This window comes from Mustela nigripes, chromosome 4, assembly GCF_022355385.1.
Source record: "Mustela nigripes isolate SB6536 chromosome 4, MUSNIG.SB6536, whole genome shotgun sequence".
NCBI lineage: Eukaryota > Metazoa > Chordata > Mammalia > Carnivora > Mustelidae > Mustela > Mustela nigripes.
This window is the reverse complement of record NC_081560.1, coordinates 27,648,553-27,707,462: the sequence shown is the minus strand read 5'-3', so window position 1 is coordinate 27,707,462 and position 58,910 is coordinate 27,648,553. Positions and strand designations below refer to the sequence as shown.

At 38.7% G+C, this 58,910-nt stretch overlaps 1 protein-coding gene and 1 long non-coding RNA gene across 10 annotated transcripts in view; one reads left to right on the top strand and one right to left on the bottom strand.

Moving 5' to 3' along the window:
* Positions 1 to 18,459, bottom strand: part of CADPS2 (calcium dependent secretion activator 2) — a 528,014-nt gene extending 509,555 nt beyond the window's left edge. For 3 of the 9 annotated variants that reach the window (XM_059396494.1, XM_059396496.1, XM_059396497.1), the window contains exon 1: positions 17,792 to 18,455. In XM_059396494.1, coding sequence (XP_059252477.1) covers positions 17,792 to 18,130 — 339 coding nt within the window. In that variant the 5' untranslated portion in view covers positions 18,131 to 18,455. Of the gene's footprint in view, positions 1 to 17,791 lie in introns of all 9 variants that reach the window. The other 6 variants (XM_059396490.1, XM_059396492.1, XM_059396491.1 and 3 more) reach the window with 4 other exon arrangements.
* Positions 18,460 to 22,368: 3,909 nt separating this feature from the next.
* Positions 22,369 to 56,227, top strand: LOC132014953 (uncharacterized). Its single transcript, XR_009403506.1, has 3 exons — positions 22,369 to 22,724; positions 34,927 to 35,101; positions 54,400 to 56,227. It is a non-coding gene; the product is annotated as an uncharacterized LOC132014953 (long non-coding RNA).
* Positions 56,228 to 58,910: the final 2,683 nt, after the last annotated feature.

Here is a 58,910-nt window from a genome sequence, read left to right as displayed (position 1 = left end):
AAAAAAAAAAAAAAAAAAAGTGTCTATAGACGGATTGAATTAACAAGTACCCAGCACAGACATCCATCAACAGATGAATGGATAAAGATGTGATACACACACAAACATACACACACACACACAGGAATACTACGCAGCCATCAAAAAAACCAAAATCTTGCTATTTGCTTATTTTGCTAAGCAAAATAAGTCAGAGAAAGACAATTATCATATGATCTTACTGATAAGAGGCATTTGAGAGGCAGGGTGGGAGGGGTGGTCTGTGGGGGATAGGAAGGGAAAAATGAAACAAGATGAAACCAGAGAGGGAGACAAACCATAAGAGACTCAATCTCAGGAAACAAACTGAGGGTAGCTAGAGGGGAGGGGGTTTGGAAGGGATGGGGTGGCCGGGTGATGGACACTGGGGAGGGTATGGACTGTGGTGAGAAAATTTAAAAAATAGTAATAAATAAATAAACAAGTACCTAGCACAACAAACTTTTAAAGCTAAGATATTGTAACATTTTAGAATCCTCTAAAGTCAAGGCCAAAAGCATGAGAAAGGAAAAAACCGGTCTTCTAAAAATGAAACCAGACTTCAAACTTTTCACTGGCAACACTGGAAGCTGGAAGAATGTGCATTAATGCCTTCAAAGTTCCAGAGGAGGAGGATTTCAACCCACATTTCAATGCCCAGTCAATTCCTCTATCAAAACAAAGAAAATTTCAAACCCACATAGATTCAGAAAATTTGTCACTCTTTCAAAGGTGCATGTGAAAAGGTTCAAACAGTATTAGGAAATAAGAACATAAGATCTTCAACTTACAAGAACTATGAAAAGAGAATCTTAACTTTAATTCTCTTGTTCAGCTAGGAGTTCACATTAGAGTAAACCAGAGCAATGTTTTGGGGTGGGGGGGACAGATGTGGGGGTAGGGGTGCAGGAAGAGGTAAAGAGATCAACATTAGCCATTACAATGATCTCCAAACCTAATCAGGTGTCCCATGTGCTGGGTTCTCCCTTTGCTCTCCATACCCATTAGGCTCTCTCATCTACCCAGCTCTGTGTTTTGTAGGACTAACAGGCCCAACCACCATGCATGTCTGCTCTTCAGCTTCTCTTTGGGATTCTATTTTCATGAGGGAACTGCACAAAATCAGAGAGGGAAATACAAGCCAAAAGGAGACCATCTCTGGGCTCACTCACTACTACACACCCTTTTGGCCATGACTCAATTCTCCTCCAGCAGACCAGAGCCTCTGACAGAGAGCTTACTCCCACTCCTTGGTTCCTGGTCAGTTCTGGCCCAAGTCCCCTTCTTTTGCCCACAGAGGCCTACACACATTAAGGCCTTCCCTCTGTTTACTATGAAGGCTTCCCCATTCCTCAACGGTTCCCTTAAAGCTGCGTGACCCTCTCATTTGTGAGTTGCCCCTTGGTGTGACAGCAATTTCCGACTGGTCCCTAATTCATAAGTCTCCCTCCTTTAGAAAAAGATAACCCTTTTGCTACACAGAAGTGAAGCTTATCACTAGGTTATAGAATTTGCTCATATTTTCACAAATACAACATCCTAACTAGAGTAAGAGGAGGGGAAATAACATGTATTTCAGATATAAGTGCTTGGGCATAGCTGGTCTAAGAAAATAAACTAGACTCACACATACACATATCTAATGTGAAAGTCTGTCTAAGGTAAATGAGCTAGTATTTAACTGAATGTTGTCAACATTACTTCTTTGATATTTTGAAGGGTTCAATAGTTCACTTATCCATAAAATCCAGGAGAATAGGACAACTCAAAAGCAGACACAAGCATCCTGCATCAGAAACAAAATCACAAGCACCAGTGCTGTTGGTGACATTTCTTCGCTAGAGAGAGCAATTCTCAGGAAAGTTCCTAAAAAAATGAAGTTGAGTCTTTCCCTGAATTTACCCAAAAGTTGCACTTCTAGGAAGATCATACATATTAAACGCACACAAAAGATACTTTGTATTTTATAAAAAGTTCTATTCTAGGTTCAAATAACTGAGGACAGACTTTACCTACATAAACCCAAAAGGACATTCGAATGCTATGTAGGATGAGAGACAAACTGTTGTGTATTTCAGGTTTTCAGAATCCCTGGACCCTACCCACTAAATACCAGTAGCGACTCCCTAGTCATGGAGAAAACCAACATACCCATGGAATTTTTTTCAGATATCTGCTGGGGGTGTTGACCATCCCCATTGAGAATCACTGGTTTATAATTTGCAACAATTTAAAGAGATAATGAAGGGAGACAAAAATAGAGAAACAAGAACTCCAAAAAAAAAAAAAAAGTATTTTTTTCAAGTATTATAAGAATTGCAACCAACGCATACTAGGCGGTTTCCCAGTAAAAGAGTCTTCATATAAACTCCACTCAGTATCTTTCAGGTTCTAGAGTCACCTACTCAAACAGAATCTTCAGGATTCTTAAAGATAAAATTAACCCTCGGAGGGCATTTTACTCACAGAAGGGTCTAGCTGCAGGTGTTGCTGGCAATGGATTTAAATTCCAGCGTCTGAAATCCCTGCAGTCTCTCCCCCATGGTGACAAGAGGAGCGTCTCCTGCCTCAAACACCAGGACAAGAAACAAAACAGCTGGTTGTTTCTGTTAACGGGACTAACTGTAGTTAGAGCATGGACAGAACAGCCCACCTTAGCAAGCAAAAATCAAGTAGCTTGAAGAATACACATGAACAGAAGTTCACTCCTCACTCTTGCAGAAGAGTGAGAGGTGGGGTCTCTCTTGCCCAGCATGGCTGCTGTGCTGTCCTCAAGTAGAACCAGGTCTTCATCCAAATGTCTACTGTAACTGCCAGAGAGAGCCGGCTCCTCCGGCCAGTGGGCAAGGACAGAGGAGATGGCAGTGGGGACATGCCCCTCTTATTTTAGGTGTAGAGCCCAAGAGGCAGGCTGCCCCAAGATAAGCCACTCTGGCATTTTTTTAAGGGAGAGGGGCATAGGGGAAGAGAGGATTCCAAGCAGACTCCCCACAGAGCATGGAGCCCCCACACAGGGCTCAGTCTCACAAGATCAAGACCTGAGCCGAAATCAAGGGTCAGATGCTTAAGCAACTGAGCCACCCCAGATGCCCCTGGCATATTCAAGTTACTTGAGACAGCCTCTGCATGGAGGACAATCAGACCTTCTTCTATCCCCTTACAGCAGGAAGTCATCTCACCCAAGATGTAGCCTCCCTGTGCCAGGAAGTAAACATAACTTTATCATTAGAGATGAGAAATTTAGGGCCTGGAAAGCTATACAAACAACCTTTTTTTTTTTTTTTTTTTTTTTTTTTTTTTACTAACTTACTACCTTGGCCTGAATTCTGTTTAGAATTCCTTACTAATTGAAGCTCCCTGAGTTCATTTCTTTGTCCAGTCAATTCCTCCAATTTATCTTTGGCTAAAAAATGAAAAACTGCCCTAGTCATTTATGTCTCCAATTACTGGGCCTCTGTGTGCTCATCCCACTCTCGCCACCATAACTTCTTTGCTGTTCTTCCTAATTTTATTCCACCTCAAAGCTCTTCATACTTGCTGGTAATGCCACCCAGATGTTCTTTCTCACCTACACCCCATTTTCAAGTGGCTCAAACACTCTGGCTTAATTCAACCAATTTCTGCTCCTCAGGGAGCCTTTCCCTGAACACCCTAAAGTAGCCCAGATGCCAAACCCCCTTCCACAGTGACCATCTCTCAATACTTACGTATGCTCTTACTGATTATCATCTACTCTACTAGAACTTTCATGAGGGCTGTTTTGTCCACACCTACATTCCCAGTGCCTAACCTAAAGCCTAGTACGCAATGCCTGCTTAAATATTGCCTCAATATTTACTGCCTAAATGTAATAGGCTTTATAGAACGTTTTTCTAAGTGAAAATGAGAAAACAGAAACAACCACCACCTCCACCCTTTGAAGATCAACTCCATGCCAGGCACTGTGCTAGGTACTTTTCAGAAGTTTTCTGTGATCTTCACAGCATCCTGAAGTAGCTATCCTTTTGCACATCAGACAGCAATCTAGAGAGGACAACGGCAGAACCCTGCTCTGCTACAGCTAGTGGCGTCCCATAAACAAGAGTGAAGGTTGTAAAAGCAAAGAGGAAACTGGAAGGGTAACACAGGAGGGGAGAGAGATTGCCAACAAGCTTAGAGTATTAACCATCTTCCATCCCACTTTTTCTAGCATCTGCACAAAGTCTTTGATAGTTCTACAACCCATTGAAATTAAGAACTACTAAACTCAGTAAATGCCAACTTACATCTAAAAATCTGCTCTTCGCAGCATACTTCATGTAGATCTCAGTTGTACCACATTTGAAACCTGTGCTTATCATTTTAATCTTTTATAAAGCACAATACATATGCATGTACATCTATACGTTTATATTTATATCGTTGCTCTACACAACAGTCTATACAAAGAACAGCACTGAAGCTTAGTTTTGGGTGGCAAAGCTACCATGTAGAGCTCAAGCTGTTCGTCAGATAATCTAAGAAAGGCTGAATTCAGCATATGAATTACAGCTTAGAAATAACATGAAAAGTGGGTTTTGAAATTAAACCTAAAACGAGCTGGTAGTGTCAGCTCTATATTGTTGAATCCAAATAGCCTTTCCTGTCCCCATCCCACTTGACCTCCCAGTAGCACCTGTCCTTGTTGTCTACTTCATTGTGTTAAATAGTTCTTTCCTCAGTCTGTGAGGTAGACCACGCTGGTTTTCTTCTGTATCAGCTGCCCCTTCTCCATCTCCTTTATCAACTCAACCTTCTCTCCCCCTTAAACCCTAAAGTTCTAAGACCAAAGCATTAAAACCTCCTTGCTGGATTCATTTTTCTACCACATCATCCAGGCCCACGCTTGCAATTAAAATACACAAAACAATTCTCAAATTTACCTCTTGTACCCAAATTACTCCTTAAACTACAAACAAGTGTCCTTTTGGTCTCTACGTTATTTGAAGGACATGAAATTCAACATCTCATGTATTAGATTTTAGCTCCGTTATGGCATGATCTGTCCTAGATTAAACAGTGTATCCCCACACCACTTCTCTCACATATTTGTAAGAGTAAGAAGGAAATAAAGGCCAAAATCTAGGATTTATAGGAATTCTTATGGAATTATACACTTGAACCAAAATTATGAAAAATGAAGGTTATTTGGACATTTTATCCTCCCCCAGTCATTTCAGGCATACTGTTCTACCATGGAAGGCATGGTGGCCCTCTAGTTGAAGCAGGGTTGAGAGAACAAGAACATGCCTTCTAGCTCCCTACCTCCCACTGCTCAAGAATACATAAGTCCTTCTGGTTAGGAAAACCAGAGCTTCACAAATGTAGCCAATAGTGGTCTTGTTACAGTTCAGAATGGTTCCTGAGGACACTCAGCATTTCATAAGCCTTTTTGGCTAAAGCAGTGTTTTGAGTTTTAGATCATTTTCTAGAAAACTAAATGAAAATAAGATTCTCATCTCTTTAAATAAAATTTGGAATATATTTCCTTAAAATTTATGAAAGTAATAAAAATACAGGTTTCAGAGCAGAATTTAATTTTCCCATCTTCCAATATTCATGCAGATACATAAAAGTATCTTTAAAGGAAACACCGCCAACTGAATATAAAACTGAAACCCATTCAGAGGAACGTCCACTAACTTCATAATCCATGAAGAAAACCAGAGACACATAAGCTACTTAAAATACACACATGCTCTGCCCAGTGAATCAAAACCGTAAGCACAACCATGAAGAAGGCATAAGATTTATATCCTGTCACTCTGTGTCCCTGGCTCCAGGATGGGAGAGTTCAAATGTCATAGAGTAAAGACAAAACAAAAAGGAAACTGAAAACAAAACAAAACAAAAAAACAGAAAAGATGGAAACATTGCTTTTATAAGAGCTTGAAACCGTCATTGCCAAAGACTTGGCAAAAATTGTTGTATTCATTCTTCTCAATATAAAATAACCTCAAAATGTGTATGCATGTATGCATATGCAGACATATGTGTTTACATGAGATGTGTTCCTGAGATCGAGCCCCACATACAGGTGAACAGAATCAAGTAGATTATGGATATCCATATCTGAGACTCCCAACAGTTTAATTTCAACTTTAAAGGTGGACAAAGAATTCTTGTCTACCACCACACTAAATGAATCAAAATCAGTGATAAAGGAGCTTCCTTTAATTATATACTTTACACTATTAAGAATTTGGGATCAACAGCCCAGTATTCATGGCAGCAATGTCAGTAGCCAAACTATGGAAAGAGCCTAGATGTCCATCGACAGATGAATGGATAAAAAAGATGTGGTGAATATATATACCATGAAGCTATAAAAAAAAAACACACAAAATTTGCCATTTGCAATGACGTGGATGGAACCAAAGGGTATTATGCTAAGCAAAATAATCAATTAGGGAAATCAGGTATCGTATGATCTCACTGATATGAGGAATTTGAGAAACAAGACAGAGGATTACAGGGGAAGGGAGAGAAAAATGAGACAAGACGAAACCAGAGGGAGAGAAACCATAAGAGACTCTTAATTTCAGGTCACAAACTGAGGGTTGCTGGAGGGGAGAGGGGAGGGAGGGATGGGGCAGCTGGGGATGGTCATTGGGCAGGGTATGCGCTATGGGGAGTGAATTGTGCAAGACTGATGAATCACAGACTTGTAGCCCTGAAACAAATACATTATATGTTTAAAAAAAATTGGCATCAATATATAGGAGTTAAATACTTCTGGAAATAAAGTAAAGATACATTTATAGCAGAGTAATGTACTCACTATAAAAATTATAAGAAAAGGGCACCTGGGTGGTTCAGTCATTGGGCATCTGCCTTCGGCTCAGGTCATGATCCCAGAGTCCTGGGATCAAGCCCAGCAATGGGCTCCCTGCTTGGCAGGGAGCCTGCTTCTCCCTCTCCCGCTCCCCTCTGCTTGTGTTCCCTCTCTTGCTGTCTAAGAAATAAAATCTTTTAAAAAATGACAAGATAGGAATTATTACTATAAAGCTAATTATTAGATTTATAAAAAAAAATCCCAAAGTCAGAAAATTTGCCACATCATTTGTAATATAAAATATCTTAATAGTAAGTGGGGGTGGTTGGATGGCTCATTTGGTTATACATCAGAAGATTTCAGCTCAGGTCATAATCTCCAGGTCATGGAATCAAGCCCTTTGTGGGGCTCCACAGGGAGTTCGGATTCTGCTCCGGGTGCTCTGCTTTGCCCCCACCCTCACTTACACTCTAAAAAATAAGGGGCACCTGGGTGGCTCAGTGAATTAAGCCTCTGCCTTCAGCTCAGATCATGATCTCAGGGTCCTGAGATCGAGCCCCACATCTGGTTCTCTTCTCAGCGGGGAGCCTGCTTCCCCCTTCTCTCTGCCTGCCTCTCTGCCTACTTGTGATTTCTGTCAAATAAATAGAATCTTTAAATAAATATTTAAAATTAAAACCTTATTACTAATTATACTACAAAAAAAATTGTTCACTGAATCGCACGGTCAACATAAAATCAGAAATTAAAGAGAAAACCTCAACACTAGAAATTTTTTTTAAGGCTTTATTTATTTGACAGAGAAAGAGATCACAAGTAGGCAGAGAGGCAGGCAGAGGGAAAGGAGGAAGCAGGCTCCCTGCTGAGCAGAGAGCCCAATGTGGGCTCGATCTCAGGACCCTGAGATCATGACCTGAGCCGAAGGCAGAGGCTTAAACCACTGAGCCACACAGGCGCCCCAACACTAGAAATTTTTTTTAGTATTCTAGTTAACTATGCTAATACCAGTTCAAGAAAAAATAACATTTAGCAAAAATTTAATATTACAGACAATGCCAAACTGTATCTAGAGATAAATTCATAGCTTCATATATTTTCATTACAAAGCAGAAAAGGATCCTAATTAAGCTGCCAGATGAAAGAACCACCTTATAGCTCTCCTTACTTAGCCCTCCCTGCCACCAAAAAAAAAAAAAAAAAAAAAAAAAAAAAAAAAAACCACCCTTAGGCAAATAGAAACTATAAAACAAAATTTATGAAGTTAACACATATTTTTGTAAAAATATCTGGGCTATCCAATTTTTATTAAAGTTTTTATTTTTTCACTGAGAGAGTATGCACACATACTCTGTTGAGACCAAGAGCACAAACAGGGGATTGGGTCAGAGGAAGAGTGATAAGGAAGCTCTCTGCTGAGCAACTCGGGGCTCGATCCCAGGACCCCGGGATCATGACCTGAGCCCAAGGCAGATGCTTAACTGATTGAGCCACCCAGATGCCCTTCAAGCCAATTTTTAAAGAGAATAAAATCTGAAGACTGAAAACTGTAAAGAAAACAAAAGAGATATGTCCAACTACGTTAATATACTTGAAAACCAATGGCCAATTTTCTGAAGTCACAATGTTCACATTTGAATGTAGAATAAGTAAAATATCTCATAGGATAAAGAGGAAAAATTCAAAATAGATTCTATTAATTTCATGAGTGAATTCTTTCTTCTGTCAAACAAGCATCTGCTACCTTACATACAAAAAAAAATTCTTGAGCAAAATTAATATATTCAGTACTATTCCTTAAAAATCAAACCTGTTACAACAGCCAGCATAGAAAATGAAATACCTTTCTGAATAGAGGCAAAAAAATAAAGTGGAAGTCTAGGGAACGGGAAATCAAGTGTTTTAAAAATCACAATCAGGGGCACCTGCGTGGCTCAGTCGTTGTGTCGGCCTTCAGCTCAGGTCATGATCCCAGAGTCCTGGGATGGAGCCCTGTATGGGGTTCCCTGCTCAGAGGGAAGCCTGCCTCTCCCTCTCCCCTGCTTGTGTTTCCTCTCTTGCTGTGTCTCTGTCAAATAAAATCTTTAAAAATAAAAAGATAAATAAGAATCACAATCAGGGAGCAATTATCCTAGAAATGTAAATATGATTTAACAATATTAAAACTAGTCACAGAGTAATTTGATAACATTCAAAGTCAATTCCTGATAGCTTTATCCTTTTAATGTAATGAAAAAATAGAATAAAGAACATCCTAAAATACAGTATATTCCTTGGTATAATACCAGAAGCACTCCTCCATAAAGCCTGGATCAAGACAAAGGTATGGCAAAAAATAAACTATTATGAACATTTTTACTAGTGACATCAACAAAAGGTAGAGCTATTTGATAGGACAAGTCATTACTATCAGGATTCAAGCACCCACAAAGACCATCTAGAAGGATCAGGTAATCATTACTGAAGCCATCAGTAGTATAGAGGAACATGATCAGTTAAAACGTAGTTTAGGAGCACGGAGGTGGCTCAGTTGGTTAACCGTCTATCTTCTGCTCAGGTCATGATCCCAGGGTCCTGGGATCCAGAGCTCAGCAAGGGATTCTGCTTCTCCCTCTCTGTGCCCCCCAAACCCCTGCTTATGCTATCTCTCATTATCTCTCCCTTTTTCAAATAAAATCTTTAAAGAATATTAAGTTAAAAAAAAAATTTAAAACAAAGTTAGTTTATAATAGTAATAGAAAAAGATAAGCCACAATAAAAAAATTTTTAAATGTTTCAAGATAACCTTGATTATAAACCTCGGTCTATATAAGAAAACCTACAAAACATCACAAAGACATAAGAGGCTTTACTAACTGAGGTGATGTTTATGTTGCTCGAAGACTGAATTTAGTGTCATAGTTTCCCCCAACCTGCTTAACAAAAAAAAAAAGAAAAAAATGCTAGCACGTAGCCTGGAGAATGTGCATCAGCAGGCACTAAACTAAGCACTTTTTATAGGTCATCTAATTTAATTATAACACGAATTCTATGGGGACATTATCTCCATTTTACAAGTGATAAAACCAGGACCCAGAGAAAGGAAAAGCCTTCCTCACACAATGTATGGATACTACTGAAGAATGAAGCCCAAGCCCTCTGAAGACATGATCTCCAAAAAGCTGCTCTACTGCTACAATTTTAAAAGGGGGGAGAAGGGGGAGGGTGGAATAGGATGAAAAGAATTTGACAAATGGGAATTAATCCCATCAGGTTATTAAAACAGGATTATCCTAAATCAAAGTTACATGGTACTAGCAATACGAAGAGCTAGATCAGTTAGAATAAGTAACCTAGAGAAAGATGTAAAGAAAAACATACACAGCCTATAACACTAGCCTGTGAGCGGGATTTTGGCTGGTTTTGTTCTTTACTGAATTTCCAAAACATCTGGTAGTGTTAAGTAGAGGTTCAATAAATATTTGACCAATGAGTTAACGAAGGAAACAATGTGAACTTGCCTTATAGCTCGGTAATGGAAGTAGAGCATAATCAATTAGGCTGCAAGAATTGCTTAGCTATTTGGGGGAATAAGTCAACTCCCTGCTTCAAACAATTCTAGATGGGAAGTTGTTGAAGAGAATAAATGTTAAGGAAAAAAAAAATAAACTATATCTAAAAACAGTAAGAGACCTATTAAAGAAAGCCTTTCCACAATGGAACGCTATCCTCAACATACTGATAAGCGTTCCCATCAGGAAAACCAGGATCTCAATAAAAAAATGTGAAAAGGATGTTAGACCATACATTCATTCATCCTCACAATCAGCAAACAGCAAGTTAACAATCGTCTCAGCTACCAGACTGGAAAGATAGTCTTTAAATTGTTCATAGCCTTTGCCCCAATAACATTTTCATTGTAAAGATTCATCACTAACCAGGTTAGAAAATGAAAATATTCAAACCATAAGGTTTACAAGGTGAGGATATAAAGTTTCGAGAAGACCATCCATGATACTCTACAAATAAACTCCCAAATGCAAACCAACTTAACCCATTAATGCTATTTTTTTAATCTGTTATTTATTATAGTTGATACACAATGTTCATTTCAGGTATACAACACTGACCTGACACTTATATAACTTGAAATAGGTTTTCTACACTAAGATTTTGCCAAAAGACTGCACAGAAAAATATCAAAAGACTTAGAACTGTTTAAACAAGAAATTTAAGCACTTCACTCAGAACACATTTAGGAATGCCTTAGGAGGTTCACTTTTTGAAAGATCTTTATGCACTACTACCGCATACACAGGGGAAATATTTCTCCCACTAATGATCTTGAAAAGACCTTGGTGAATTTACTCTTCAGTTAGACATTACTCATGTCAACTCCTACTCAGATTTCACTCTACTCTCCCAGTTTATTTCGGGATGGAAGGCAACACTCAGGCTTACCCTGAGCATCCTACATTTTCTGTTGCTAATTCTGTGATCTGTGGTTCTACAGTGATTACACAATTGCAATGTAATTGCCTCTTGTATATTACCTAATTAAAGACCTTTTAGAAGTCTCATATGTACTGATCTCCCACCGTATTGATTCAATAGAGTCTAGAATATTCGGATATTAGAGCATCCCTACTGCCTTTACCTTAATATGGAATATGGGTTTAATTACACAGTAATCTCATTACTGCAAATACTTTCACCTTGCCTAGATTAAAATAAGCCCAGTAGTCTTAACAAACAGTAGCAGTTTTCAGCCTTGTTTTTATACTGGAATCACCTAGAAAGCTTTGAAACTACCACATTGGGGAGCCTGGGTGACTCAGTCAGCTTTCAGCTCAGGTCAAAATCCCAGGGTCCTGGGATCAAGCTGCATATTGGGCTCCTTGCTCAGCAGGGAGCCTGCTTCTCCCTCTCTTCCTCCAGCTCTGTGTCTCTCTCCAATGGAAATCTTTTAAAAAATAAAACTGCAACCTCAGAGATTGATTTCATTAGTCAGGGGTGCAACCTGGTTGATGGGATTCTTAAGAGCTCTCCAGATAATTCTAACACACTGCTAAAGACAGAAATCACAGGTTTTTGGTTTTGGGGGGCGTTGTTTTTAACGAAAGGAAATCCCACCAAATTCCTTAGCTGACTTTGAAACAAAGGGACCAATACAGCAGTCCTAAAATGAAGTGTTACCAATTTAGGACAATAGTTTCATAATTTGATTCCTGAACATTTTTAACTTTGGGAAGATGTCCTTTGTTCCAGTGATTCATCCACTGGTCATTAGATATAGCCTAAGAATGGAAGCACCCAAGACTACATGACCCACCACTTCTTCCAAAGAGCTAAATCAACTTGAAATATTATATAAAATAGCACAATCACTCAAGAGGCCTGCCTCACTACCAAATGGTAACTGGTGGGATTTTCCACTCAGAATTTCCATATTTCATAACCTGGCAATTCGCTTTCAGTTTAAAGTTCTTTAATGACCTTACAAATCGTGCTACTTATCTTGTGAGTGTACAGGGAAACGGTTTCCATTAAAAGGAAAAAAACTAGAGAGGGAAAACAGGGTTACGTTATTCTACTTCAGTTTATAAGCAGTCACTATATCACAATTGCCTCTGATTTCATTTTTGAAAGCAGCAAAGGCCAGTATCACTTAATCCATTGGCGTTCTCATTAGCACAACTCATTCCATTAAATTAAGTGCAAGGGTCTCAAGATACCCTGGGGAGGGTTAAAGGAACTGAAGCAACACACGCCTGCCTGAGACGCTGAAGTCAGTCTGAGGTTCTTCAGTGCCGTTCCCACCTCGTTCCCCAGAGGACCACGTATTTCCGATTAAAAGCCAACATAACCCAACCCTTCAACATTTGTATCATCATGTACCAAAGGCTGAGAGCACATGGAATGAATTATCTTAACTCCCGAAGAGGGTGGCTTTTTAAGACTTTCACATCATCTGCTGGAAATCTGCAAACAAGAAAGCAAGGCATACAACGGGGCTCCTACACGGTCTCTTGGGTTTGACAGAGGCATTAACAAAGTTTTGCTTGGCAATCCTTTGTTCTATACCAACAGGTATAACCATTTTGATGGCTTTTTTATGGGCAGGGTGGGGTTAGGGGAGGGATCCTGGAAATCTCAAAAACATGGAGGGTTGGGGGAGTGCCTGGGTGGCTCAGTGGGTTGAATGTCGACTCTCAGTTGCAGCTCAGTTCAGGGTTTGAGTCATGAGATTGAGCCCCTCATTAGGCTTCACAGTTGGGGGGGGGGGGGGCTTCTGCTTGGGATTCTCCCTCCTCCTCTACCCCCCCCATGCACATTTGCTTTCTAAAATAAGGCCAAAAAAAAGGTTTAAGAACATTAGTTTCCAAAGATGAGATGACTTTACTTTTGTTCCCTTTCCCCAAACTATACCTAATTCTTTGAAACTCGAGTAAATCCGACACGTCCATGTATACAGACGAGGTTTTTATAAGATACACTCTAAGAATGCATCCAGGCCACAGATGTAGCTCTGGCACCAAAGAGGGGCAACACTAAGACAAGGGCTCTTAGTGGAAGGTAAGGAATTTTCAACCTTTGTAAACCTATAGGGTTTTTTTCCTAGAAAACTGGTTCTTTCCCTGAACTTGGTGTGGGGGGGCGGGGGGTGATCAAAGCAATCACAATGTTAAAAACCTAATGGACTATCCAGAGATTAAAATGGCTGTTTTATTGTAACGGAACATGTCAGTTCTAGGAAAGCCCCCTTTTTCACCTAATACTATTTCCCTACAATGCACTCTTCCTGATCAGTTTTACCTAATGGCTTACTTCCCCCACAACCGTGATTTCACAGTATTTGTATACACTCAAACTTAGAATTAGAGGTAAATTATGCAAAGTGGTGGGAATGATTATTCCCTGTGAAGGTTTAATAAGTCACAATTTATTGTGAGTACAGTGGCCATGCACACAAAATGCAAAGAACAGAAGTATATGATTCATATACAAAATGATTACACATTTTTTTTTTTTAAGATTTGAGAGACACACAGGGAGAAGAAACACAAGCAGGCGGAGTGAGAAAGAAGCAGGCTCCTCGCTGAGCAGGGAGCCCAATTTGGGGCTTGATCCCAGGACCCTGGGATCATGACCTGAGCTGAAGGCAGAGGCTTAACCCATTGAGCCATCCAGGGACCTTTTTTTTTTTTTTAAGATTTTATTTGACAGATCACAAGGGGGTAGAGCAGTAGGCAGAGGCAGGGGGGAAGCAGGCTCCCTGCTGAGCAGAGACCCTGACGTGGGGCTCGATCCCAGGACCCTGAGATCAGGACCAGAACCAAAGACAGATGCTTAACCCACTGAGCTACACAGGTGCCCCCCACCCCGTGGTTTTTTTTTCCCCCCCTCTAAGAATTATTTGACAGAGCACAAGCAGGGAGAGTAGCAGGTAGAGGGAGAGGGAGAAGCAGGCTCCCCACTGAGCAGGAAGCCAAATGTGGGGCTCAATCCCAGGACCCTGGGATCATGACCTGAGCTGAAGGAGTCACTTAACCCAGCCACCCCAGCAACCCAATTCCTGTTCATTTCTAACTAGCTGGCTACTTCAACAGCTGACTTTAGTAAATTCAATAAAAACAAAAACCATGTAACCACCCAGCTAAACTATTAGTACATTAGTACATTAAGTCCTATACATTTAGAATGTAGCTCTAAATGATGGCCTGTAGTCTAAGTCCATATCTGTATGAGTGAAAGTACTTAACCTCTGTTATGGTGGCCATTATGTTTGTCAGACTCTTCCTACCTTCTAATCACCATGGACACCACCGGTTTTCTCCTGTGCGGTCCCCGGTTTTCCAAAGGCTTGACAAATTGCCTTTTAATTTGCCTTATAATGAAACAGATCTGATTATCTGTGTTATTGTTTTGTAGCTTCAACACTGATCCCACCTGTAACCAAAGACCTAGAGTAATGCAAGGTCATACGAAGTCTAGATCTTTTAAAAAAAGATCTAGAGTCCTATATACAGGCTCTAGTATTCTGATGGTGCAGAAGTAACCAAGGCAAAAAAGCATCAGGCTTAGGCACTTCACAGCTGAAATCCTTTCCCCATCAGTGGTTGCATCATATTTGTATCACATGTGAACCCCTGGATATGTTCATTCAGGTGGTAGGACCACTGGGTACAAAGCTTTGTCAGTATCTGGGTCCAGTCATCAGTAGTCAGGACCTAAGTGGCATATGCCAGCCACTCATTCCTCCGAGTTGAAGTTTTCTGGCCAAAAGCAAAGAAAGGCAGGTTTTAGTCAACTGAGTTTAATGCTACTAAGCTTTCTCAAGTAACTCATGGATAAAACCCCTAATTCAATTTGTGGGCCTTAGAGCCAAGAAAGGGGGAAACCACACTCTGCAGATCAGCTGCAGTTCACAGAAACTCACCTGCCCTTAACAGAGGGAGGACAGTCCAGGTATGGCTCTTCCGTCATTTATAGACACTTTCAGATCTTAATCTGAAAGTTTCTAAAATTCTCAAAGTTTTAAGTAAGCAGCAATATGCATTTCAGGAACATTTGAGCCTTTAAATCCTTTTACTAGGTATCTGACTACTTGAAGATAGAGAATAAAAATATACGATGGATTAGTGATTTTGCAATTATGCTGTTTTTATACAACCCAACTGTGTAATTCAAGACTTGAAGATTTTGGCATTAATTGACTTGTGCATCAAATTCACAAGAATATAAATTCCCACTTCACTGTCCTAGGAGGAAAACTACTGCCAAGAAATGCTCCAGCTCTCTTTAGTAAGCAGCATGTTAGGAGGGAAAAAAAAAATGTGGAGCCTTTTAAATACGGGAAATACAGGGCGCCTAGGTGGCTCAGTGGGTTAAAGCCTCTGCCTTCGGCTTAGGTCATGATCCCAGGGTCCTGGGTTTGAGCCCAAATTGGGAATCTCTGCTCAGCAGGAAGCCTGCTTCCTCCTCTCTGCCTACTTGTGATCTGTCAAATAAATAAAATCTTTAAAATATGGGAAATACATACTTCGACTGTTACATGGCATCCCCCTTAATAAAAACTCAGGCTAATCTGAATGCATCGTGCAATGCTCTCCACATTTACAGAATTCAAGTCTTCAAACATGCCGAACATTTTTGCAGAGATCAGACACAGGATTTTGTTTGGATTTGGTAACACCTGGATAAGGTTATAGCCGTTTCCTTCATATTGTGAATGTTTCGAAGTTCAAGTTCTGCAAGAACTTTTTAAATAGGAATCAGATCTGCAGCTATGAACAAGTTTCAGTAACAAAATGCGACAAATACACACCTTAAAGATCAGCTACCACTGACTTTTTACAGAAGAGTCAGAACAGGCATACCCTTAGTCTAACCATAGTCACTTTAATACACCAAAAATAAGCTTAAATTCTGCATGAATGATCAACGTGATGACTGGATGACATTCAGAAGCATGCTATAGGACCAGAGAACATAGGTCAATACTTACACTTAGTTAAGGACTACTGAGGTTGAAAGCTGCTTGACCTATGGAGTGGAGAAGCAACAGGTGACAGCAACAGAAGCAGCAGTGAGGAAGTACTTAGCTAGGAGTGGAATGGAAGGTGCACAAGAACTCCATGGGGTAGCCACAGCTGACCTGACCCTCAATTGGTCTGAAATTAGGAAATGGTGCTTGGATATACAGCTCTCCTGCAAAATGAGTCGTCTGCCTACAGGATACATCTTTTCCAGCTCCAGCCTTGTGACTGAATTACCTACAGGGTTAGGTTCTGGAAGGATCTGTATAATTAGACCACAGCTACAGAGAATCATCCCATAGGTACTCCCAGAGAATGACAGGTTCAAAACCGCTTCTTAGTTTTAGGTGTTTTTAAAGGCTGAATAAATGAGGGTGGCGGGAAGACTGTTTAGTGAAAGCTATAGCAGTGTTTCAGAAGGCAATTCACAAGCTCTCCAAATTTTTTAAGAGATTGCTCACAGGCTTAATACTTCAGAAAACACCTATGCAGCTAGATATGCCTTGGGCAAATTACAAGCTCTCTGGGTCCCCACATATTGTCCAACTAAGGAGATGGTTATATTTTTCCTGAACATTTAGGTACAGCATTCTATTAGATTTCCTAGACATGTTTTATTTGGAACATTTACCCGATTAGGGCAATTTGAGTCATGACTTTCATCTGTTACAGTACGTTAGACCCCTGGAAACTGGTTTTAAAACTAAAGTTGGCAGACATTACACCTGAAATTCCTTACCACTTTGGGATTAAAAAAAGAGAAAAGAAAAAAACCCGCATTCCTTACTGAGGGGCAATGTGCCAATCCTTTGTTTTTCATCAATAGTGCGTTTCATTAGGCCGACTCAGACCAGGAACTACTCACCTACAGCAACTCTACAAAACTGCGTACCTTCTCTAGGGTTTGGATTTGAAGTCCTAGTTTTCCAGCGGTATAGGAAGCTTAACTTTTTTATTATTATTCACGAGGAAAATTCCTACCCCTTCGCCCTAGTGAAGACTTCAAACAGAAGTGTCCAGATTTCACCCATTTCGCCTAACTACACAATCCTTTACACCCAGAGCGAAGCCCAGCTCCAGCTGAAGCAGGGGGACAGGAATGCACCATGGCCGTTAGAAATTAAAGTTTATGGGAGTTGCATACTAACCTGGCCGAAAGGGAGCCCCACCGGGTGCAGCCACCGCACAGCCGGCGCCAGCGGTGAGTCTCACTCCTGCCAAGCTGACAGCTTCTCCGGACGGGAAAGGGGGCTGGGGGAGGACGCGTCCTCTGCAACCCGAAACCCAGCCGGCTCAAGCAAGGTCTCCCCCCGCCCCCGAAAATCCCCTTGAAGCTCAAAGACCAACAAAACTAGTACCCACGTTGAACAAGGGCAGAGGGCAAGCGACCCGGGGCTCTCCCGGGAGAAAACTCCGGAAAGGAAGAAGTGGCGGCCGGAGGCAGCTGGTCCTGCGTGCAACTCACCTTCTGCTGCCTCCGGGCCATGTCGGTGGGCTGCTTAGCATTGAAGGGGTACGCGATGCACCTCACCACGAAGACGTAGAGCTGCAAGCGGATCCGCCGCTCCTGCTCCTCGTCCAGCTGCCTCTCGGGCTCATCTCGCCCCTCGCTGAGCACCGAGGGGCTGGGGCTCACCGGTCTGGCCGCGCTGCCGCCGCCCGCGCGCCCCGGCGCGTCCCGCCGCCCTTCGCGAGCCGGGGCCGGCGGCGCCCGCTGCGAGCCGCCGGCCGCCACCAGCACATCGCGGCTCTCCTCTTCCAACCCTTCGTCCGACTCCTCTTCGCTGGAAGACGGGTCCAGCATGGTGCTCGGGGCGCCCCGCCGCTCGGCCCGCGGCCCCCAGGCGCCTCAACCCCGCGGCAGCTGCGCCTGCCGGTCGGAGGGAGCCGCGCGGCTCGCAGCCGCGGTCGCGGTCGCAGAGCGAAAGGGAAACTGGCCGGAGCTTTCCGGACACGTCGAGTTGGAGACGGAATGTTTCCTTCCACCAGGGCGAAAGGGGCGGGCAGCAGCCAGAGGAGAAGAGGGGGAGCCGCCGGGATTAAATAGGCGGAGTTAGCGTTGGAGGTGAACGTGAGCGCCTCGTGAATTCCTCTGCCCGCCCGGGGCCGGCCAACCCCGTGATCCTGCCGCGCGGGTGGGCAGAGGCGGGGCGGCTCGAGGGCCCGGGCGCAGGTGAGGAACCTGTGGCTCCCACAACAAGCAACACGTGGAATAAAATGTTGAGCGGGCGCGGGGTCGTGGAGTGCGCGTGCGCGCGCCGCGGCTGCTGCCAGGGCCCAGGTGCAGGCTACCCGGGCGCGCAGTGTGCACGGGCGGGGAGGGGCTGCGTGTGCGGGCTCCGAGTGCGCACACCCGGGGGTGCTTGCACGGCTTTGACCCCCACCCCACGTCCTTTTTCTTCCACCAGACTCCCGAGGGACGGGTGGACGGGGGCCGGACAGCTTCCCCCACCCTCCGCCCCGCGCAGGTGAGGAGAGGGGACAAAACGTCGTTCAGACCAGAACCGGATGTCCAGGCTTGAACCCAAGTGCGTAAAAGTGGGACCTGAGCCGCTCGCCTCCACATAACGTTGGGAAGAGACTTTGAAAAGTCTCTCGCTCTGCTCAGTTTGACGCTTCTGCTGTTAGTCCAAATTATAAAGTCAGAGGAACGTTCTTGACAAGGGGAAGGGGGGAAAAAAAAAAAAAAAACACGCCAGGCTTCCTTTTTAAATTGTTTTTATTCCCGCAGATGCATGAACAAGATAGATTTTGTATTTGCGAAATGGCACTCGGGTTCAGCTCACACATAACCGGATTATAGTGTAGGTTGGGATGCGGTTGACTCAAAACAGGTTGTGCAGCCGCAGACATATATCCAACAAATACTTGAGCCCACGCCCGGTATCCAGTACTGTTAGCATTTGGCCGAGCCCGCGGAGCACACGGACAAACACTTGGTCGTTGTTGGTTCTGGCCTCAAGTGGGCGTCTTGAGGCTGCACCTGAAGCCTCTTATCTGCACAGATTTTTCGGTCCCACTGCCGGAACCACCCGGGAGTTTGTTCTGGTGATTCTGTTTCTGATGTACTTAATCCCGAGAACGGGGAGGGGGGGCGGGTAGGAAATCTAGTGAATTCAACACAAGGTGCGGGTGCTGTAGCCAAGCTGGCAGAAGGATTATGGAGCGAAGGGGAACCTCTGAGCTTGTCTACTCTGTGGCCAAAAAAGCAGTCTTTCAAGCCACTTCCACCGTTAGGTACACAAGAGAGAGGCTTTCCTTCTGCATTTACTGACATTCTCCCTAGATGGGGGTTAAAAAAAAAAAAAAAAAAAGAAAAGAAAGAAAATGAAAAAAGCGAGGAGGTATTTACTCCTAGGGACTCTTGCCTATTTATCAATCCTTAATGGATGCCCACAGTGATAAAATGTTCATTGAGGGCATTACTACTGGCGGTTTTCCAGCTGCTGAGGAAGAGGAAATCTCAGAAACTGGTTTAAAGATAATGTTTTATGCTTGGTAGGGTGAATAATAAATGGCAAGCCTACCCATTGAAGTGATAGTATCTACTGCTCATATACACAGCAAATTACTTTTGCGAAGTTTTGTAAATGTGCCCATCTAATATGACCAAAGTAACCTTTGGTTAAAAGGTGATGATGGGGGGGGGGGGGCACCTGGGTGGCTCAGTCGGTTAAGCATCTGCCTTCGGCTCCAGTCATGATCCCAGGACCCTGGAATCGAGTCCCGCATCCGGCTCCTTGCTCCACCGGGGACCTGCTTCTTCCTCTGCCTGCTGCTCTCCCTGCTTGTGCTCTCTCTCTCCTCCCAACAAATATATAAAGAAAATCTTTAAAAAAAAAAAAAAGTGATGATGATGGTGATGATGACAATTACCTTTTATGGGCTTTGTAGCCATGACTGCACAAACCCCTTGATATACATAATGTCATTCATGTTTAGTTCCTTTGTACAGATAAGGAACCTGAGACTTAGAGAATCCTCTTCCTACACAGCTAACTGTTGGAACAAAGACTCAACATAGTGAGTCCTTTCTAGTTCCAAATAGTGGCTTTTTCTATTATAATCTGATTATAAGTCAGTATATTAAATCTATTATTTTTTAAACTGATAACTAAATAAGAGTATAATTTCTAGCAACATAAAAGTATAATTTAAATATAGCAGCTTTATTGCCCTTATTTTTCTTACTAAGAAAGGTATATTTTTGTTTCCTTTTTTAATTAGTTAATACTACTTGATGTGTTAGCTTATGATTCTCTTCCTACCAAAAATAGTTATCAAATTAAGGGTTTTTGAACCCTTGAGGGACCCCACTAGAAAATATCTAATAATTTTTAGAATAAGCTCTACAGTGTTTTCTCTATGAAGATGAAAATGGTTTAATGGGCATAATTAAAGAAATATCCAAAAAGACAACAAAGGACATGTTTAAGGATTTTGTTAATTAAACATACATTGCTTAAGAAACTAGCATATGTTAAAACCATGCTAAGTATATTTAGAAGGACAACATATAGTCTTGGACCTTAAGTTTGTAGATTGAAGAATGACAAATGAAAAAATAACTTATTTTAAAAAACAAAAAACACATGTTGATATTGCAATCTGATGATTGTTCTAATAACCCCAAAGATATGGTAATACAGAGAACTACCTCATACAGGACAGAGTAAGGGAAGGATGCTGACATACGTCTTGAAATATGATTCAGAGCTACTGGGGTGAGAGCACTGGAGGCAGGAGGAGCCACGTTTGCAAAGGGGTGAAATTGCTCGCACATTTGGAGAACAGCAAGTAAAGTGGCATGCCTGAAGTGAAGGATATATATGAAGATGGAGAGGGTGAGCCTAGAGAACAGGCAGAGACAAATTCAGCATTGAGCAGGACAGTGGGCAGGCATCTTGTTCTTCTATGTCATGCTTTGGAATTTAAACCATATCCTGATGGAATCAGGGATATACATAAAGGGTTAAGTAAGGTACAACCTAAGGTGATCTGTAACTCGTAAGAATCAGTCTGGAGCACGGTAAGGGCAGTGAAGTTAGTAAGAAAATCTGGTGGAGAAACAATGAGGGCTTGAGTTTAAACAGGAGAGAAGGGGAAGAGGGAAGCTTAAGAGATAGGCAAAGGAATGATCAGAACATGGATGGGAAGCTGAGGAAGAGGGTTAAGGAAAGAACATGGTTCTCAGCTTGGGTAATCTGACTGATAATAGAGGAAATATGGACTTCTACGAGACATATAGGTTTGGAGAAACACGAAGTTTTGAGGAGCCTATCACAAAGATCCTAGGCTCAGCTGGAGATGCAAAGCTGGTACTCAAACCTATTAGGGGAAAAGGGAATTGTCAGCATATTAGTGCTCGTGGAAGCTACAGATACAGATGATTAGGGCCAGAAATCGTGTATTCAGAGTGAGAAGAAGGCCAAGGATGTGTCTCTGAGGAACCCTCCCTGCCTCGCCTCCAATTAAGGGATAGCTCAAGAAAAAGGAACCTGAAAAGACGACCTGATCATTAAACATTAATTGTTCATGATTAATATTTTTAATTTTGTGCTTACAATTTCTACCTTAAATATTACCTTTTCAGGTCATTATAAATCAACTGATGCTCCCAGATAATTAAATAAATGATGACTGATTGGTTTGTACGATTTCATAAGACTATGGTTTGTACAATTTCATAATATAAGACTATGATTGGTTTATATGATTTCATAAATATACAAAATACATATGAGCTTATTCAGTGATTCATTTTTACTTTTTTCAAGGTGAATATAAAAACAAATTGAACTTTTACTGCTTTTTAATGAAACACCTCTAATGCTAGGGAAAGATGGATGCACAGTAATAAAATAGAATATAAAATGTGTTTTGGCAATGATATTTAAAGAAACAGGTGTGTGACCTGAATAGCTATAGGTGGCCTGTTTCCTGGTAGAGAGTTGATTTGTGCATTTGACCTGAAAGGAAGATATTAACTCTTTCAAGTCACAGATGAAATCATTCTTTCATTGAACAGACATTTTTGTGGGCACCCACTCTAAGCTATTCACTATTCTGAGTAGATAAAAACAATAAAAGTTAGTCCCTGAGGCAATGCATATGAAATAGACATAAGCAAAATAAGAAATTATGGTAATATATGCTCTTACAGTAATAATGAAAAAATTCACAAAATATTCCCTTAACTGTTTTGGAATGGGGCAGTCTATTATTTTTTTGTAGTCTAGTTCTCGCTAAAATATTATTACAACAGAGAGAGGAATCTTTTTCAAGTCAAATAGAAAGACCAGTTTTACAAATATGCATGGGCAAACTGTCAACTCGCAAACCCAGCTAAGAAAAAGAATATGCATTTACAGAAGTCAGAGAAGAACAACAAATTTAAGGTGAGTATTTACATTTTATGAGGCAATAATCCTCCTGGCAACCTCATTTAAATACCTTTCCTCTCTTTGCTCAGCTTTCCCTTTCTCTCCTCTCTGGTTAGAATTCAAGTCTAGCAGAGAATTGTTCTAGGACTCCCCTTTTTACAGATAATGGGTTAAAAAAATATGCAAATGATTAGCACAAATGGACCAGGATATGAGTAGTTCACACTGATTGATACACAGACACATGCACACACACACACACACACACACACACACACACACAATATAGTCAAAGGATTAATTTGTGAAGATTAAATAAGCTAATGCTTATTTAAAAACTCTTTGATACAGAGCAAATGCTGAGTATTTTACTGTTATTAAATTTGCTTTATTGTTTTTTAATTTTTTTTCTTTTTTTAAAATATTTTATTTATTTATTTGACAGAGAGAGAAAGCACAAATAAGGGGAACCGTAGGGAGAGGGAGAGGGAGAAGGAGAAACAGGCTACTTGCAGAACAGGGAACCCAATGCAGGGCTCATTCCCAGGACCCTGGAATCATAACCTGAGCCGAAGGCAGATGCTTAACAGACTGAGCCAGACAGGCACCCTAAAATTGCTTTTTTCTTTAGCTCACTGCTAACTATAGAACTACAGAAACAAACTGTAGATAGGATAGTAAATGATTCTATGCATTTTTATTGGGTTTTACATAACTTAGAATTTGTATTTCTAAATTATTTGTCTTGAAACAACCAGAATAAAGTAAATTCCAAATATGTGTTAAGGTTTTTTGTTTGTTTTCAGAAAGAGAGAGAGAGGGGGCAACCATGAGAGTGGGGAGGGGTAGAGGGAGGAGCAGACATCTTAGTGATCAGAGAGCCTGATGCAGGACTCGACCCCAGGACCCTGAGATCATGACCTGAGCCAAAGATAGATGCTTAACCAACTGAGCCCTCTTGTTAAGGTATTTTATTAAGATCTCAGAGATTTCATAATTTTTGTAAGAAGGTCTGACCTCACAAGCAGCAGCTACTTTCCTTCTGTTCCTATTCAATCTGTGGGCATTCATTAATGATTGGTTACAGTTTTGTTCTTTAAGTTTCCATTTTGTGAGAAATTTGGAGGAAGTAACAGAAATGAATTGGTTGTGAAGTACAGAGGGAAAAAGGTAGAAGCATATTGTGACCTATGTGCTCAAAATGTCATGAGAAAAGTCTTACATTAACTCAAGATATATAATGTATGTGGTGATTATGTTTTCCTAGAGAAGTGGGCATTTAGCCTAGAAGACATATTTGTGTTTTAAATGTTAAGAAAGACACAAACTGAGTTTTTTGTGGCAATGGATAAAACCTAGGAATTATGCCCACAAATGGATAAAGCAATAAGTAGAGGTTTTTTCCCCCTAGCTTTCATAGTTTTTTTTGAACTTACATTGACTTTGTTGCTAAACGCATTTTCTGCCAATCAATAATATTTATTGAGTGCCTATTCTATTTTAAGCACTATACTAAGACACTGTAAAGACAGCTTTGCATTGATTGACTAGAAATACAGCCAATGTCTCACTTAAGAGATGAAAATTCTGCTACTGTAAAAAAAAAACTTATACCATTTCAATAATAATGCTCAAAATAAAACCAAATTGAGATAGTGTTCTTATTGGAGACAATTATAAGTGACAGTCAAATTATATTACATGGGAAAAATAAAGATATTTTTACTAAATGCTATTACTCTGGTCTATGGCAGAGATTAACAAACTTATTCTCAGGACCTATTTACACTCTTTTTTTTTTATTTATTTTAGTCACTATATAGTACATCATTGGTTTTTGGTGTAGTGTTCCATGATTCGTTGTTTGTGTATAACACCGAGTGTTCCATGCAATATATGCCCTCCTTAATACCCATCACCGGACTAACCCATCTCCCTACCCACCTCCCATCTAAAACCCTCAGTTTTTTTCCCAGAGTCCATAGTCTCTCAAGGCTCATCTCCCCCTTCAATTCCCCCCTTCATTTTCCCCTTCCTTCTCCTAATGTCCAGACCTATTTATTTATACTTTTGAAACTTGCTAAGGACCCCAAGACCTTGTGGTTATGTGGACTATATTTATTAGTATTTTTAATATTAGAAAAAATAAAACTAAAAAAATTTAGAAATAGTTAATTCATTTAAACACAATAATAACAAACCTATTATATAACATAGGTTACATATTTTTATGAAAATTACTGTATTTCCAAAATAAAAAGCTGGGTGGGAAGAGTGGCATCGTTTTGCACATTACAAATCTTTTTAATGTCTGACTTAATAGAAATCATGCAGATTCTTGTATCTGCTTCTACATTCAACGTGTTGAAGTATATTATCTTGTTTGAAATAGATGAAGAAAGCACAATCTCACATAGATATGCAATTGACAAAGGAAGGGGCATTTTAATGGCTTTTTTATGTAATTGTGGCTATTCTACTTTGATATTACCCCAAAACTCAACAAGCGGTTGTTTAAGATTAGTTGCAATGTGGAATCCAAAACCACATCATTAATAAACCTTTCTTACACTGGTTCACTGGGTAATGTAAATTGTCCAAAAGTCAACACGTTTTTGTTAATTATATAGCACCCCTTAAAAATTACCTTCATCAATAACCAGCAATCTCAGCAAAAAAAAAAAAAAAAAAAAAAAAAGTCATTAAGTACCAGAAAACTACCAAGCTCACAATTGCAGACAGAAGTTTTCCAAATTCTCATTTTTGCTTGAAAGCTTGCATTTTATCACTGGCAAAATACTGTCAGTTGTGACAAGCTCCCTTCACTCATGTTTGAGCAAATGTCTGCCCAATTATCTAAGTATGGATAATTATAATTTGTTTGTCAAGTTGTTCTCTCCAGTAAAAATTATGTTCTAGGAAGAAGCAGCTAGTTCAGCTTGCAACTCGAACAGTCCCTTCTCCTCCAGATGACTTCATTAAGATGCAGAGTTACTTTTAGGTATACCTCTCATTTCACATCACAGAATATTTCTTTAAATGCATCCCCAGGGGTGAGATTGAACAAAATTAATACTTTTTACTTTTTCATCAGGAATATTTTTTTGTTTTGTTTTTTAAAGATTTTATTTATTTATTTAACAGAGAGAAAGATCACAAGTAGGCAGAGAAGCAGGCAAAGAAAGAGGAGGAAGCAGGCTCTCCGCTGAGCAAAGAGCCCAGTACGGGGCTCAATCCTAGGACCGTGAGATCATGACCTGAGCTGAAGACAGAGGCTTAACCCACTGAGCCACCCAGTCACCCCTCATCAGAAATGTTAAGTGATACTAGTTTTTGTTTATCTTCCTCCTGTGAGTGTATGCAGGTCACGAACACCATGATTACTGGTGGATTTTGGAGCAATGGCCTTAATTCACACTAAAGCTCCACCACAGATCCACCATCACTTCAGTGGCATTTGTGTGATGTCAACCTGGTGAAAACGACAAGTGACATTTTAATATTCATATGAAAACATTTTCAATCTCTTTGAGAGGCCATTAGGGATACTCAGGGGCTTAAGGAGCATATTTTGAGAATGTTTAGTCTTCAAGTTTCTGATTTTACTATTGTATAACCCACACGTTGTTACTCAGCAAAATCTACTCACAAATATTCTTCCCTCTGCCTGATTTTAAAATAAAGTAGGTATTACACTATGTTGAACAAATGTACCCCATGGATCTTATTACAGGTAAAGGTATTGCATGTGAAAATATTTAAAAATATTTTAAATGATCAGATCTTTAAATTTTTCATATATTTTATGCAGTCTCTCAAAAATTAAAGCATTGTATTAGCAAGATATTTCTAGAATATTAATAAATAGTAATTTCTATATAGATAATATAGATATATAGATATAGATATATCTATATAGATAATTCTACATTTGATTTAAAAATTTAACATCTAATATAGTGTCTTGGATTTAAATTTTAACATCATACTATTATTATAAGTCCTTTAAATTTCCCTGGGTTTCTTATTAAGCCATAAAATATCTGTCTACATTTAAGAAGTAAACATAAAAATATGTATGTGGTATGCTTAGAATTTTTCTACTTTATGTTCTATTTTTTTCCACTAATGTGGACATCTAGGAATAAGTTAATTTTATTAATTGGTGACAAGTTTCCATTTGAAACAAAATTTAAATATTTAGATTCAAGAGTCTGCCTTAAATAGAAAATGATTCTTAACAGCATATTGTCAAAAACTATACTGTTTGGATAAAGCCAAAAATTCTATATTATTTGTCATCATTATAGTTTTAGATCTCACTCTGAAGTAAATAGCTTAAAAATAAAATCTATATAAAAACAAACCAGTAAGAACCTCTTTGCTTACACTGATCTTTCTATATAATTTAGTTGTGGGGAGAAATGTGTTAAAACCAAATAGAGAGAGAGAGTGTGTGTCTGTAAATTATAGATCCTCTCTACTATAAGATTTCATATTTTTAAAACTTTTTAAAAAGATTTTATTTATTTATTTTATAGAGAAAGAGAACAAGCAGGGGAGAGGGAGAAGCAGGCCCCCGCTGAGCAGGGAGCCTGACATGGGGCTCGACCCCAGGACCCTGAGATCATGACTTGAGCCAAAGGCAAACGCTTAACCCACTGAGCCACCCAGGTGCCCCAAGACTTCATATTTTTGCAATTAAATTCCTGTGGGGCTTTTGCTTATTAAAATAGGTCCTAAAGAAATAAATGTTAAAATAAGAAGAATATTATTTAAAGTCATAAAGCATGGATGAGCACCAAGGAGTCCAGAGCTCCTAAAATTGTCGGCAAAATGTATCGTATCTATGGACTGTTTTCCTAAGAAGAGGTTCCAAAGCTTTTATCATGGAGTTCAAGACACCAAAAAGCAAAGAATCACTGAATCTCTATTTTATAGTAGAGTAATTCTGTAAAATATGAACAGGATAAATCATGTAATGTCAAAGGCCCATACTTGATAACTAAGGTGAACTTATGTTATAGATATAAACCATGCATACCTAACTATATCTTAACAATTAATTGGGGAGTTTTGTTCATCATTTTTTCTGTAATCTCCTTAAACTGGCTTTGTGTTCCACATTGCAATAATAAGGATTGTTAAGGAGCATTTATTCAAGAATATCATCTAAAACCTAAACATAATAATGGATATACATTACTTATGAAAACATTTAAATACTAGATAAACATAAGGGACTTTATTACCAGTTACACAGTATGAGCAGAGAGTTAAATAGGTTTATTATCACCTAAACTTGGCATTCTTTAGGAAGTGTGACTCATGGCTCGTAACACTTCTACTTCTGAGTAGTTCTGTAGTTTTAAAGCATCTTTGCAAGGTGATAATCAGTGACATTGCAGTGTCATTTAGAAACTGACAGTATCCTGGGCTTCATGTCTTATTTCACAAAGTGATGAATTTAGACTGTAATGAAAGTTGCTTATTTTCTTTTTATTAGAATTCCTAATTTGGGGGACACCTGCGTGGCTCAGGTGGTTAAGTGTCTGCCTTCAGCTCAGGTCATGATTCCAGTATCCTGGGATCAAGTCACACATCAGGCTTCATGCTCAGTGGGGAGTCTGCTTCTCCCTCTCCCTCTGCCTGTTACTCCCCCTGCTTGTGCTCTCTCTCTCTGTCAAATAAATAAATAAAATTCTTTAAAAAAAAATTCCTAATTTTGAAAGGAAAAAGAATTACAAATCTCAGTTTGTAACTTCATTTACCGTGCCATCAGAAACACACATATTCATATATATGCACACATACATTCAGATTATTCAATTCTATATCATGTTTCTTTGTTATGTTAAAATAGTCTTCTTCTACAGTTTTTTTCTGGTAAAGATTTCCCTTCACAAACTCAAAATGATTTGTGCATTTCCAAATTTTACAAATATAGAAATATCCATAAGATGGTGCTGTATCTTTAATTTGGTCAAACACTTGAATGCTAAAATACATCTTTTACAAATATGGTTAAAAGACTAGGTTATCATTTAACCTGTAGTAAGTCTTATTCTGTAGAGATGTCAGGCTAAGTGTAACCAGAATCTTTACATACTGATTTTTCATATATCACACAATTGCTAAAATAACTTGATCCCAGATTTAGTCACCAACTCTAGGTGAAAAAAATAATTGAAATTCTCATTTCAGCAGACATTTTCTAAAGAACAGCCACTTCTCACATACCATGTTAGACAAATGAAGGAGTTGAATTATATACTGTATCAATTTCTACAAGTTTAACAATAGTCTTTAAAAGTCCTCTGAAATATCCAATTTGATGGAAATTAGAAATGACATCACATGCAAGCACTTCCTTTCAAATGTTGAAGGACTATAGAGGAACTAACTCAATAATTTTCTCTATCTAGTAAGATTATTTACCCAGTAAGGGAAAGGTAATTTAAGATGTGCTAATTGTATAATGTGTTTCTGATTTAGGGTGATGTGATCAGGAGAAGTAATAGCTCATATCCTATCTAATTATCACTCATAAGCAGATTTAATAAAGAGAGTACTTAAAAATTGGTTACAGGATCCTTTGTGTTTAAGATAAACAATCTTATGCCAAAGGAATAGAAACCATTATAGATAGGGGAGATGAGTTCCTGAAAGGAATTATTTGAAGTCTTGAAGGGCAATAATGTAGGTATATTAAGGCAGGAACCAAGTCTCCTTCACATAACCACACAAAAATCTCAAAATATTTACTGCTATAATTTGGGGGCATATTTAATTTTATGGATTGGCTTTTCTGTCAGTTGCTCAAATTTTTTTCTCGCTTTGAATAGTGCCATCTTCTGATTGACACCATCATTACACCTTGGAATCTAATACGATGCTGGAGTTTTGTAAAAAACTTTGAATAGATTAGTCATCATCATGAAGTTCTGTACTAGTAAAAAGAAGACAGCCTGAGACAGGCAGGTATGACCCATTCCGACAGAGGGATGAGGGAAGCAGGTGGTGCTTGAGCTGAGATCATAAGGATAAGCGTGAATTAGGAAGTGTCTTTCATAATATGTTGAGGACTTGCTTCAAAATTATCTGGGCTGGTGATGGGGTGGATGGTGCCATAGATGAAATAAGATTAGTATTGCAAGCATAAATATGTTTGAGAATTTCAATAATGGGTGTGTGTGTGTGCGCGCCTGTATACATCTAGATCTCTATAGTATTTCGGGCAGAAAGGGGGATGTATTTAAAGGCTCTGAGACAAGAAGGAATCTGGTTCGTTCCAAGTCCCTGAAAGAAGGCCAGAGTGGCTGGAATGCCCAGAACTGAAGCCAGATAGCCTAGGGCACTGTGGACCGTACCCAAGATTTTGGCCTTTATCCTATGAGCAATGATGGGTGTTAGGCATCAGAATTATATACATATGTTTTATTTTTATTAAAAAAATCATGCAGGCTGTACTCTAGAGATGACAAGAGGGCAAGAATAGATGAAGGCAATGACAAAAGGGGAAAGGAAATAATTGGAAAGAAATATAGGAGTTACAACTGAAGTAACTTAAAGAAGAAATGGGTATTACACAAAAATGAGAGGAAGCTGTTAAGGCGTCCCAAAGTTTTGAGTCTGTACAACATTAAACTTGAGAAATTCTTTTAATTAAGACAATTATTCTTATCTGTGGTCTTGGTCTTTCTCAAACCATGGAATCTTGAACAATTCTGTCCTTTATTTTCTTTTTCTCTCTTGAAAAAAAAAAGTTCAAAGTTTCTACTGAAAAGCTAAATTCTTCCTTTTTAGTTTCTATTTCCTCCAGAGTCTGGGGACCTTAAAATAAGTAAGTTTTTTTGAATAGACTGAAATCAGCTTTAATACTCTGGATCCTGTCCAAAAAATGAGAACATCATAAAGTCATATTTCTGATGTTTATTTCCCTTATCTCAGAGAGTGTCCAAGTCAAGAATTGCAAACATGTGGTCTTCGAATAGATAGCATAGATTTTCAAGAAAGGAAGCAAATCTTTATGAAAATCTACAGCAAGAATAATGAGAAAATTGATCTCCTTTCTTTCAATACTAGGATTAGTTTAAACTCTTCACATACTACTGGTACTGATAGATTAATTACATTCCTAATGGAGGCCAAAAATGGTTCAGGATTAGGAGTAGCTATTAAAGGATTTTTTAGCTGAGACAGAAGGACTTTCACTCGAAACCCTCACTGGAAACTCTCATAGGGTGAAGCACTCACTACAATGAAGGATACTTAAGTAAAATTTATTGCTTCCAGATTGTTAGTCAGTTTCATGGTGGTGATATAGTACTGTTCAAATGTTCCCATTTAATATTTTAACAGGAAAGTTTGGAGCTGGTGTAACCCTTTATCTACACCACCAAAAATTTTCCTGGGAAATCATTGAAGTTTGGGGATAAAAAGGCCGTCTGTGTTATGGTAGAAAACAGAGCAAGATAAATAACATTTCTAGTCCTTGAATTTTCTTGTGATGATGTAGGGAACAAACTTCTCACCTAATCCAAACCAAACTAACCCTGGTCATGACCTGAATCCTACAGTGATTTAGTGAGATGTCTCATCTGGTTAGAGCTTGCTTTGTTTGTGGTAAAAAGAGAAGGAAAGGAGGTAAATGGACATTTTCTATCTATCATGGTGACGCAACTTTCAAACCTTTCAAATTTTCTGACTTATTCTAATTCTAATTCTAATTCAAAACTTTCTGAATTACTTGTATTTTATAAATAAAACTCAATGTTTAAAACTACAGAACAAATACTAAATCCAACTATTTTCCCATTAATAAAAAACCACTTTGGGGCAGAAGGTATCCTAGTATAAGACTTCAAGAAAATTCTCACTTAAGGTGAGGACTTACAGAGCATTAGTTTGGATGCCATTAGTTGGGTGGTGGGGCAGGAAGCAGACAACCTCTATACAGTCCATTCCATACAGATCTGCTATAAGAGGAAATGAATTCCTTGACTTTACTTCCTTAATGATAAACATACTTTGTGTTTTTGTCATTTACAAACTGAGAATGCTATTCTAAAAAAATTCACTTTAATTTCTCTCCACAAATATTTAATGAGTGCCTATTCTAGGCACTAAGAAATAGCAAGAAAGAAAATAGATTTAAAAGAGAAACTAACATTTCCATAACACTTTTACCATATTCAAAGAGATATGATAGCTATCACAGCATTTTCCTTTTTCACAATGGTTTTATAAGGAAGGCAGAGAGGGAGTCAATAATTTGCCAAGGTTTATTTCTTTAATTGATTAAAATATCCTTTTAATTCCAGACCCATAAATTCCTCCTGATTGTCATTCATCCTCCAACCAATTATCTTTGCCTAGATACCTGAAAATAACTGAATAAGTGGTAGTGTGGTTTAGATTCCGTGGCCATATTGTCAAACCTCAATATCATTTCCGACATTTAGGGGGCTGAATAACACACCACACTAAAATTCTGGGGAAAGAACAATAACCAACTATTCTTCCTCACTTGTCTGTGGGTTTGCCTGATGTAGGTAAGCTGGGCTGTGCTCTAAACTACAGGTTGGTTCCAGGACTGCTCCAGTTCTGCTCTGCCTGTCTTTTATCCTCTTTGTACCAGTAAGCGATCAAGGGCAAATCCATTTCATTGTGATAGCAGAGGTTTTAGAGGAGAAGGCATCCCTGCACACATATTTTAAGCCCTCTACTTGTGTTATACCTATCAGCATCCCATTGGCTAAAGCAAACCTTTGAAAGACTTTGGCCAAACCTAAAGTCTTTCTAAGTGAAGGGACAGGGAAGAACGCTCTGTCTGCCATGAAGCCAAAGCCAGTCACAGGACCAAACCAAGTATCAATGGGGTGTAAAAGTAAGGGTAGGGGGAGTGAATTTCTTAAAACAATCATTTAATCTACCATGGTAGCCCTAATACGTCTTACCTCAGCTTCTCTCTATGAAAAACCTACCTAACGTTGCCGTGAGAATTCAACAAAACACCTGGGGCGCTCTTCCTATGGTGAGCTCTGGGTGAATAGTAGGCACTATTTCTGTATGTCTTTGCCTACCTCCAGGTTTCTCCTACCCATTCATTTTCTCTCAGACCCATTCCCTTTTTCCCAGAAAGCACTTTTGTTTGATACAGGACAATAGGTTGACACTTGAGTGAGGCTAGCTCTAGTGATCATATCCATATATATGGCTCATCTGTAAGGAAGGACTATCAGGCAAGTCAACCAGGTTTCTTCTTATTATTTAAGGCACATCTCCTCGTTCAGGTTTTTTCGTCCATCCAAAATATAGTTTGAAGAAGTAAATTTTTTTTTTTTCTAAATTTTCTGTTACAGGGGGTGCCTGGGTGTCTCAGTCAGTTAAGTGTCTGCCTTTGGCTCAGGTCATGATCCCAGGTCCTGGGTTTGGGCCCCACATTGGACTCCCTGCTCAGTGGGGATCCTGCTTCTCCCTCTCCCTCTGCAACTCTCTCTGCCTGTGTGCTCATACTTGTTCTGTTAAATAAATAAATAAAATCTTTTTTTTTTAAATAAATAAAATCTTTAAAAAAATAAATTTTCTGTTATAAATGAATTTCCTTTTCAAAAGGAATTATAATGGAGATAACTCAATTTGAGCATCACCACATCTGTGAAATCTTCTCCAACTTTTCTTTCTTCCTCTGTGACCATCAATATATTTTTCTAAACCTTTACTGTGGCAGCACATAGACTGTATATAACATTTTTTTTTCATTCCTGTCTCATGAAGTGAAATCTTTTAGGAAACAGTTTCTTATTCTTGTCTCTTTCCTATCACAGTACATGACACAAGGTAGATGATCAATTAAACTTATTAAATAGAATTAAGGATAGGGCAGAAATGCAACCTAGCAAAAGACAACTGAGTTTCACTTCTGCCCCACTTCTATTTTTTTTTTTTTTTAAGATTTTATTTTTGGCACATCTGGGTGGTTCAGTGGATTAAGCCTCTACCTTCAGCTCATGTCATGATCTCAGGGTCCTGGGATAGAGCCTGGCATTAGGCTCTTGGCTCAGCAAGGAGCCTGCTTCCCCTTCTCTCTCTCTCTGCCTTTCTCTCTGCCTACTTGTGATCTCTCGCTCTCTCAAATAAAAAATAAAATCTTTAAAAAAGGATTTTATTTTTTATTTGAGAGAGCGAGAGAGCACAAGTGGGGGAGGGGTGCAGAGGGAAAGGGAGAAGCAAGTTCCCCACTGAGCAAGGAGCTTGACATGGGGCTTAATCCCAGGATCATGGGATTATGACCTGAGCTGAAGGCAGATGCTTAACAGACTGAGCCACCCAGGGATCCCTCTGCCCCACTTTTAAAAGTGATGTTCACTAAAGTGATTAAAACCACAATAACACAGTCCTATATACTCACCTGAATTAACATTAAAAAGACTAGAGGATGTGGAGCACTGGAACTTACACTCTACAAAGTGAGAATGTAAAATGGTATACTTTGAACAACTGCTTGGCAGTTTCTTATCCATTTAGACATATAATTACCATAGGAGCCAGCAATATTATTTCTAAGTATGTATTTACCTTAGAAAAGTGAAAACCCATGTCTACACAAAGACTTGTAAATGAGTGCTCAGATCAGCATTAATTCACAATAGCCAAAAGCTAGAAGCTATCCAAACAGGTGAATGGGGAAAAAAAGTATGGCACATGCATATAATTTATTACTACTCAGCAATAAAAAGGAATGAACTACTAATGTATGCAACATGGATGAATCTCTGAAATTCCATGATGAGTGAAAAAAACCAGACACAAGAAGTACATACGCATAATTCTATTTATATAAATGTATAGAAATTGCAAACTAACCTGTTATAACAGAAGGTAGTTTCCCGGGACCCGGAGCAGAGGGAGAGGTGGATTGCGAGACACCATGGGGAATATTTGGGGGTTATGAAAACATCCTCTGTGTCTTGAGTCGCAATAGTAGTTTCACAGATGCATACGTCTGCCAAAGCTCAACAAATTGTACAGTTTATATGGACGTAGTATATTATTTGTAAATTATAACTTAATAAAATAGATTTAAAAAATAAAAAGTTTTCCAAAAGGCGTGCAAAAAAATGACCTATAGCATTTTATTAGCAGATGATAGTCATTGTAAGATACAAGAAAGTAATATGTCCGAAGTCTTGTAAATATCTCCCCTTATCTGCAGTTTCACGTGTCACGGTTTCAATCACCTTGTGTCAATGGGCGGAAGCAGATGATCCGCGGGAAGAATCTACGATTCTAGGTCAATAGTAGCCTAGTTTGGACATGATGCCCGAGTCATCCTCTCCGTTTCATCTCCTCACATGGTCATTTTGCCATCTCAGGTCATCACAAGAAGGGTGAGTACAGTACATTAAAACATTTTTGAGAGAAAGACCACATTCACACAATTTTTTATTATAGTGCATTATTAAATTGTTCTATTTTATTATTAGTTATTGTTATTGACGTCATACTGTGCCTAATTTTTAAATTGAACTTTATTATAGCTTTGCATGTATGGGGGGAAAAAGTATATATAAGGTTCAGTTTTATCCACAGGCATTCACTAGTGGTCTTGGCACATATCCCCTGAAAATAATGTGTGTGGGGGGGCTATTGTAATAAACTGTAGCTAGTGCTATTAGTTAGGCACTGCTGATACACAAAAGCTTTTTTTTTTTTTAAATTTGGGAAAGAACTTTCAGGTGTAAAATTAAATAGTAGAGGTAGTACCTATAATCTCATTAAAAGAATTAGAAGTACTGACCAAAAGATGAATTAAACATTTCATACACAGTCTCCAGAATTCAGAGAAGGTACTTACGAAGTCATGGTAATGTATAAGTGTTTACAAAAGCTTACAAAATTTGGACCCAATTTAGTGCATCTCTGAGGAGACTGTTACTGGTTTCTCATTGCTTTCCCTCTTACTGTTGGCACATTTGAATCCACAAGCTGATCTTATATTTGTTTTTTTCTTTCCTGCATATGAAGTTTATAAAGCACAGAGTAGAGTTTCAAGGGTCAGTTTCCAAAATAAGCGCAATTTTTCTGTTGTCCAGCCAAAAGTCAGTTAAGCTTTTAACAAGACAGTCTCTATTAGTTCCAACTAATTTAGTTTTTTCAACTTGAATATTTCAAAGAACAAATAATAAAGAATCACAGTAAACAGTCATGTGAGTCTCTGAAACTTTAATATACTACATATTTGGGGATATTTCACCAAGAAACATTGCCATATACATAAATAAATTTTCCTCTGGCAAACATATACCTACACATATTTCCACCACACACAAGTTTTCAAGAGCTGGAATTGGGAAGAAAAAATAAAGAGTTAGTGGGAAGATACTAAATAACCAGAATTTTTAGTTAGTTGTCTATTTTCCAAATTTCTTACAACCCATGCCTTTCCAAAATGATAAAGCATGCAGGGAAATACAACGAAGTTTGCAGCATTTTGCATATATAGCAAAGTGCTATTAACATTCCCCCCCCCATCACTATCAAATGTTTATTTGAACTCTAGAGTTTGTGTAATAAGATATCCACATGCTAATGCTCTGAAGATAGTAACCATTGAATTCAAATCACAGGTGGAATGCTGACTGGAAATATAGACTGACAGGAATATAAAACTTGTTTTCTTGTAAAAAGATAGCCTATGGAGGCATCTGCGTGGCTTAGTCATTAAGTGTCTGCCTTTGGCTCAAGTCATGATCCCAAGTCCTAGGATCAAGACCCACATCAGGCTTCCTGCTCCTTCCCCCTCTTTCATTCCTCCTGTTGTATTCCCTCTCAATCTGTGTCTCTCTGTCAAATAAATACATAAAATCTTGGGGCACCTGGGTGGCTCAGTGGGTTGAAGCCTCTGCCTTTGGCTCAGGTCATGATCTCAGGGTCCTGGGATCAAGCCCTGCATCCGGCTCTCTGCTCAGCAGGGATCCAGCTTCCTCCTCTCTGCCTACTTGTGATCTCCCTCCCTCAAATACATAAATAAAATCTTTAAAAGAAGAAGAAGAAGAAGAAGAAGAAGAAGAAGAAGAAGAAGAAGAAATCTTAAAAAAAAAGAAAAAGGTAGTCTATGAACAATAAAAACAATTCTGGCATGAATGCTTCTTGTTGATACTATTAGTTCTTAGCTATAAAATTGCCAGGAAAATAAAATAAAATAAATTTGCCTGGAATTTTTCCAAAGCTACCTTCTCATAACAGAATTTCATTACTATTTGAAATGTAATATCCAATCACACTGAAAGTAAAATATTTAGGTAGCTAATAATAACAGTAATAATAATAGCTAATGTTAAACTCAGGAGCCCTTGGCATATATATAAGGGTAAAAGTGTGCAGTACAGGCCAGGCATTGTATTAAGAGCTTTATAAAATTTTTTTCACTTGATCTTCACAAAACCCCCATTAAGTATGCTCTATTATTATGCCAACTTTACAGCCAAAGAAATTGAGACTTGGAGATATTAAGTAACTTCTTCAAGGTTGCTCAATTACAAAGTAACAGAGCTGGAGTTTGAATGCGGACAGCCTAACTGGAAAACCCAGCCCCTTAACCTCTATGAATCGCAAATATTTCATTATAGAGAGGAGGTGAAATGTAACTGTCTCCAAAGTTTAGGTAAAGAATGGCAGAAACTAGGCACATTCCTTAGAAGACGGTAAATGAACCAAGGGTGGCTATAGAGGATTCTAGACAGCCTTACAAAAGAGGTAATAATATCTAAACTCACCCCTAATCAATGAATAATTTTCTTGTCAAATAATTTTTAAAAACATGGCCAAACACTTGTGAAGCAAGCAATATAGTAGATGTGAAAGATTCTTTGTAGTGGGGCTTGGGTACAAACCCATGGTCCAGGGACACAGTAACTAAATAAATTCTTAGTAGCCTGAAATTTGAGATTTGTTAAAACATGTTAAGCATGTTTTCTCCTAAAGCTAATTTCTGGAGAGTAAATTAACTAAGTACTGGTGAACAAATAATGAGGGGGAAAAAAACAAAACACCGAAGTAAAAGAAATGGAGTACTACTTGCACAGATTGGAAATCAAATGCAGTTTGAGAGGATAGTGATTTGAAGATAAAGGCCACAAAAAACTGTTAGACTTTTGAAAATGGTCACATTAGTTTTGAATTTTTTTCCTCCAGTGTACATTTCCTTGATTACCAATATTATTCTGTATTTTTAAAAGGGTAATAATTTCAGAATATTTAACATAACATGCAAATTATACTTTCTATACATTAAAATATAGTATAAAATTCATAATGCATTCAGTTTAGTTTAATTTTTATTTGTCTCATTTCTTTTCATTTAGGCAAAACTGCCTTGGGTTAGAATCATCTCATTTTTCTTTCTTAGCAGCCTGCTTCCTATGAAGGACAGTTCTGAATAGAAGACCCATGTTACCCATATACTAATCTAAGAAAAGAGGACTCAGAAATCACTGGGTACATCTCTTGGCTTTGTACTACATTCAAGCACTACTTACATTACAAAAGAAAGTATGAGAAAGAAATCTATTGTTTTATATGTTAATCTGGAACCAAAGGATATACCAGCACAAACAAGTGGAAGATTTTCCTGGAAGAACGGTATCTAAGAAGTCTTTAATTCTTTGGTACATTCTGGAATTGATCAGGAGATCCCCCAAGATTTTTATGACCTGAAGTTCTTCTGGCTAAAATACAGTAATTTGTAAGGTCAAGCGAACTGGATAAAGGGCACACTGGTCAGAGGATGAACCAAAGCTCTCTTGATACAGAAGCCAATTCACACAGAAGTACCTCAAAATCCCATTCCAACTGGCGGTCACCTGGGTGGTTCAGTGGGTTAAAGCCTTTGCCTTCAGCTCAGGTCATGATCTCAGGGTCCTGGCATCAATCCCTGCATCAGGCTCTCCGCTCAGCAGGGAGCCTGCTTCCTCCTCTCTTGCTTCCTCCTTTCTCCATGCCTGCCTCTGCCTGCTTGTGATCTCTCTCTCTCTCTGTCAAATAAATAAATAAAATCTTAAAAAAAAAAAAAAAAGTCCAATTCAATCTGGCTTAAACAGTAAGAAAATTTATCATCTTATATGACTGAGAGTCCAGAGGCCTAACTCTAGGTCTGTTTATTCAGAAATTCTGGTTCTGTGTCTTTCATAGTTTCTCCCTGCCTTCCTCCGAGTATTGGGTTTTTCCGTAGGCTGCTCTCTACATAGTAGTGAAAATGCTATATTGCACGGTGCCTGTTACTACACCAGAGAAAGACACAAAGGATGCAGAGAACCATCTTATAACACCAAAGGTACTTCCCAACCCCTCCCCCGCCCAAATCTCTAGTAAATCTTTCCTGATTAGCCAGAATTTGGTCATATATCCTTTTGTGACTTGCAGCCTAAGGTATGCTACGTGCTGATTGGCTTAGGCCTAGATTCCTGAGCCAATCACTAGAATTCACCTTCACTCTTAGACCAATCAGGCTAAGCCCTGGAGAAGAAGGGACAGTCCCAGGATCAAAGAAAGGGTTTTGCTAGGAAGGAAGGAAGAGACCCAGATTGGTAGGACTAATAAACTTCATCAACCACAAACCTATCAATATAATCAACTAAATGTTCAATGGAATTGTGAAGAAATTAGTGGAAAAACTAACTCCCAAGAATGCATGGTGTAGGTATAGTCAATAGAAACTCTGGATGATTCTAACCTGTGTAGGAATGAAAAGGAATCAGTTAATAATATTTATAACTCTACGATGAGAAGGATCTGCATTCTCTTCAATTCCCTCTAAATCTTGGGATTTCCAGGCTCAAATGAAAATTCTTTTGAATACTATTCCTGGTTGCAACACTTCTCTTTTCTCCCTTTGGTTTTTGCCATAATAATATATATAAGATATATAATATGTATATTCATGCTTAAATGGCTGAATATACATACTGCATATTGTTATGGCAAAAATCATACATAGACATGAATGATCCTTAGAGAGTCACTTAGAGGGTCACACAGCCACTTGAATAGGAGAGTTAGGATGCAAACGCAAGCTAGCAAGAGACTGTTCTCATCCTAGATTATACCTACTGCCTTATGGAATACTTGCTTCTTCATTCTGGGGGGTTCTCTTCCCTTTTTTCCTACTCTTATTTCCTATTATTTTCGGAATTTATTCTGATGTTTTCATTACTATCCTTCTTTTGCAATGAGCTCCTCAAAGATCTCCTGACCACAGGACAGCTTTCCACTGGTTTTCTTTTCTGTTATTCAAGATCTATTCCCTTACCTATTTGATTCTGCCTATTACAAGCATCTATAAATATTTTTCAATGTTAAGTTTTTGTTCTCTTATTTTGGGGAGTTTATTATAAGTGTTCTCTCCCCATATCTTCTAAATCAGAGCATAAGTGTTAATGCATGGACTTACCTTCTCTCTTAGCTTTATATTAATATATTGCTTTCAAGTTCATGCTATTTGTTACATAATTCTTTTTAAGAGCATTTAATAGGAGCGCCTGGGTGGCTCAGTGGGTTAAAGCCTCTGCCTTCGGCTCAAGTCATGATCCCAGGGTCCTGGGATTGAGCCCCCGAGTTGGGCTCTCTGCTCGGCAGGGAGCCTGCTTCCCCCTCCCTCTCTCTCTGCCTGCCTCTCTGCCTACTTGTGATCTCTGTCTGTCAAATAAATAAATAAAATCTTTAAAAAAATTTTAAGAGAATTTAATAGGCAACTACTTGCTTCTTTACAATATTCTTTAAGTAGTTTAATGTACCATTATTTTTCTGGTTGTACTTTTAATTTCATTGTAGTTCTTATATTACTGTTTGAATGTATTGTTCATTAAAATTTTTTCCTGTATTTTGTCTAATTGTACTGCATTTCATATAATGATGTTCAACATTTTTAGCCATTTTTTTTGACTGAAATAGACTAGGACTGCAATAAGAAGGAACCAATAATAAACTCAGTAGGTTTCTATTTATACTATAAATGCTAATCATTTTTATGATTTTATTTCATAATATGGTATCCTCATGATAGTCACTAAATTTCTTGAGGAAATATTACATTTGAATTTCCATATGTTTTCACAAAAGGTGAAGGTTAATTGAAGCTATAAACTAATCAGGCAGATTCTGGCTTATTGCATTATTGCTTTTCAGGGTGTATCTAGAGTCCGAGTCTAGCTGCAGCCTGAGTAAGGTTTTTTGTTGATATAAAGAAAAAACCTTCTCTTTCTCAAGCCTTGTACATCCATCCTGACAGATCACCTGATAGACACACAAGTCCAGGGCAACGATGAATGTGAGTGGCCCTCCCTAGAGCTGTGCATAACCAACCATATACCCTGCCCCCAAGAGAAACCACGTCAATGTTCTATTTATTCACTGAACTTTTCCTGGCATTGCTCAGCCAGCACAGCAAAGTACTAAAGTAATCAGACATGATTCTTTGAATTCTTTGCAACTGACAAGCAGATATGCTAAGATAAAATAAGAAAATAATTTGATCTTTTGATTTTCTTGGCATCTCAGATTCTGCTGAGGGCCAACGAATCTTGCCATTTATCAAATTTTTGCCGTTTATCAGAATGGCTTTATCAGACTTATTAGAATCTTGCCATTTATCAATTTAAATCCAAATTTTCCATGTTCTAATATTTTTGAATGTAGCATTTAACACTCTCTCAAACAATATTAAATGAAATAACATTTTAACTGCTAAATATAATGGCTAAATTGCAAAATTTTACTATATTTTTTAAGAAATCACATTCCTAATGATATGATAATATATCATATTTTAATTGGAAGAGTCATGTTCTCCATTTGTAATTTTCTTGATTACCATTGAAAAGGGTAAGACAAAGTAGATGTTTAAGGCTATTATTAAAATTCTTGAGGGGTGCCTGGATGGCTCTGTCGGTTAAGCGACTGTCGGTTAAGGTCATGATCCTAGGGTCCTGGGATTGAGCCCCACATCTTCTCTTTGCTCAGCGGGGAGCCTGCTTCTCCATCTGCCTGCTGATCCCCTGCTCGTGTTGTCTTTCTGTCTCTCTAATAAATAGAACCTTTAATTAAGAAAAAAATGTGGGGTGCCTTCGTGACTCAGTGGGTTGAGCCTCTGCCTTTGGCTGAGGTCATGATCTCAGGGTCCTGGGATGGAGCCCTGCATCAGGCTCTCTGCTCAGTGGGGAGCCTGCTTCCTCCTCTATCTCTGCCTGCCTCTCTGCCGGCTTATGATCTCTGTCTGTCAAATAAATAAATAAAATCTTAAAAAAAAAAAGTTCCTACACTTGATGGGTAACTAAAAATCAGTTGGGTTTTTTTGGAAGTGGAGGTAAGGATATGCACGTGCTTTATTTTAAATGAGATTTATGATAGCTTACCATGAAGCAAAAAGCCACCTCAATAACTAATTATTTGTAACATACAAAGAGAATATTCTTTAACAAGTGAAATAACAAGTGAAAATTATTAGAAAGAATTTAGAAAAAATTATAGAAAGAAAACTTCAGATATTAATCATAAGAGAGGTACAAAATATTACGGAAAATTCAGAAAATAAAGGAGAAACTGTGTGTGTGTGTATGTGTGTGTGTGTGTGTACATGTATGTGTGTGTATATAGATGTTTATATGTGTATGTGATATTTGTGGTTAAATTCAGAAGTACTGTTTAAGTTGTACCTTGAAATATATATTGAGTTGTTAATATTCATTATTTTCTTTCATTTTCCTTGCCTAATTTCCACCGAAATTATATATGGAACACCGAAGAAATTCTACAGATTAATTATTCTTTCTATTATCAAATGTCCATTTTTTACTACATGTGTTGTTTTTAACCCTGGATGAGGGTTAAGTGAGTATGACAAGGATTACATATTTTATGCATTTTGGGGTTAAGTTGGAATAAAGTTTTGAGATTAGTAAACCTATACATCTATTACCCTTTTTCTTACAAAGCATGGAAATGAGAGATGGGACATAACTAGCCATTATATTCACAAATATTTTCAATTTTTGAATGAGGTTTGTAAGGTTTTATAGGTGAGATAAACATGACACCAAGTGAGGGAGGCACAAGGCAAGATTTATTAAAGGCACTCTCCGGCGAAGTTTCAGGGCTCAGGAGAACGGGAGCCGGGAGGAGATGGGCACCCTCGGGCGAGGTTCTACGACTCTGGAAAGTGGAGTCGGGGAAGTCACACTGGGAGGGAGTCCGCGGGGGTCTTTTATCGGCCAAGGCAGGGCATGGGCTCACATCGATATATGGTAGGGTATTTGGTGATCGGAGGGTATGGGGTGGGGGTCCTGATACTTCTGTTTCCTGCATAGGTATCAGGTTACCTATGGAGACGTGACCTGGGCATACATCCTTTTGGCGGGAGGGTGAAGGGTTGAGGAAGGGGGGAGGGGGCTGGAAGATGGCGCCTGGCGGTCATTTCTATTGTTCCTTCTGCATTCCCAGAGCCACCGACCCAACAAGGTTCAGATGAATAGTTAGTTTGATCAATAAAATTAGTTCAGGACACACCACCAATATGTATCATAACCATAATTCAATCTAATCACAACCATGAACTCACAACCTAAAAAGTTTGTTAGTAAACAAATGAAAACTGAAATGCTAGAGAATAAGGTAATCTAAAATCAAAACTAAATCAAAACTAAGTGCCCCAAACTTCAAATGAACACAAATTTCAGTAATTTCATTTCATTTTATCTTTAAAGGTTTTATTTAAGTAATCTCTATACCCACCGTGGGACTCGAACCTACAACCCCAAGATCAAGTGTTGCACCCTCCACCAACTGAGCCAGCCAGGTGTCCCTCAGTAATTTTATATCTTAAGCAATTTATACATGTGTAGCCTGGCTATAGTTAGGTGAAGTATATATGTAGTTTTAAGTTCTATATAGTACAGAGAAAAACTGATATACTAAAAAGGAGTTGTTCCGGATAAAAGTGTGCCAGTGTATTAAAGGGCTGAATGACAAAATGAGCATAGAAGAAATAAATAGAGATGGGAGCTTGTTATTAGAATTTCACATGAGGGATCAGGGACCAAGCATGTTCTTGAGTGAAAAGGTCAGCAGCTCCAGATCGTCAATGGCATCTTGAAATTTCCCAGAAAACTGATATTTCTTTCTATGTTAATGCTAACTAAGAGCATCTACAACAAAGGTAGAATAAAATGGGCATTTGATAATAGAAAGACTAATTAGCCTGTAGGATTTCTTCAGTCTTCCATATTTTTTTAAATAGAAATTAGGCAGAGAATGGTGTTCTCTACCTGCCGTCTACCAAACCCTGCATCTGAGAGATGTGCAGAAAGAAACACTGAAACACAATGTTTTGTTTTCTTTCCTTCATTCCTCTGTAGAATACCTATTTCTTTCTACCTTGATAAATTCCCTTGGAAATCCCAGAAAGAAATGTAAAGGCATCCCAAGACTAACCTCTTTTTAGTGCAAAGCTAAAAGCAAGACCTAAACAGACAAAATGTGTTTTATCATTCAGCAGTTTTTTCTAGGGAGACAAGTTTTTCCAATCTGTTGTCTTCTTGTTTCTGAAGAAATTTTGCATGAAAATGTGTGTGTCTAAAGTAATTCATTAGGGAAAGCCTGCTGGCTATTTGCTAAGAGTCTAAGCAGAATAGTATTCATCTTGGCAATTCATCAGAGATTGGAAGTTGGTTCTCAGATTTACAAGCCTAAAAACTTGGTAGCATAATTAAGAATGGACTCCTCTTTAAAAGAGTACTAACAATAATCACAGTCGCAGAGACTGATGTGTATAATCAAATGCTTATTATTTTATAAGGAGAAAAATAATAATGCACGTCAAAAATTCTTGCAACTATTTAAAGCATTGGATGCAGATTGCTAAAGGAAAGCCATTTATAATCAAGAATTTAGAATAAGCATGGAATTAGACCAAACGGAGTTGTGTTGGAGAAATATAATTAGAAAGTAAGTCTTTTCCTAGCCCAGAAAACCTTACAACAAAGGTAGAAGAGAAGGTAAACAATTTTATTGTTGAATAAGCAGTAAACCACAATCTGATACACATCACAGGCAATCCACCAAAGGAATTGCAAAAACAAAATGTCTCACTCTTATAGAGCTAAGCAGATACATACATTATATAAATGTTTTCAAGATGAACAATAACAATTTCTTAACAGCACCATTGTCACATATAGTTCATCCTTAAGTAACATGGTAATTGAGAGGACCACCTGTGTTAGCTAACTGGTTTACACAAAAGAAAAAAAAATTCTTATATCTTTATGACAGGAAACAGTTTTGCTGCTTGGAATGAGACTCTCACTGAAGTTAAGCCATGAACCTCCCATAGACACTAGGAAATAGGGGTGTTATCTGTCTTGATTATTACATTTTCAAAGAGGAAGACTTTTCTAGCTCTTAAAACTAGCAAGAGTCTTATCTCACTTTTTTGTTTAAAGATTTTATTTAATGTAAATAAATGTAGGGAGCCCTACATGGAGCTCAATCCCAGGATCCCGAGATCACGACCTGAGCCAAAGGTGGAGGCTCAACAGACCTAGATCTCCAGGCTCCCCTAGGTTTATCTAGTTTTTAAGTTTTTAAAAATTTATTTATTTAAGAGAGAGAGAGAGCGTGAGAACATGAGAAGGGGGAGGGTCAGAGGGAAAACCAGATTCCCCATGAGCAGGGAGCCCAATGTGGGACTCTATCCCGGGACTCCAGGATCATGAGCCCAAGGAAGTTGCTTAACCAACTGAGCCACCCAGGCATCTGGTTTATCTAGTTTTTAAAAGAGTATATACCATATGATCTCGCTTACATGTAGAATCTAAAAGAAACAAAACACACACACACAAAACCCTACAAAACCAAAAAGCACAAAAAACCCTAAGCTTATGGATACAGAGAAGGCAATGGTGGTTACCTGAGATAGGGGATGGGGGTTAGGAGGACAAAATGGATACAAAGGGATAAGAAGTAAAAGCTTTCAGCTATAAAATAAATAACTCACAGGGATATAAGTTACAGCATGGAGACTCTAGTTAATAATACTGGTTTACATATTTGGGAGTTGCTAAGAGAGTAGATCTTGAAAGTTTTCCTCACAGAAAGAACAGTGTGTAACTATGTATGGTGATGGATGTCAGACTTGGTGCAGTGAACATTTCACAGCATATACAAATAGCAAATTGTTATGTCATACACCTGAAACTAATATAATGTTTCGTGTCAATTATATCTAAAAAAATAAAATAAAAGACATACTCATTTCAAAGAGGAGAGAAAGAACTTACAAGCTTTCTAAGTAAATTCTCTAAGAAAGGAGAAGTAGGAGAGAAGTTCTCGTATTTTCAACAGGGAGAATTCAGCCTCTTATTTTTTGTTTTTACCCATAGAGGTACAATATTCCAATGCTTAATTTATATCAGGCTTGTGTTAGCCTCATTCCTTTTTTTTCTCCCCTAGATACTTGGATTTTCACATTCTTTCTCTCTCTCCCCTCACTTCCTCTCTCTCTCTCTCTCTCTCTCTGTATCTAGCACTAAATCTTTCTCCAGTCTTTAACACAGGCTTCCTTTACATATACTATTTCATTCAGTCAAGTTACCATTAGCCAGGGGAGCCATTTACTCTCTGAGGCAAATCTGCTTATTGCTGCTTTACATGTTCATTTCAATGTTTGTCTCTTAAAGCAAACTCATTTCCCCTTCTTCCAAATTTTGGAAAGGCATTCATAGGTATACATAGAAAATCTAACCACACAGAGTTTACCTGGAAAAGTGCACCCCTAGAGCAGGCAGTCAGCAACTATTGCTGATTGATTGAGAAACCCCATTAACTGAAAGCCTGGCATAGCTTCCACTCCAGTAGGGCGGGTGTCTGTGTAGTGTACTGGCAATTACACCAAGCTCTCACATTTCCCTTTTCTGCTGGAGGAGAGGAAACCTCTCTACCTCTCTACTTCCTCTCTACTTCCCTTTGAGGTACTTTGGCTGGCCTAATAACTAAATTGACATAAGACACAGATTAGCAGGAAAAAAATTTAATTTCATATGTACAGGAGCCCATCAAAATGCAGTACTCAAAGAAATAAGCAAAGTAGATGTCTTTTATGCCTTTTACACAAACCAAAAATATGTGAAGAATTGACAAGAGAAAGAAGTTTGGGCTTGGGGAAGTGAATTAGTGAAGACGCAAAAAGGTTTGTTTATACATCCTTCTCAGTCCGAAATTTCTTGTCTCTGGTGATAAGGATGTTTTTCTTCCTCCTGGTATAGGGAGGATATCTTTTAGAGGGAGATTTATTTTCTGCTTTCAGGGGAACAAAGGAGCGTCAGAAACAGTTCAGAGTGTCCTTACTGTTTCTTAACTTTGACTCCAAATAATCAATATGCCAAAATGGCATATTAGGGACAGTGGTACATACTCTGTACCTCTATTTTTAAAAAAAAAAACTAGCAGCATTAAGCAATCAATAGCATTACTAAAATAATGACTACATTTATATTTCATTATATATGACTACTTTTTTTTTTTTTTAAGATTTTATTTATTTGTCAGAGAGAGCGAGTGAGAGCGAGCACAGGCAGACAGAGTGGAAGGCAGAGTCAGACGGAGAAGCAGGCTCCCTGCGGAGCAAGGAGCCCGATATGGGACTCAATCCCAGGACGCTGGGATCATGACCTGAGCCGAAGGCAGCTGCTTAACCAACTGAGCCACCCAGGCGTCCTATATATGACTACTTCTTAAAACTTATTTAAGTCATCTCTACACTCAATGTGGGGCTCGAACTCACAACCCCAAGATCAAGAGTCGCCTACTCTACTGAGCAAGCCAGACAGCATCCATTTTTATGACTACATTTCAAGTGGAAACATTCCAATGGGCTTGTGAATCATTATTCAACCTCTTGAGATTTACCTGAGCTTGCATAACCACTTTGTTGTGAAAATGCAGAATAGAAAGAAACCTTGTGGTTGAACTAGACTCTTTCCCCACCTGTACATCCAGCCACTTTATTAGCATGCTCATTGCTGTGGGATCTGTTACTGCCTTAGGCACTGTGAGACGTACTCAAATTAACATGTGTGTAGGAAACCATTGCCTTGATTCCCTAGGGCTTGATTCATCTGAAATTACTTTTGGAGGCAGCCTTGCTGATCTATGACCACTGATTTAATAAGGAACGATCACTACTTTTAAGAGTTAGAAACTTTGCGCTGCTTTGTTGTGCTTCTTGTCTCAGAAGCACCTTCCTCCAAATAAGGTAATTTATTCTAGATAACAGAGAAAACAAAGAGGGAATTAATATTGCTATCCTTAAACAGATCCTAAATTAGTAACCCAATATCCTATTTCTGCAAGAAATTCTAGTAAGACAGTTTTTATAAGACTACGACCAACTGAATTTATGGCTTTAGAAAAGAGAGCACCAAAGTGTACACAAGCACATGCACACACATGGGGAGGAGGGGCACGGGAAGAGGGACAAACAGCTTCTATGCTGACCACAGAGCCCTCTGGGGGGCTCATTCTCATTGATCCTGAGATCATGACCTGAGCCCAAATCAAGAATGGGACACTCAACTTACTGACCCACCCAGGTGTCCCCAATTTGCCCTTTTTTATGTCAAGATTTTATACTGTTCACCAGATAATAACAATTTACTTAAAAAAAACCCCACAACTTCTCAATATTATTTCCTGCATTTCTATAGACTTTTCCTCATTTGCTATATATTTTCTTCAGATTCAAACAGAATCTGAAAGAAACATTCGAATGTTTCATAGGGAACAACTTTCCTGATGTGAAATAAGAATGCAAGGCATTATCTTTCTGGAGATTGTAAATCATCATAATCTCAAAGCGGGAAAGACAATGATCTCATAAAGTCCAAGAGACTTGAGAATGGATCCATTCTCACTGACCAGATCAGTGAGTTTAGGTAAATTATTAATCCTTGAGCCTCAATCCCCTTATCATTTCCCCATATATATTTTATCTCATGGTCACTATGTACAACACTATAGTATGGTTTATAAGAGTGTTAGAGAAAACACACAAAACAGCTGACACCTAGCACCTGTTCAATAAAGGGTAGCTACTATGATCTTCCTACCCAAGGTTCTATAGCACCCTATTTAAAGATCACTGACAAATGACAATTGTAATTTGTTTGGCCCTATTCTTTTTTTTTTTTTTTTTTTAAGATTTTATTTATTTATTTGACAGACAGAGAGATCACAAGTAGGCAGAGAGGCAGGCAGAAAGAGGGGGGAGCAGGCTCCCTGCTGAGCAGAAAGCCCGATGCGGGGCTCAATCCCAGAACTCTGGAGTCATGACCTGAGCCAAAGGCAGAGGCTTTAACCCACTGAGCCACCCAGGTGCCCCTGGCCCTATTCTCTTGGACTCAAATGTATCATTTCTGTACCCGATAAGAGTGCAACCTGTTTTCATAATGAACTCTAATATATTCCCAACACATTATCCTTGTCCTGCAAAAATATCCAAATCATGCCTTAGAGCAGAAAAACAATTCCATCAAAATATGTATGCATGCTTCCATGAAAAAATATTCCTTATATATTTATGATCAAATACTGCAGTTTTGTTTTTATTCAAAACCCAGTACCAGACAGTGAAATTATTACCATGGCACACATGTGAATAAAAACCATGAAGCATGAGATGTTAAAAATACCAATTTCTTCAAGGGAAAAGAGGAAAATGAGGTTTTGTCTAATCAATTATATTAAAAGATCAAGAAGCATAGACTTTTTAATAGTATGGAACTCATCTTACTCAAGTCCCTCTCTCTCCTCCTCCTACATTTTTTGAACAAGGAAACTTGTTCATATATGTGTTCATATATATGAAATAATTTTGTTCTGATATTACTAAGATAAAGCTCAGATTCCTGACATTCTATTATGTCATGATGGTCATTTTCTTCATTGTTGATTTGTATCATTCTATATCTTACTACATTGTATCTAAGTGTGTATCAATTTTCATTTATCCTCATTCAGTTCTACCTTCTGTATTTTTTTTTAAGATTTTATTTATTTATTTGGCAGAGAGAGACACAGAGAGAGAGAGAGAACACAAGTAGGGAGAGTGGAAGAGGGAGAAGCAGACTCCCCACTGAGCAGGGAGCCTGATGGGGGGCTCAATCCCAGGACCCTGAGATCATGACCTGAGCTGAAGGCAGATGTTTAACTGACTGAGCCACCCAGCTGCCCCTACCTTCTGTATTAATTTTTCATATTTTCTACCTGTGCTATATTTTTTGGGTTTTCAGATCTGTCTTCCAGTCAACACATTATTACTCATCTGTGTCTAATTAGCTGCTTAATCTTTCCATTCAGGTTTGTTAATGTAAATTTTATTGGATTATAACACACATTTTAAAAGCACACAAATCATATGAGTAGCTTAATGTGTTTTCACAAAATGAACATGCCCATTTAACCAGCACATTACGAGCACCCCAGTAGGTCTCTTTATGCCCCATCCTGTCCTTCTTCTTATTTCAAGGTAACAAATATCATGACTTAATGGAATTAGTTAGTTTTGCCCATTTAAAAAAAAAAAACTTTCTGGGAATGGAACCTTGAAATATATTCTCTTTTGATTATGGCTTCTTTCTTCTCACAGTATATTTGTGCTATTATATGAAACTGTAGTTTGAACACTGTCACTAATTTATAGCGTCCTGGGTTTTTTAAAAATCTCTTTTCTTTTTTTTTAAGATCTTCATTTACTTTAGAGGAAGAAAGCACAGGAGGGAGGGGCAGAGGGAGAGGGAGAGAAAATCCAAGTAGACTCTGTAATGAGTGCAGAGCCCATGCGGGGCTAGATCCCACAACCCCTAGATCTCATAAAATCCAAGAGACTTGAGAATGTATCCATTCTCACTGATCAGATCTGTGAGTTTAGAAAAATTATTAATTATCTTTAAAATTATTAATTATATTTTAAAAGATAATTATTAATTATCTTTTAAAATCTTTAAAAAGATTTTATTTATTTATTTGACAGAGAGACTCAGATCATGACCTCACCTGAAACCAATTGCACAATTTACTACCTGCACCACTCAAATGTCCCTACAGCATCTTGTTTTCAAAAATATGCCACCATCTGGGGTTCCTGGTTGGCTCAGTGGCCTCTGCCTTCGGCTCAGGTCAGAGTCTCAGGGTCATGGGATCAAGCCCCACACTGGGCTTTCTGCTCAGCAGGGAGCCTGTTTCCCCTTTTCTGTCTTCCTGCCTCTCTGCCTACTACTCTCTGTCAAATAAATAAATAAAATCTTTAAAAAAAAAATTGCCACCATTTATTGGCACCTGAGTGGCTCAGTTTTGATCCTGGGTTCAACAGAAGGAAGGCGGGACACCTGAGTGGCTCAGTCAGTTAAGCGTCTGCCTTCTGCTCAGGTCATGATCCCAGGGTTCTGGGATCAAGTGCCACATTGGGCTCCCTGCTCAGTGGAGAGCCTACTTCTCTCTCTGCCTGCTACTCCCCAGTTTGTGTTCCCTCTGTCAAATAAATAAACAAAATATTTTAAAAATAAATATCACAATTTACTCATCAGTTTTACTGTAAGTAGACATTGACATTAATCCAGTTATGATTTATTCAAACAACACTGCCATGAATATTCTTGTATATGTCCTTATTAACATTTGTAGGCATTTCTCTTAAGTACATATCTTGGAATAGAAACTTGATAAGGGGAAGATGACAGAGTAGGAGGACCCTGGACTTACCTCTTGCCACGTGGCTGCCTAGAGAGCACCCACAAATGGCATAAATAACCGGGAAAGCTGGCCAGACTCTCCTTGGCATGACATAGATAAGAAGCTGCAGCAAAGCAGACTGACACTCTCTGATCTGATGGTAAGACCCCATCAAAGCAGTGCCACAAGCCTGGCAGTGTGTATACAGCCCAGACAAAGGCCAGCACCACTCCAAGTGAGTCCTGCTTTGAGGAGAGGGGGAGATAACAACATGCCAGCCTGACTGTGACCCCAGCAGTGGGCTGGGGGCAGGCAGCTGGTTTGACTGCAGACCTCACCCACCAACAAAATCTTCTTGGGGACAATACAGGGAAAGTGCCTGCAGTTGTGTGCTACTTCATCTCTGGTAAACACCTGGTCTGACTCAACTCAAGATGAGGGCAGCTCTCAACTGGCCCACTAATACCACAGGGACCAGACTCTGCCCACAACATGCAGAAAGCCATAGCAGGCTGGACTGAAGGCAAACGCAGCTCCACCACAACAGTAGGAAACCGCTGTAGCAACACACATAAGAGATACCTCTGAAGTACCAGGTTCTGGGGAACAGGGGACATTGCACTGCAGGCCTTTTTCTTCATAATGCCACTACTGTCAAGTGTGGGAGAGAAACAGACCCAGAGTTAGACAGAATGAGGAGACAGAAGAATATGTTCCAAATGAAGGAGCAGAAGAAAATCAGAACAAATCTAAACACAATAGAGATGAGTGCTATGTCTGATAGTGAATTGAAAGTAATGCACTCATAAAGCAACTTACTAGAATTGAGAAAGGAGCGCAGAACTTCCCTGAGACCCTCCACCAAGAGATGGTAGACATAAAAAAAAAAAAACCAATTAGAGCTCCTGGACTCACTGAATGGAAATAAAATAGACCACCTGGAATAAATAGCAAACAAGAGGAAGCAGAACAGATCGGCCACATGGAGGACAGAGTAATGGAAAGTAATTAAGCTGAGCAGATAAGAGAGAAAAAATAGACAAAATGAAAATAGACCCAAGGAACTCAGCAACATTGTCAAGCATAACAGTGGCATGATAGGGATCCCAGAAGGAGAAGAGTGAGAAAAGGGGACAGATGATTTGTCTGAAGCAATAATAGCTAAAAACATCCTGAATCTGGTGAAGGAAAGAGAAATCCAGATCCAGGGGGCACAGAGAGCCTCCAACAAAACCAACCCAAAGAGGTCTGCACCAACACACAAAGTAAATAAGATGGCCAAAAGTAGTGACAAAGAGAGAATTTTAAAAGCAGCAAGAGAAAGAAAAGCAGTGACATATGAGGGAAACCCCATATGGCTATCAGTGGGTTTTTCAGCAGAAACTCTGTAGGCTAGAAGAGTGCAGCATGATAAATTCCAACTGCTAAAAGGAAAAAATCTATAGCCAAGAATACTCTACCCATCGAGGCTTTCATTTATAATAGAAGGAGAGATAGAGTTTCTCAGAAAAACCCTGCAATTGCACAGCTGGGTATTTACCCCAAAGATAAAGATGTAGTGAAAAGAAGGGCCATATGTATTCCAGTGTTCATAGCAGCAATTTCACAGTCACAGCAAGTTCACAGTCACCAAACTGGAAAGAATCAAGATGTCCTTCAATGGGCAAATGAATAAAGAATATATGGTCCATATTTACAATGGAATACTATGCCTCCATCAGAAAGGATGAATGCCCAACTTTTGTATCAACATGGACAGGACAGGAGGAGATTATGCTGAGTGAAATAAGTCAAGCAGAGAGAGTCACTTATCATATGGTTTCACTTACTTGTGGAGCATCAGGAATAACATGGAGGACATAGGAGAAGGAAAGGATAAGTGAACTGGGGGAAATTGGAGGGAGAGAAGAGCCACGAGAGACTGTGTACTCTGAGAACCAAACTATGAGGGCTTGAGGTAGAGGGTTAGGTGAGCCTGATGGTGGGTATTAATGAGGGCAGGTATTGGATGGAGCACTGGGTGTGGTGCATAAACAATGAATCTTGGAACACTGAAAAAATTTTTAAAAATTTTTAAGAGATTATTAAAAAAAGAAAGAAATAAAAACAAAAGTTAAAAGCAAAACCAGCCACATCCCTATCACACATGATGCCATCAGCCTGTGGGACCCAAAAGCACCAGCTGCCCTCCTGCCCAAGTCAGCATGCACTGCCTACCACCTGCTCAACGCCAAGTCAACACACCTTCACTGCAGATTGCCAAGGGCTCAAACTGATACTCTTCCCCTCAAATTCCAGCCCCTGTGCTCAAGTTTGTGCACAAAAGGGGGCATAATTATAACAGCAGAATGAAGCAACCCAAACAGTGACACTAATTCTGTGGAATATATAATGGATAAAAGGAGTGTGGTAGGCTGAGAGCATCTCCAACACACGCATCAAAGAACAATACATACAGCATGATTCTGGTTCCTAAAAGAAACAAACCCTGGAAAAATAAAATAAGACAAAATCAGAGAGGGAGACAAACCATAAAAGACTCTTAAGGATAGGAAACACACCGAGGGTTGCCAGAGGGGAGAGGGGTGTGGGGATGGGATAACTGGGTGGTGGGCACTAGGGGGGCACATGATGGAATGAGCACTGGGTATTCTATGCAACTGATGAATCACTGACCTCTACCTCTGAAACTAATAATACACTATATGTTAATTAATTGAATTTAAATTTAAAAAGGAACCCTCCAAAACTTGATAAGGTGTGTGTAATGTTCCAATGAGTAGATATTGCCAATTTTCCCAAGTGATATCAATGTAAATAGACATATACTGCAGTGTATGAGAATTTCAATTGTTCTACATCCTTGTCATCTTTTTTTTTTTTTAAGATTTTATTTTTATTTATTTGACAGAGAGAGAGACAGTGAGAGAAGGAACATAAGCAGAGGAGTGGGAAAGGGAGAAGAAGGCTCTCTGCCAAGCAGGGAGCCCAATGTGGGGCTCAATGCCAGGACCCTGGGATCATGACCTGAGCCGAAGGCAGCCGCTTAATCAACTGAGCCAGCCAGGTGCCCCAACACATGCTTGTCATCCTTGTCTATTCTTCTCATTCTGATATTTTTGTGGAGTTTGGTCGTACAGTAAACTTGAACATGTTTTTATGTACTTACTAGCCATTTCACTTTCCTCTTCTTTGTAATGCCTGTTACTGTTTTGGGCTCAATTTTCTCCTGTGTTGTCTTGTCTTTTTAAATGGATTTGTGTGAGTTCTTAAATATCCTGGGCAATTGTATAAACTGTTATATAAGCCCTTGACAGTTGCAGAAACTGCAAATATCATTTCCTGGTAACCTTTTCAGACCCAATAATGGTGTCTTTTAATGAAAAGAGGTTCTTAATTTTAAAGCAGTCCAACATATCCATTTTTTATTGCTACTGCTTTTTGTGTTCTGTGTAAGAAATATTTGCCTATCCCCAAATAATAAAGATATTATCCCCTGGGTTTTCCCCTCTTCTTTTTGCTTCATTTATTTACTGTTCACATTTGCCTTGAATACACCTCAGTTTAATTTTTGCATAGTGCATGAAGTAAAGAGGCAAGCTCCTTTTTATTTTTCATAGATTTTCAATTACTGCAGAGCAATTTATTGAAAAGCAATTCATTTCTCCATGAATTGCTGTGGTGCTTTTGCCACTTAGTTCAATCATTCCATTTACCTATCCTTGCAACAATGCTATAGTATTAATTATTGTGGCATTATAACAAGTTGTGAAATATGATAGTCTAAGTCCTCCAAGTTTGTTTTTATCTAAGATTGTCTTGGCTTTTCAAGCTTCTTTGAATTTCTATGTGACTCTTAGAAATATCTTGTCAGTTTACATACTCACAAATACATGTCTTCTTGAATTTTTAGTTGGAATTACATTGAAACCAGAAGTTAATTAGGGGAGAACTGATATTTTTAAAAATATTGAAGCTGCCAAGCCATAAATATGGTCAATGTTATTTTATTTACTTGATTTTTTCTTAATAAGTTTTTGAAATTTTTATTGTAGAGGCATTGCACATTTTTTATTAGATTTCGTTTTAGGTATTTGATGATCTTGATGCTATTGCAAATGACAGTGATTTAAAATTTTATTTTCCTTAGAGGGGGCTTGGCTGGCTTAGTCAGAAGAACATGTGACTCTTGATCTCAGATTCGTGAATTCAATCCCCATTTTGGGCACGGGGCTCACATAAAAAAGTAAAATAAATCTTTCAAAAAATAAAAAAAATTAAATTTTACTTTCCACTTATTCATTGCTAATATGTAAAAAAAGATAATTTTTTTAAAAAGATTTTATTTATTTTTTTGACAGAGAGAAAGACTCAGCAAGAGAAGGAACACAAGCAGGGGGAGTGAGAGAGGGAGAAATGGTGATCAGGGAGTCCAATGCAGGGCTTGATCTCAGGACCTTGGGATCATGACCTGAGCCAAAGGCAGACACTTAAAGACTGAGCCACCCAGGTACCCCCCCCCCCAAAAAAAAACCAATTTTATATATTAACCTTGTTAATAACTTTGTTATTGATCCTGTTAATCCTACAGTTTTGTCAATATCATTTATTATTTCCAATAGTTTTCCTGGCTTTTAAAAAATATACACAATGTCATAAACAAAGTTTTGCTTCCTTCTCTCTGATCTTTTTATCCTTTATTTTTTTTACTTGTCTTATACCACAGGCTAAGACCTCTGGTACCATGTTGAATAGGAATGGTGGGTGTTGACATTTGAGTCTTGTTCTTGACTTCAGGGTGAAAGTATTTACTATCTCATCAGTAAGTATGATGTTAGCTACGGAGCATTCATAGACAACCATTATAAGAATACCATTAGTCCTTTCTAGTCCCAATATGGAAAGAGTTTTTGTTATTGTTTTCTTTTTTTAAATTATGGGTAGGTATTGGATTTATCAAATACTGTTTTTGTACTTACTGAAATGATTATTTTTCCTTTATTCTGTCAATGTAAAAATTACACAGGTTAATTTTTGAATGTTTATATAACCTTATATTCCTGGGATAAACCCCAGTTAGTTTTGATACATTATCCTTTTTATATATAGCTATATTTGACTTGACAGTATTTTAAAAGGATTTTTGCCTCTGTATTAGCAAAAGGGGGTGGTCTGTAATTTCTCTTTCTTGTAATATCTATGTTGGCAAAAATGAAATAGGACGTATCTATTCTTCCTCTATTCTTTGAAAGAATTTATCTAGGAATCCTCTTATTTGTTATGTCAGTGTTTGGAAATTTTTACTAGTGAAGTTTTTAGAGAATGTGGCTTCCTTTGTTTTATAAAAGTATATTTATTTTCTTTAATAGATTTAAGAGTATTTAATTTTTCTATTTTTTAACAAATAACTGTATATGTTTAAGGTATACAATGTGATGTTTTTGATATAAGCATACATTGTGAAACGATTAACACAATCAAGTTAGTTAACGTATTCATCACCTCACATAGTTACCATTTATTTTTATCTTTCTATTCTTTCTTACCTTAGGTTTTGGTACTGTCAAAATTTAATATTTTTTAATAAAAAAGGGTACTAACAATTTCTCATTTTTGTTCAACTGAAATATATAAAATTGCTCCTAAATTCACAAACTTAATTATATGTAGGACTGAACAAAGCTAATTAAAAGACTTTTTTTTAGCAGAACACAGGCTGCCAAAATAGCAAATTTGCCAGAATTTGCTAATTTATCTATTGAATGGTTTCTATGGTTTCTCTACAGTGCTATTCATTCATTTGGAAAGTATTTTTAGACTGTGTATTTGGCATAAACATAGAATTAAGAAGTAACATAGAATTTCCTTCTACCATATTTGCTTGTTATTAAGCCATTTTCTTGCTGCCTCAAACCTACTGTTTTCTATTCTGCCTTGTATTACTAGGGCTAGGACTATGCAAACTGCATTTCTGTTTTGCCAGTTGCGTCTCTCATAGACTTTGACAACTGAGAATTCTAAAGGAAGACTGGAGACTGAAAAAGGGAAGAGGGTTGTGTTCTTTCCTGCCTTGCCTCTTGTCACCATCAACACCACCTGAGCAATGGTTATTCACGCTGGAAGTGGCAGAAGTTAACAGCAGCAGTTGGTTCTGCTTTTGACTTCTTGCCCCAGACTGCTACCAGCACCATTGACTGGCGTCAGATTCTCAGCTGTCTGAGTCCCAGGTCCTTGGGGCCTCTTCTCTAAAATCACTGAGTTACAAGCCCCAGGTAGCAACCTGTTTTCAAACTTCTAGTTTTTGTAGTATTGCTTTTTTCTTCCCCACAGGTGGTAGCTTCCTACTGCACTTGCTACCTCTACGATACTTCCAGGTTCCTATTTTTCTCTTTTTGATCCTCCTGTAACAGTTAAATCAATTCCTTCTATTCAATTTTCTGGTTAAAATTGTTAGTGCGTTTTCCACTATCTTAACTGGTAGACTATTTCTTAATCTATACTTTTTCTTTGCAAATAACAGAACCTTACTTAAACTAGCTTATCATAGGATTTAGGTTTCTCCTGGAATCCTGAGACAGGAAGTACAACCAGGCCTGGTAGATTTAGAAAGAGCTCAGAACTAGGATTACTCCTTTTCCTCTTTCTGCTACGCCACGTTCTGTCATCTTCTCTGTTCTTTCCTCACCTTCTTTCTATCCCTCAGGAGGCTAATTCCCTCTACCTTTCTCTTACAGCATTACCATAGCTCTGGGCTCGTTTGTTTCCTTTTAAGATTTTATTTATTTATTTATTCGACAGAGAGAGAGACAGAGAGAAAGGGAACACAAGCAGGGAAAGTGGGAGAGGGAGAAGCGAGCTTCCTGCTGAGCAGGGAGCCCGATGCAGGCCTCAATCCTGGGACCCCAGGATCATGACCTGAGCCAAAGGCAGATGCCTAATAATGGAGCCACAAGGAGCCCCTGGGTTGGTTTGTTTTCAGTTCGGGCATTGCTCACCAGTCGATCTGAATTTCAGTTCTAGATACAGGGAAAGAGACTTTGAGTGGCCTTGTTTGTACAAACACCCACCTCTGGTTCCAACAGCCGTTATAAACACAGCGGTGGGGCTCTTCCACCAGGGTGCAGAGGGGCAGGTGTCAGAGAGGGGGATGGATGGCTCAACAGGTTTTTATATCCTTTTTCTTTCATTAAAAAGGAGATTTGGGGGGATGATATATTTGAGGCATAGGCCATTTTTGTAAAATAATTAGATTATTTTTAAAAACTGTATTAAATACATGATCACTGCAAAAAAATTATAAATGTAGATGAACAAAATAGAATAGTAAAATAGAAATAATAGAATAGTAAAAAATAGATATCACAGACGTTTCCTGGTATATATCCTGGAAATTACATATATTTATATTTATATATGCATATA